Source organism: Acinonyx jubatus, chromosome A2 (genome assembly GCF_027475565.1).
Source record: "Acinonyx jubatus isolate Ajub_Pintada_27869175 chromosome A2, VMU_Ajub_asm_v1.0, whole genome shotgun sequence".
NCBI lineage: Eukaryota > Metazoa > Chordata > Mammalia > Carnivora > Felidae > Acinonyx > Acinonyx jubatus.
This window is the reverse complement of record NC_069383.1, coordinates 11,534,180-11,606,268: the sequence shown is the minus strand read 5'-3', so window position 1 is coordinate 11,606,268 and position 72,089 is coordinate 11,534,180. Positions and strand designations below refer to the sequence as shown.

The following is a 72,089-nucleotide window of genomic DNA, read 5'->3' as shown; positions in this document are numbered from 1 at the left end:
CCAGTTATTTTTCTCCTTGGGCTTGGGTGGGATTGAGTTTGTTCTACTGGCAGTGATGGCCTACGACCGCTATGTGGCTGTGTGCGACCCCCTGCGATACTCGGTCATCATGCATGGAGGGCTCTGTACCAGGTTGGCCATCACATCCTGGGTCAGTGGTTCTCTCAACTCTCTCATGCAGACCATCATCACCTTTCAGCTGCCCATGTGCACAAACAAGTATATTGATCACATATCCTGTGAACTCCTAGCTGTGGTCAGACTGGCCTGTGTGGACACCTCCTCCAATGAGATCGCGATCATGGTTTCTAGCATTGTCTTGCTGATGACACCCTTCTGCCTGGTCCTCTTGTCCTACATCCAGATCATCTCCACCATCCTGAAGATCCAGTCCAGAGAGGGAAGAAAGAAAGCCTTCCACACCTGTGCATCTCACCTCACAGTGGTGGTCTTGTGCTATGGCATGGCCATTTTCACTTACATCCAGCCCCACTCCAGCCCCTCTATTCTTCAGGAGAAGTTGACCTCTCTCTTCTATGCCATTTTGACACCCATGTTGAACCCTATGATTTATAGCGTAAGGAATAAGGAGGTGAAGGGTGCCTGGCAGAAACTACTAGGGCAGTTATCTGGATTAACGTCAAAACTGGCAACTTGATAAATCCTGAGCATTAGCTAGAGAAAAGAGCTTTGCCTGTGTTTTCTCCCACTTAATTCAGATATGGCAGGCATCACCTGCATTGCCCTGGCAACCAGGAAGGAGATGCTGACACATGTACTGGTGATGCTGGGTAGGAGGCTGGAGGTTGGGTTGGGGTGTGGGTTGTGGGTATATTTTTATGTCACAGCAGCATGTTCAGTGGAGCTAAGCACTGTTGTAATAGAACTTCCCACACTCTCTCAGTCTCCTTTCATATGGCCTGAGGGTAATAAGAAGAAAAACATTTATTGTTTTGATTTGTCATATTGTTTGTAATCATGGGCCTAATCATGGATCTTACTTTGGACCACTGGTTCTTATTTATCCAAATTTTGTACAAGGTAATTGTGTTTCTACTGGGAACTAAAACGTTTTCATATTTTAGACTCACTTAACAATAATGTGTGACATATAAAGCCACATCCAGTAACTGTGAGTCACTGTTCTGAGAAGAGAGATGCTCTCAAGGCTGTTAAGATGGCTTTGTGCTGGACCTGCTACATGTGCTCACAGCATCTCGTCTGCCTGATGAAGGTACCTCAGTGGAGGAGCATCAACTGAACGTCTTGTTTCGCTCCACAATCACTATGGAAACATTAGACAGGGGTGGGGGGTTGCCTGGGTGGCTCAGTTGATTAAGAACCCCACTGTTGATTTCAGCTCAGTCATGACCTCATGGTTCGTGGGTTCAAGCCCCGCGAAGAGCCAAGAGCCCTTTGTTCTCTTCCAGCAACTTAGCTTGTTTGGGACCACCTAAAGGGTTTTCCAGATCTTCATTTTTCAGGAAGAAGAAATGTTAAGAACTGGCTTCTCAGATATGTAGAAACAGATGAGTATAGTTTTATATTCCGTGTGTTAAGTTTTTTATCTTTTTCATTTTATAGACTTTTTCCCCCTCAAGATTGTCTTTTCTCAGAAATTTAAATTCTCATTAATTAATATAAGTGAATGCCTTGAGACAACAGACATTCCTCATTAGTAGCTGGCATTCTCAGTATAAGGGAGGAGAGTACTGTTGACTCAGGGGCAAAATAAAATGATGTTCTAAATAATAAGGCCATTAAATAAAACTTTTTTAAAAATTTGGATCCTAAAAAATATCTGAGAATTAAAGTCTTATTCATTATTTAATAACCATAAAAACATCACTGAGGTATTTTGTAAAAAACAAGCAAATCCCTAAATATGTATGCAAATTACAGTTCAAAAAGAATCCAAATAAGATCCGTACGTGGCCATTTTCTACTACGTCTCTGAAGACCCGATTAATCTATAGGTTCACCCTACATTTCCTTTTTTCCCCTTGGAACTATTTGTTGAATAAAACAATGTTGTTTTTCCCAGGTGGATTTCAATGCAGTTTGGATTTTTTTAAGTGTGGTTTTGCTTGTTCCATTGACCTTGTATCTCCTGTTAGATCTGAAGTCTTGATCAGATTTAAATGTATTTCGTTTTCTGGCTAGATTTCTCAGATGGTGGCATGTACTTCTGTCAAGAAGGACGCAGTGTTCAGTTTCTCTTTTCTAGGGTTTACTGCAATTATTACATTGCCTAGCTCAGGGTTTCTCAATAGCAGGGTTTCTTAATGTCTATTGACATTTTGGGCTAGATGGTTATTTCTTGTGGGGACGATTCTGTACATTGTAGGGTATTTTTCAAATTCCTGACCTCTACCCACTAAATGGCCATTGTGCCCCCTCCCCACCTACTTCCAGTTTTGACAACAGAAAAATCTCCAGATATTACCAAATGTCCCTTGGGATGGCTAAATCACCCCTAGTAGAAAACTACTCACCTAGCTTCATTAATTTATTAGGGGTTTCAAGGTGGTGGTATTCTATCATCCCTTTCTCTTTATTATTTGTAATACTTATAGATAGAGACTTCCTCCTCATTACTGTTTTATCTTCCTGAGATCTAGTTGGTAGAAGAAAGGAAGGCAGGATACATTTTTTATTTTTTTCCTTTCTTTACCACTTTTTAAAAATACAACAAGAGATGTTTAAAAAATCATGATGAACTCATCAATGTATACTTATTTGCTGTATTGTTATTTGTTGCAATTATTATCCCTATTGGTGTTCAAATATTCCCATATTTATTGAGTGGGAGTCCTTCCTTTTGGTAACAAATCACAAGTTTTGCAGCTTAAAACAACACAAAATTATTATCTTAGAGTCCTGGAGGTCAGAAGTCTGAAATGGGCTTCACTAGGCCAAAATCTAGATGTCCAGAGGCTGTATCGTTTCTGGAGGGCTAGAGAAGAATCTGACTTCTTGCTTGTCCCATCTTCCTAAGGGAGCTTCCAGTCCTTGGCTCATGCCCCCTTTTTCCACCCTGAAGGTCGGCACAGCACCTTCAAACCTCTCTCCGACTCTGATTGTACTTCTATCCTCACATGTCTTTCTCCTGACTCTGAGCCTTTCTCCTTGCTCCCATACAGATCCTTGTCTGGGATCACACAGATTATCCAGGATGATCTCCCCACTTGAAGATCCTTAATATAAATGCATCTACTGTTTCCTTTTAACATGTAGGGCAGGTTCTGTATATGAATGTGAATGAATAACATTCACAGGTTCAGAAGGACATGGGCATCTTTAGGGGTCATTATTCTGGCTACCAAAGAATCTATTCAAATTGGCTACCTAGTTTTTTCCCCACATGACACTAGTGTCTTCAACAGCTCCCTTATTTCTGGTGTGATACAATTTCACAGGCCCATCTTTTACCTTTCTTGCATTATAATTGGAATTATTTTTCCAAGAAGCACTGGCTCCTTTTGATGGGATATGGAATTTAGAGAGTACAGTCTGAGAATTGTGTTCTTCCAGAGGTTTATGGTTGGTTCTGCTATAGGCAAGATGGATGGTCCGTGATGATTGTAATTGAACTGGTCTTGGCTAAATAAAATCCAGTATGTTTAACCCATAGATAGTCATTGTTGTTGTCACCATGAGCACTGGTGTGCTTGGGAAATAAAGCTGACTGACTCCTGAGGTGTGCCTGTATTCTTGTCCACATGGAAACAGAGAACTTCCTTTGTCATGAGAAATCCTATGGAACACATATACGTTTATTCCTATTTCCTCCTTAAAGCTCTGTGTCCCGGTCCTCCAAATGTTGTCTTTTATTTTGAGGTAGAAGATTATGCATGGCCTTTAAATCAGTGCATATCCTGGCTTCTGATTACCTTCCTGCCATGCAAATTTATGGTGAAATGTACCGTATAAAATCCTCCCCATTAAGAAGAGCTCTTTTTTCCCTGGTCTTTCAGGACCACACCTTCTCAGTTAAATAGTTACAGGGATTATGTAGAAAGGCCATATTATGGGTTGACGGCTCAGTGGCAGGGTGACAGGAACAGGCACAATGGGAGTATAAGTCAGCTGTTTATAACAGTTGTTGGAGTCTTCAGGGTCTGCTCAGGCTAGTCTCACATATACTGCTTTAGGATTTGTTCCTCAAAGCCAGTGTTGATGGACAGCTCCAGATGCATGGTGACCTGGTTTCTCATAGCCAGGCATTCCTGTGGTCTGTTAGGTCCCAACAGCAAGTAAGAATTGTTTCTCAAAAGAACAGCTAACTTGAAGCACTCGACTGGCTCAGTCAGAAGAGCATGCAACTCTTGATCTTGGGATCATGAGTTTGAGCCCCATGTTGGGTGTGGAGATTTCTTAAAAATAAAATCTTTTTTTTTTTTTTTTTTACAAAATAGAACAGATAACTTGACAAAGAGACATTTCCTCCCCAAACCTTATAGGCCAGCACTTTGATTCTCCAATCAAGCCATCCCACAGTCTGTATTCAGCATTTCAATCTGCCATAGATATTTCAAGGATCAGTAGAAACATGGGGTCATAAGGACCAAGTAGAAGATTGTTTACACTGCAGACAAACCATCTGGAGAGTTTCTCTTGCACTGCTCTTGAAATTGGCATTTGTGACACCCTAATCTGATTGGCCTTCTAATGGTAAGCCCAAAATGGACAAATATGGAAAACACTGAGTCTTGAGGAACAACAGGTACAGATAAAGAGTAGATTGCACTGGTGTTCTCACAATAGAAGCTTCAAGACTGGATACCCAGACATTAGGCCTTGATGACATAGTTCATTGATTAGAGAAGTTCTTTCTTTATATGACATAATATTGTGGATATTGACTTGATATCCCACTACATGGGCTGCAGTGAAATGAGTGTTTATATGAAATATAATGTGTTCTCCACCTGTGTCTGAAAATATTCTTTGTACTATTTATTTCTTGGATAAGAAGCAAACTGGCTTTAGAAGCAGACTGGACCTCCAATCTGGGTCAGATTCTTTGGTCTGGTCTGTTGAGACTGAAGACCACATGGCTGGCTATGGGGTCCTTCACCTGAGAGACACTGAGAGGAGGAAACGATCAAGCTAAATGCTCCTCACTGTGTAGTCATTTGCATGATTTCAGACTTCTTACTATCAAGGGCTTCTATGGGGTTTGAATATTCTAAATATCCCTTTTAAAATATAGAGGTCTGAAATAAAACATGATCTCAAATGTAGTCTAATCAAGTCAGAATCCAGTGCATGTGGCAGAAACTCGCTATTTGCTCCTAAACTCATTTCCTCTATTTCACGGTGAGTTCTAACTTCTGAAATGTAGATGCAAAGAAAGAAAATATACCATTTCCAGGCCTGACCTGTTGAAATCTCCCAACCGCCAGCCTCCATTCTTCACTGTTTTGCTCTGAAGTCACCCCCATACAGGGGATCCGGCACAGGACTCTGGGGGCTCAGAGGGCAGAGGAGGCCTGGATCCTGAGTCATTGACCAGATGAGATCTAGCCATACCAGGGTCACCCACATAAGAATTTGTATAATAAGAAATAAATTTTATTGTGTTATGCCATGGTTATTGGGAACTGTTTGTTTCAGCATCTAGCCCACTTTGAATAGTATAATGAGGTTTTTATTTTAATATGATCACAAATCCCTGTGTACATCTAATTGGTACCCTGCTACTTAAAAGTAACAAATGATCTTTGCCTTCAACCAGCTCACAATCCAATCAAATTCTAGTAATTTGGACTTCTTCGTAATTATTCCTAATGTGTTTAAGATTGCTTTGGCTTTTTAACTTTTAAGTAGATACCAAGTATTGAAATATGATAATTGAAAACTTCACATCTTTATCATATAAACTGATGTTGAGCCAACACTCCAAATTCCTTACTATTTGATTTTTTTTGTGCCTAAGTGCTATGCTAGGATTAATAAATAACGAAGACTAATTCCTTATTTTGTTATTGAGGTATAATTTACCTACAGTAAAATGCATTCTTTTTTGTATAGAGTTCTGTGAGTTTTAAAAAATTTACACAATCATGTAAGCACCACCACAATCAAGACAGAAATTTTCATCATTCAAACATATTATTTGCCCCTTTTAGTCAGTCTATTTTCTGAACATCATTTCCGGCCAACCACCAATCAGATTTCTTTGTCTATTGCAAGATATCATGTAAATGGAATCAGGACACAGTCTTTGAGTCTGACTTCTTTTCCTTAGCATAAAGCATTTGAGATACATTCATATTTTTCATGTTATGGTGGTACATTCTTTTTATTTGTAGAGTAATAGTTTAATTGTATGGATATACCATAGTTTTTTGTTTACTTTTTATTTTATTTTTTCTATTTTTGTAATTTTTTAAAATTTTTTTTTGAGAGAGAGCGAGCGAGCATGAGCAGGGGACAGGCAGACAGAGAGGGAGAGAAAGAATCCCAAGCAGTCTCTGCAGGGTCAGCACAGAGCCCCATGTGGGGTTCAAACTCACAAAACCGTGAGATCATGACCTGAGCCGAAATCAAGAGTTGGACCCTTAACTGACTGAGCCACGCAGGTGCCCTGATTTACTTTTTAAAGTACATTTGGATTGTTTCCAATTGGGGGGAATTATGAACAAAAACTGTTGTAAAAATTCAAGTACAGATTTTTGGGGTGAACGTAAATGAATTCAATTGGGTGAAAAGAAACCCAACATAGGAGTTCTATGGCCAGGTTGTTATGATAAGAGTAAGTTTTATCTCATAAGAAGCTACCAAACTTTTTAAAAAAGATGGCATTTGCATTTGCACAAGCAATAATGAGAGTCACAGTTATACCACATGATTGCCAGTGTTGGCTAGTGTCAGCTGCTCTCATTTTAGCAATTCTAGTAGATGGGCAGCAATATTTCATTGTGGCTTTAAATTGCATTTCTTGAGGACTAATGATGTTGAATATCTTTCGTGCTTTTCAGCGATCTGCATGTTTTTGGTGGGATGTCTGCCTGTGTCTTTTGCCCGAGTTTCACTGGGTTGTTTCTTACTATTTAGTTTTGAGAATTTGTTAAATATTCTACAACAAGTCTCTTGTAAGATACGTGTTTTGCCAGCATCTTTTCCCGGTCTCTGGCTTGTCTTTTCAGTCTTATAATGGTATCTTTCAAGAAGCAGAAGTTTTAATTTTAAACAAGTCAAATTTATCCATTGGTTTCATTATAGGTCATGTTTCTGGTGTTCTAAGAAATCTATGCCTAATCTAAGGTCACAAAGATTTTGGTCAGTATTTGAGTCCCTGATCCATTTTTAGTTAATTTTTGTATATATAGTTGAAGACCTGGATCCAAGTTCCTTTTTTTTTTTTTTTTTGCATGTGGATATCTAGTTATCCATTATTATTTGTTGAAATTCTGGGTTTTTTATCCATTAAAATTTTTCCTTTTCCAAAAATAATTGGCCATGTATGCATGTATCCATTTCTAGACTCTTCGGTTCCTTTGTTCCTTTCATCTAACACTGTTACTTGAAATTGGTGGTCTAGGTTGTCCAATTTTGTTCTCTTTTTCAAAATTGTTTTATTCTAGATTCTGTGTTTTTCTACTAACTTTGAGAATCAGATTAAGTCTTACAAAAATTTCTGCTGGGATTTTGGTTGGTTTTGCATTGTATCTACAGATCAGTTTGGAAGAGAATTGATTATTTTTAAAATATTGTCTTTCACTCCATAAACATGGTAAATGTTTCTCCATTGAGGTGTTCTTAGATTTCTTTCATCAGTGCCTTATGATTTTCAGCATAGAGACCTATCATATATTTTGTTAGATTTGTACCTAATTCTTTAATGTTTTTATGTGCTATTATAAACCGCACTGCCTTTTAAATTTCATTTTCCATTTTTTATTGCTAACAAGTACAATTTATTTCTGTATATTGACATCATGCCTAGTGAACTTGTGGAAATCATTAGTTATAGTAGCTTTCCTGTAGATTAGTTGGGTTTTCTACATAGATAATTATGTCATGTATGTGTAGAGACAGAATTATTTCTTCCTTTACAATATGCATGCCTTTTATTTCTGTTGCCTGATAAAAGACACTGGCAAGGACTGTTAGTATTCAGTGTTAATAGAGTCATGCAAAAGGGCATTTTTGCTTTATTCCCAATCTTAGGGGAAAAGGATTTGATCTTTTACCATTCAGAATGAATTCAGTTAAAGGTTCTTTGATGCCATTTATGAGATTGAGGAAGTTCTCTGTTCCTAGTTTGCTGACAGCTTTTATCATGAATGTGTGTCAAATTTTGTTAAATACTCTTTCTACTTTTATTGAGAGGATCATGTCGTTTTACTTCTTCAGACTGATGATGTTGTGAAATACATTGATTAACTTTTGCATAATGAATTAGCCTTGCATTCCGAGACTAAATCAAACTTGGTCATGAGGTATTATCATTTCTAATATTCCTTGATTCAGTAACTAAGTTTCATTAAGAATTTTTTGTGTCTGTCTTAGTGAGGGATAGTGCTGTATGGTTTTTCCTTTCTTGTAATATTTTTTTCTGATTCTAGCACCAGAGTAATGCAGGTCTCATAAAATGGGTTCAAAGGTGTTGCCTCCTCTTCTGTGTATGGAAGCAATGGTGTAAAATTGACATTTCTACCTTAAATGTTTGATAGCATTTATCATTGACATCATTTGGACCTGAAACTTTTCTGTTGAAAACGTTTGAACAATGTTTTTAATTCTTTATATACATAAAATTGTTCAGATATCTATTTCTATTAAAGTAAGCTGTGTTACTTTGTATGTTTTAATGAATTTGTCCATTTTATCTAAGTTGTTACATTTATGAGCATTTTGGGGATTGGTATATCCTTTTAGTTATTCTTTCAATATCTGTAGGATTTATAGAGATGTCCCCTTTTTTTCTGTTATTGGTAATTTGTATCTTTTCCCTATTTCTGTTGAGGTCAGTCTGGCTAATGTATCAACTCAGTCTTTATGAAGAGCCAGATTTCTATTTCATTGATTTTTGTCTACTTTCCTTCTTTTCAATTTTATTTATTTGTCCCTTTATCTTTATTTTGTCCTTCTTTGTGCTTATCTGGGTTCAATTTGTTCTTCTTGTAGCTGGAAATTCAAATTACTGAATTGGGACTCTTCTTGTTTCTCATGTGAGCATATAATCCTCCAAGTCTAAGAACCACTTCAGTTGTGTCTCACAGATTTTTTCTCTTTTTCACTTTCATGCAATTAAAATATTTTTAAATTTCCCGGGGGACTTCCTTTGTGATGTATAGATTATGTGGAATTGGGTTGCTTAATTTTCTAATTTTGAAAATTTTTACATACATGCTTCTGTTATGGATTTCTCCTTTAGTTTCATTTTATCTAAGAACATACTTTGAATTATTTCATTTTTAAGAGTATTTTGAGAGTTATTTATGCCTCAGGGTTTTGTCCGTTTTGGTGAATTTTTTGAATGTACTTGAAAAGAATGTGTATTTTGCTGGTATTTGGTAGAATGTTCTATAAATGTCAATTCGATCAAGTCATTTGGTAGTGTTGGCCAAGTCTTCTATATCCTTACAATTTTCTGTATACTTGCTGTATTGACTACCGAGTTATTTGGAAACTTCAACTAAAATTGTGCCTTTATTTCCCTTATCATTTTTATCAGTTTTTGCTTCATCAGTTTTGAAACCCTCTGGTTAGTGTGTATACATTTAGGATTGTTATAATTTGATGAATTGACCCTTTTCCATCATGCAATGTCCCTCTTTATCCCTGTTAATATTTTTTGTTCTTACATTTATTTTATCTGATTTTAATATAGCTACTCCAGCTCTCTTTTGGTTAGTGTTCAATGGTATATACTTTTATTCTTTTACTCTTAACATGTCTATGTCTTTATAGTTAAAGTGCTTTTCCTTTAGATGGAATAAAATTAGGTCTGGTGTTTTATCTAACCTCATAATCTCAATCTTTTACTTAATCTACTGAGATAGACTACTTGTATTTATGTAATTATTGCTGTGTTTTGACTAAAATCTATCATCTCCCTAGTTTTTGCTTTTTCCGTACATTATTTCTTCATTTTTTCTCTTTCTCACATGATTTTTGGATCAATTCTATACTTTTATTGCATTTCATCATTACCATTAGCCTAGTTTTATACCAATTAAAATTTTTAATGGCTGCCCTAGAGTTTACATTATACATTTAAAAATATCAATCTTAAATAGTGTAATAGCTCTTCATATGAAGCATAAGAACCTCCAAACAGTATACTACCATTTTCTCCCTCCCATTTGTGTGCTATTATTGCCATGTATTTTATATCACATAAGGTATAAACACTGAATACATTGCTATTATGTTTTATATTCGTTATCTTACAGTGTGTTAGAAAGTTTTTTAAATGAGTATTTAGCTCTCAATTTTACCAAATAGTGCTGCTTCACTATTTGTGTATAAAAATACAACAAATTTCTGTAGGTTGATTTGTATCCTGTGACTTTACTGAATTCCTTTGTGCTCTAGTAGTTCTTTGCTGTGATGTTTTGATTTCATGTATGTTCTCATGTTTGATATTATCCCATGTTCTCTTCTCTTTGTATCATCATTATTTTTTTCCTCTTTGTGCTTCAGTTTTATTAATTTCTATCAACTTTATCCTCACTGATTTTTTTCTCAGTTCTGTTGAGTTTACCCTTAATCAATCTTCATCTTTGTTACTGTGTTCTTCAGCCTAGTATTTCCATGTGATTCTTCCATATACTTTTAAATTATCTGCTGAAATTCTTCATGCATTTATGACACTGTCCATCTTTTCTATTATATCCTTTAAAATTTTAGTAAGAGTTATTTTAAAGCTCTGTGTAATAGTTCCCACATGCAGATACTTAATTCTGGTTCTGTGAATTGCTTGGTCCAGTAAGAGCATATTTTTTCTTGATTTTTCTCTGATCTTTAATGTGTGTGTGTGTGTGTGTGTGTGTGTGTGTGTGTGTGTGTGTAGGATAACATGCTATGAGATAAATAGTATTATGCTTTGCAGGAGACACTTCTCTTCTGTTTACCCTAAGAGGTAGTGTGTATGAGGTGTGGGAATCAGTGCAGCCAGGATTACATTGAGTTTGAGTTTTATATTGCTGTGGTTATCCTCAGTGCACCAACAAATTCAGTTTTCTCTATTATGACTTATGCTTAGTGTGGGATGTTCAGTGGTTGTAGGGCTTTTCCCAGTCTCAACCATCCTGAGTTTTAGTCTCTTTCTATTAGGCTACATCTGGAGAGTGTGTCTTCACTGGCTGCCCCCGCTCCATCATAACAGCTTTGACTTGTTCCTTAATTCCTGCTGGCCTGGTAATGAGGGTGAGATTTTATTCCCTTTGTCCTGGTTCTTTCTCAGTCTCAGGAACATCTTTTGTCTCTGTGTTTCAGAATTTCTTAGTGATCCTGCCCCTTCTTCAGTCTTAGGAGATGGCTAATATACTGATCCAGAATGGTCTCCTGCTCAATGGAAACCCCAGAGTTAGAGTTTTTTTTTTCCTGTTCCCCCTTCCCTCAGTAATGAGTCTTTATTTATCTGTCTCTGAGGAAAACAAGGTTTGCTGTCCTTCCCCTGTGGCTTCAGGCTTTTGTTGCATAATGGAGATTATTTGGTGATTGGAGAGTTCCTTAGCTTACTATGGCAGATGTTGCTGCCTTCACCTAGACCCGCACTATGAAGGAGACTTTCTTTGGTTTTCTGCTTTCTTCAAACATCCTTATGAGGCTTGGTCTAAGTATGTGGAAAAAGTATTGAGAATATTTGTGAATGCTTCTTTTTTTCCTCTGGCTCCTAGCCATTGTATATTCATTTTACTCCCACATTCAGCCTTTAGCAATTTGATAAATCAGTTCTTACAGGCTTACATGGTGCCCCACATTCCTCACATACACTGGCCCAGGTAAGGTAGAGCCCATGTCCCAGGCCTTTCTGGATGCAACCACCATTCCTGAGATTTCATTTTATTTGGTTTTCTTGTAACCTCAGCTTTCTGATGATTTTTAAGAATAGTTATGATTTTATAGATTATCTGATCTTTTCTTGTTTAAGATGGAGGTGATGTTCATTCAAACTTCCTACAACCTAAAAGGAATCTAGAAGAGGCTAAATTACTCTTTAAAGTCTGTTTCAACAGACAAAGTAAAACAGGGAAATAGGTACTAATTTTCAACTAAGTACTAATATAACAATAGCAAAAAAAATCTCTTCAGGCCAAGCAATTTTAAGTCAACAAACCACTTATCTGGAAGTAGCATATTAAAATTATATGCAATGTTTGGGGTAGAGATTTATGTTCTTTTTGCAAACAAAACATACGTGTTGATAGTACATATTATTGTGTTTAGAAACTATTCCAGTTCCTAGGCCAACAATGATAAGATGGCCTTCCCAGTCAGAAGAGAGCATTTTCTGTTTGGGGAACAGTACGAATTGTAGGATGAGTGGGGGCTCACAGGGAAGGCAAGTGGTGAAAATTGAGATTGTGACTGACTGAATTTCTTCTCTCCCAGTTGAGATATGGCATTAGAGTCATTGGAGATTTTAGATAAAATGTTTGTGAAGTAAGTAATGGTAGAATAAAATGTTGTAATGAAAGATAAATGTGGCACTGGTTTACAGAATGAGTTGTTCCAGGTGTTCTCAAACGCATTCTATGAGAAAAACCAGAAAGGGTGATTAAAACACCCTCTGTGACATACCTGATTCAGTAAGTTTTCAATGCCTATCAAGCATTGAAAAGAAGTGAAATTACTTAGCACTTGGTTACAAAGGCTAAAATAATGGTAGTCAGCAGCATTAACAATGGAAAGGAAGGATCCATGCCACAAATGTTTGGAGTAAGAGTTGATGTAACTTGCTGAGTGATGGAGGTTGAATGACAAGGCCCTCCAGGTTAGGAGCAGGAGTGACTGAGAGTGCTGTCGGGTCCTTACCAATGCTTGGAATTTGGGAGTTTCCTTTGTTGTCTACAGATGAGTGGAGAAAAACAGCAGTGATGTGAATGTCTGGGTCCGGTGACTACAGCTCTCCCAACCATGGAATGTTTCCAGCTTTCCTCAAAGTATCCCACCAATTCTGTCAGTTCTGTGGGAGTGCAGAAACTCAGGTGAGGAAAGAGAAGCATCTCTACTTTCCGTTTCTATTGCTTGGATGATCACAGCAGCATTGTCAAAGTCACGGGTGCTGTGGTGTCAGGCGTTAGATAACATGGCAGAATGAGTGGACAAGCGGGATGACACCCACATGGATGAGAAGAGAGGATGCCTGGGAGATAACTCCTGGACGTTAGGGAAGTAGGTGAGGTGGCATGTAGATGCTGAGGGGATGCCTAAGTGGGTGGCTGAGCAGACAAGCAGATGGCTGAGTGAGCATCGGGGGGGCGGGGTGTGGACAGCGGGTAAGTGCATGGATGTGTACATGGTGGTGCTGAGAGGGACTCGGTGTTTGACTGGGAGAGGAAGGGACAAATGTTTCGCTTTATGATGCCTGAAGAATATATCAGAGATGTAATGGGACTGCATTCTGTGAATTTTACATTTAGTCTATTCATAAAAATTAAAGATTTGGAATGGTATAGAAAACTAACACTTCTGTACTTCTGTGTTGAGAATCTCCATTACCTTTTTCCTCTCCTTGTTTTCCCCCTCTAAAGCTTAATATTTTCTACATCCCCTTTCAGGGATCTTTTTTGGAGTCTTAAATCTTTGTATGTGGTGTTAGTATTTTTAAAACTAGAATAGTGCCGTGAGACAATAGTACTCATGAGTACATGAGAGTACCAAGGTGTGCATCCATCTGTGCAAAGCTCACAGCAGGACCAGTGGGCTCTTTGCACATTTCAGGGGAATGAAGATAATGCTCCTGTGTTCAGAAGGAGAGATGACAGTATCCTGGAGCCAAAGGGGGTAACTTTTTTTTCCTCACCAGGTTTGGTTGCAGACCCAGTCACTGCTCAGTAGAATAGGGGCATGAGTGCTAAACGTCAGGTTGGGGCTACAGGAGAATACCCTAAAGCCTCAGAAATCTAGGACCTCTGGCTTTTAAGAATGACCCTAGGCTTCAGCAGGTTGCTGTGATTGATGAGGATGGGGAAGAACAGGCTTCATGGGGAGAAGAAGGGCAGCATGGAGGTCCTATCCTCAAGGACTGGGAGTGCTATCAACCACGGACACATAAAGCTCCTGAGGGGAGTCTGTCAGCCTCATGTTGCTAGTCCAGACACTGCTGCATCACATTAGATTTACACTGGAGCCAATTGCAGGGCACCTGTGAACTTTCTAATAGCTGTTTCCCTCACAATCTAAACTAGTCCCAGGTGATACCTTAGCCAGGAGTCTGAGGAGTTTGGGACTCTTCATCTCTCTGGTCCATGTCTTTGCTGGAGGGGAACATTCTTTAGAAACCAACATAAACTTAGATTAAAGTGGACACATCTGTGTGTCTGGCACTAATCAATGCTTGAGAGCGCTAACGGAGGCACCAGCAGAGAGGGGGTGCCCACAGAGGTGTCTAGAGGGGCAGAAGTAGAACAGATCTGACTTGTTAGGGACTTTGGATCAGGGGTGTGATCCACGGATGTGATCTTCTCATTCTGAATAGTATAAGAAGTGTAGAAAAGTGGTTCTGCCTTCCTAATGCTGGGGGCTCAGGTACATTTCTCTTCTAAGGGTTCTTGATTCTGCAGGTATGTACTGACAGAGAGAAAGACAAAGAGAGTAATGGTAAGGAATGGAAGGAAGCAACTGATTAATAATTAAAAAGTGGAGTCCCTATGGACGAATTCTGCATCTTTTGGGCAGAAAACACTTAGGAAACAAGCCTAGATCTGTGAAGTGATTCATTAGGGTTTGATATGCTTGAACATGTAGTAGGAGTATATAACAGTTCCAGTTAAGATAAATTGTCAATTGTTTAAAAGTTTTCTCGAATGAAATCTTGCCATTTGCAACAACATGGATAGAACTAGAGTGTATTATGCTAGGCAAAACAAGTCAGAGAAAGACAAATAGCATATGATTTCACTCATATATGGAATTTAAGATATAATACGGATGAACATAAGGGAAGGGAAGCAAAAATAATATAAAAACAGAGAGGGAGACAAACCATAAGAGACTCCTAAATACAGAGAACAAAATGAGGGTTGCTGGTGGGGTATTGGGTTGGGGTAAGGGCTAAAGGGGTGAGAGGCATTAAGGAGGACACTGGTTGGGATGATCACTGGGTGTTATATGTAAGTGATGAATTGCTAAATTCTATTCCTAAAAAAATATTTTGATTTAAAAAAAGGCAAATAAACGAAGGAAGTTACTACACTCTGCAAATGCAAAAAAAAAAAATCTTAGTTATTTCTCTAACAGTATATATACAAAGTATTTGAATTTTCCTTTCAATGGTAGAAAGCTGATTAAATGGATTTCTCAAATTGATATAGACTCAAGAATATGAGCTGGGACTAGAAATAAGGTCTTCTGACTCAAGGTTGGTTCCTCTAGAATGGGCTGGAGGAATTATACTGTGGAGACATAGTATACTGAGTGATTTGTACTGTACTAGTCGTGTTTCCTACAAAGGATGAGACATATAAAGAAGCTTAGCATTTACAGAATGAAGTTATGATAAAATATATCACAAAAGGTGAATTTCAGGATTGCACATGTTGGAGAAACTGGGTCCTCAATAATTGTACTCGGTGTATGTGAAGAGTCAGGTAACAAAACCCAGGTATTAAGTAGATAACAAGAACCAAAAAGAAAAACTGATTGCTTTCTCAGGGTTAAAAATTATCTTTGAAACATCACCTTCCCAAGTGGCCCTGGGATCATGTTTCCAAAGAGTGGGATGATGCAAATATGCCTGCCTGTGTTGGATATGGTCAGTGATGCAACAACCAACTACTCAGCCACATTTTAGAGGACTCTCTTTAAATTAAAGTGCCATTTCTATTGATAACCCACTTGTTTAAAAGTATGCCCAGCATGAAAGAAAGAATATCTGTGGGTTGTGGGAGTTAGCTTCATATGCTCTGCTTCTGAATTCAAGACTTGTAATCTGTCTCTGCTAAGACTATAGAGGACTCCAATGAGAAGGCCAAATATGATTGTAACTCAAAGGGAGTGTTCCAAAAGATGATGTGCAAACTTTCAGGGGAGAAAAAGCATTTGGAATTTTATCTCTTAGCCACAGAGCATCATCTCTGTAATAAGTGGTGGAAAATATAAAGAAGGGGATCACCCACAAACCTTAACTGTATTTCAGGTTGGATTTCTGAGGCTGATCCAAGGTTTTGTCCATCCATGCATTCTTTGAATTGGCATGAATAGTGGAAAGGGGTTTTATTTTGAAATATAATCTTGGAAGTTGAGATACTGAAGAATCCTATAGTGTGCATTCCTTCGAATCTTTTCAAGTCAATAGTTCTCTCTTCCTAATGTGGGGGAAGGGGAAGAGATAATTTATGAAGCCATCAGTCAATAGAAATGGAAAACATTATTAGATAGATTTAAATGTATAACATACTCACTGGTGTAAGATGTTAAATGTGGCCTTGAATGTTGAATAGGCAAATATACCCATGTGTCAAGCCCTGGATACTTCCTTCCTTGCAAAGGTAAATTGAGTATTTTGGAGTGTTGGTCCATAAAGTAGCAATGGAAACTAAATGCAACTAAAGATTAATAAATGTGGACAGCAGCATCTGAAGACATCTCTAGGGAATCACAAGTGATGAGCCTGTCTGTGTGTACCAACATATGAAAAGTTCTGTCATCCTTGGCTTATTTGTCTATGGTATGGGTCAGGTTACTCATCTTTTTCTTGATAAGAAGGTCCTCATAATTCCTCAAGGCTATATCAATACAGTTAGAGCAGGAATATGAGGAGGATGTGCTGAAAGGCTAAAAGGGTACTTTATGTTGAGAATTGCTACTCAGGGCAATACCCTTTCTCTCAGGCATACTGCAGAACTATAGGGAGGTTGGAATGAAAAGGGCTCCCATCTGAGAGGTCCACTGGTCAGAATTTAAGTAAATTATAATAGTTGGGAGATGCTTCATTTTTAAGACTCAAAATACCCAGATGTTTACAACAAATATTACTAAAAATCACTGCCTGGGAATTTACCATTAAAAATATATTTAATTTAAGATCTTGACTTTGTCGATACTCTTTTTAAGATGGGGAGAAGCAGGGGCAGTTTAGAACATGGGCCATTTTACTGGAGGGCAGACGTTGATGTAGAGTTAGAGATGGGATGAAAGTATTTGTTCATAAATGAAATGTTAGAAGACAGACTCAGATAAAGGGAGGCAGGAATAAACCAAAGCTAAATTTTATCCACCCCATGGAGATAAAGACCAGTCCTGGTTTTAACATCAGCAGGAAGCATTGTCAGAATTTTTCCCTCTTCATCTTGTTCAAGTGACAGATATTTTCAGCTGAAGGTGTTATAAGGTTGTAGGAGATTAAAAATAGGAAAAATAATTGTGGTTCACTTTATGGAGATAGAATAGGTTGAAAAATAACATTTAACCTGTTCATTTCAATTTTTATGATACAGAAAATATAACAGTTTCCATAAGATCAATGAACAAATTTGCTTTACTTAAAGAAAGATTGTAATGATTGACTAAAATTTAACTTTTAAGTTAGGTGTATTGTGTCATGTAAAAGAAAGGAATTTTTTGAGAAATCTCAACACCTTTTTTTTTTTAAAATTTCTTTGTCATAGAGATAAGAACATTTCTATCCTGTTATCTGCAGTAACTGATAGTTACTGGGTATTATGAGAAGATACATGGAGGTACTTTTAGCTAGAGTCCAACAATGGTAATATTTTAAATGAAAAAAAATTGTCTCTGTAGTCCAGACCTAACTTTTCTCACAACTTCAGTGTCATTCACACCAAAACTTACAGTTTTGTACTCTTACATGACTCATTTTCAAGGATCAGTTTACAACAAGGTTAGGTACTTCATATAAAACTCCCATATCATATTATTTTATTTTAAAAAAATATTTCATTTTTAACCATTTCATTAAAAGGACAGTGATCAAAATAAAACAAATAGATTTCAGGCATTAGTGGCAGTGCTTTAAGAAGATAATTTTTCATGGACTATTTCAATGGTATCTATCATATCACATATTGTGTTTTATTAGTGCTCTTGTCCAAGGAGGAATCGCAGGGGTATATTGTTTAATACGATGCCCTGAGTAGGCAGCACGGATTCTTTGTTTTTGAGTAGACAAATAAAACTCAAAACATACATAGAGAGATGTGGCTTGGGGTTTGTTGAGCATGTGCACGAAATAACACAAAGAATGTAAACTAGGGTTTATTGTCTGTATGTCTGTTATTTTGTAGAATAAAAATTGTATTTAAGGTGTACAACATGAAGATTTTATATACATATACATAGTGAAATGACTACTATTCTTGAGGTAATTAACATATTCTCTCATGAAGTTACCTTTTATGTGTATGTGTGATAAGGACCTAAAATCAATTCTTTTAGCAAATTTCCATAATGACTATACTCATTATGATGTACATTAGATCTCAAGACCAATTCATCCTAAAAAAACTACAACTTTGTGCCCTATAACTGACATCTCCTCATTTCCTCTTCCCTTGGTAACTACCTTTCTACTCTCTCTATGTATTTGACATTTTAGATTCCACATATAGGTAAAATCATGCAGTTTTTCTCTTTCTGTATTTGGCTCATTTCATTCAGTGTAATGACCTCTGGGTTCTTTCATGGTTGTTGCAAATGGCAGGATCTTTTTTTTTTTTTAAGGCTGAAAAATATTCCATTGTATGCATATATATCACAATTTCTTTATCCATTCAACAGATACTTAACTGTTTTCATATCTTGGCTGTTGTGAATAATGCTGCAATGAACATGGGAGTGCAGATATCTCTTCAAGGTATTGAGTTCATTTCTTTCGGATAAATACCAGAAGTGGGATTGCCGAATCACATGGTAGTTCTATTGTCAATTTATTGAGGAAATACCGTACCACTTTCCATGTTGGCTGTAGCAATTCACATTCCCACAAACATGTACAAGGGTTCCCTTTTCTCCACATCTTGCCAACGTTTGTTATTTATTATTTGATAATAGCCATCCTAACATAGGTAAGGTGGTATCTCATTGTGGTTTTGATTTGTATTTCCCTGATTATTGGTGATGTTGAGATATCTTTTCATATGCCTGTTGGCCATCTGTATGTCTTCTTGAAAAAAACGTCTGCTCAGGACTTGGCTAATCTTAAAAATCTGGTCATTTGTTGCTTTTGCTATTGAGTTATATGCATTCTTTATATAGTTTGGATATTAACCCTTTATCAGATATATGGTTTGCAAATATTTTCTCCCAATCCCTAGCTTACCCTTTCATTTTGTTGATTGTTTCCTTTGCTGTTAAAAAGCTTTTAATTTGATGTAATCCTACTTGTTTATTTTTGCTTTTGTTGCTTGAGCTTTTGGTGTCAATTAAAAAAAATCATTGCCTAGACCAATATCAGGGGTGTTTTCCCTATAATTTCTTCTAGGAGTTTCTAAGCCTTAGAGTTTAGTCTTTAATTCATTTTGAGTTTATTTTTGTATATGTGTAAGATAAATGTCTCTTTATTTTCTGTGGACCTGGGGGACTCTTGAATGCTGAGTCCTGTTGGATCACATAGCTAAGGAGTCAGTCCCTCAAGTGGCAGCCATAAAAATTTAGGTGCTGGATATGTGGTCCAATTACTTTAATCCTCAGAGACAAGCTGGGAGTTGTGGGTTCTCTCCCAGTTGTAAGGAACTGTACTAGTAGTGGAGATTGTGCCACTGATGTGTCTCACTAATGTGTCTACCTGTTTTGATGTGGGTATTTTCTGTCATCCTATGAGTAGGAGTTGCCCCACTCCTTTTTGCATTTCTCTTGGAATGGATCTGTATGTAGGTGCTTATTTAGAGCATCCATGGGATGAGACAAAGTCCTATTCTGCCCCCTTGCTGACTGCCTTTCAGATTTTATTGTATATTAAAGGAGCATTAGGTACCTGGCAAAAAGGTAAGGTAGCCAAAGTTGTAACGAATAATGAGAAGAGAACACAAACAAATTTATACTGGAGAGAGAGCACAATAGGACTCTTAACTGTAATAATTGTTCAACACTGGTTTTGAGGCAAGTAAATATTTTCTCAGACTAATCATGATTAAAGAAAAGCAAAGTGAAGGGTGGTTGAGGAAGTATTATAAGCAGGAAAGAAGGAACTGTTGAAAGAATGGATCAAGTTTCGAGAAGGTAATTAAAGAAATTTATGAAAATGCACGTGTCTGAATCATGAATGAGTAGGGTGTTCCTGGGACTACTTGTTCTATTTTGTTGTTTAAGAGGTAAGAGCATTAAAGCATAGATAGTCTTCATCTTTCTGCTCAGTGACCCTAATCTGACATCTGCGTGGGTTTTGGGATGGGCGGGCAGCTATCTCTGCCCTCAATCTCTCTTGCTGACTTTAGTTACTATTTTCCCTTATGTTGTAGGCTGCAAGAAAAGGGAAGTTGTGAGCAGGCAGTGGTTCAAAATATTTTTTAAATCTTATGTATCCCTTTTTAATGTTCAAAAATGACATAATAATAACAAATTAGTTCTACTGAAAAAGCACTTCCTTCAGGGGGAAATAGGAGGAAACTCCATTCCAATGTACATCTATGCGAACTCATACTTTCTTTTCTGCCTTGGACAATGAAGAAGAATCCTTAAACATTTGTGTTTCTTTCCTCTCTGTATCAAGTCTTCTTTGCTTTCTTTTGAGCCCACCTACAAAGGTTAAATGATTAGTCGCGGTAAATTGAAAAGAGAAAAATAAAAAGAACAAGATACCATTACAATACTTTTCCCTTTCTGATCCCACTGAGGGCTGAGAGACCAAAGGCCAAGAGGATTAAGGGCAATAACAAAAAGCAAAAAGTCTTCAAAGCCCTCCTGTCCATTCCTGAACCTTCAGTTTTGTGGAAGATTGCCTCCAATTTTATTTATGTTTGAATTTATGGAGGGGATGTGTGGAGAAAATAATGTTTACTACCTTATCTACTCCAAGGCAGAGGTCATGTTACTACTAATACTTCCTCTACTTCCTCTACTACTAGTAATGGTTCTCAAAGTACTTTCCTCATAAGTTACCTACGTTTGAGCTTAAATGTACTTGTGAGTGGGATGATATGCCTCTGTTTCATGTATAAAAGCTTGTCACCTAGCCCAAATCGCATAGCTGTAAATAAATAATAAAATCAATTTTTAAAATCTAGGTTCTCTGATTCCAGATCTTTCCACAAGGATCTGACTTTTCCCAATATTTCCTTTTGTAATAAATGTACCATTTTTCATTATGATGGGATTAGTTGACATATGTAAAGTAGCTTTAAAAAACTTTCCAACCAAATTTTCTTCATTGTTTATCACTTTACCTACCATTGTCACCTACCAAACTCTACTTGCTCTGGAATCTGAGGTAAGTTTGTAAGATGTGAGCTCCTAGAATTGCACTACATTATCTCCAGGCTTTAACAGGGTCTCCCTGAGACCACTTCCTGTCCTTATGAAGGTTCTGGCCTGACTCTGATGCAGAGTGGATATGTTGGGATAAAACCTTCCATCTTGGCCTGCGAATAGTCTGAAACATCTGGTAAAGGCTAGCCAATTGCATACAGTATGTATTCACTAAAATGGTTCTTTGATTCAACAGATTCTCTTATCTCTGACCTTTTGCAGATTAATGATTCTCACATGTTTTTAATGGAAACAGATAACCAGACATGGGTGAGAGAATTTATTCTCCTCGGCCTGTCCAGTGACTTGTATGTGCAGGTCTTTCTCTTTGTTTTGTTCTTAGTCATGTACTTGGTGACAGTCCTGGGAAATTTCCTTATTGTTGCTCTGATCTGCCTGGACAGCAGACTCCACACTCCCATGTACTTCTTTCTCACCAACCTCTCCCTTGTTGATGTCTCTTATGCCACAAGCATCATTCCTCAGATGTTAGTGCATCTTCTTGCAGAACATAAAGCAATCCCATTTGTGAGCTGTGCATCCCAGTTATTTTTCTCTCTAGGCTGGGGTGGGATTGAGTTTGTTCTACTGGCAGTGATGGCCTACGACCGCTATGTGGCTGTATGCGACCCCCTGCGATACTCGGTCATCATGCATGGAGGGCTGTGTACTAGGTTGGCCATCACATCCTGGGTCAGTGGTTCTCTCAACTCTCTCATTCATACTGCCATCACCCTTCAGCTGCCCATGTGCACAAACAAGTATATTGATCACATATCATGTGAAATTTTAGCTGTGGTCAGACTGGCCTGTGTGGACACCTCCTCCAATGAGATCATAATCATGGTTTCTAGCATCGTTCTGCTGATGACACCCTTCTGCCTGGTCCTCTTGTCCTACATCCAGATCATCTCCACCATCCTGAAGATCCAGTCCACAGAGGGAAGAAAGAAAGCCTTCCACACCTGTGCGTCTCACCTCGCAGTGGTTGTCTTGTGCTATGGCATGGCCATTTTCACTTACATCCAGCCCCGCTCCAGCCCCTCTATTCTTCAGGAGAAGTTGATCTCTCTCTTCTATGCTGTTTTGACACCCATGTTGAACCCTATGATTTATAGTGTAAGGAATAAGGAGGTGAAGGGGGCCTGGCAGAAACTACTAGGGCAGTTATCTGGACTAACATCAAAACTGGCAACTTGATGAATCCTGAGCATTAGTTAGAGAAAGGAGCTTTGCCTGTGAGTTCTTTCACTTAACTCAGATATGGCAGGCATCACCTGCATTGTCCTAGCAACCAGGAAGGAGATGATGATACATGTCCTGGTGATGCTAGGTAGGAGGTTGAGTGGTTGGGTTGGGGTGTGGGCTGTGGGTATATTTTTATGTCACAGCAGCATGTTCAGTGGAGTAGAGGAGTGAACTTCTCACCCTTACTCAGTTTTCATTCATATGCAGTAATTGAGGCAATAGCATTTACCATTTACAATTACTGAGAGTAATTGAAGACAATGCAATTTACTGTTTTGATTAGTCACATTGTGATCAGTGACCTATTCATGAGTCTTACCTTGGAACACAGGTTTTTATTCATCCACATTTTGTAAAAGATTATCATATTTCCATTGGGAACAAAATCATTGTCAATTTGAAGACTCACTTAAAATGTAAGTATATGTAGCCATATTTAGTAATTGAGTCATTGTTCGAAGAAGAAAGTTGCTATCAAAGCTGATGAAGATTTTTTGTGCTAGACCTACTATTGGATATAAAGACTATCTGAGTAATGGAAATAATTGAGTGGAGATAATAATTGAGTGGAGAAATATCAACTAAAATTTTTGTTTTACCCTGATAAGGTTAAACCAAGTGTTGTTTGTAGACAATGACATTATTGGCTAAGAAAAATCTGAGATCTAGTTACTGCTAATTTATTGTGTATACATCAGCATTCATTCAAAGGTAAAAATTCTCTAATTCTGAAAATTCAGTGAACTTTTTCTCTGAAACTTTAGAAATAAAATAAGCAAATAAGCAATGAGATAAATGTATAAAACATCAAAGACATAGTTCATGTAAGAAAAACAGTTTCCTTAGGCAATCAGTGAAAGATAATGCAGCTTAGGGACACCTGGGTGGCTCAGTTGGTTGAACCTCCAACTCTTGATTTTGGCTCAGGTCATGATCTCATGGTCATGAGATTGAGCCCCAAGTTGGGCTCTGCACTGGGAACAGAGCCTGCTTAAGATTCTCTCCCTCCCTTTGGGGCTCCTGGCTGGCTCAGTCGGTTAAGTGTCCAGCTTCGGCTCAGGTCATAATCTCACGGTTCATGGATTCGAGCCCTGCATGGGGCTCTGTGCTGACAATTCAGAGCCTGGAGCCTGCTTTGGATTCTGTGTCTCCCTCTCTCTCTTCTCCTCCTCCACTCATGCTCTGTCTCTCTCTCAAAAATAAATGAAACATTAAAAAAAAAAAAAAGATTTTCTCCCTCCCTCTGCCCACTCTCCCCTACAAAAAAGTAAAAAATAAGAAAAATAATGCAGCTTTGATGTGGATTTGGGGTTATCAGGATAGGTCAGTCTGCTGTGCAGATGTTACTTTCAAGTCTCCATATTAAAAGCCTTCTTGTATATCCCCCAGCTCAAACACACAAACACAAGGCCCTACTCAACCTTTGTAAATTTAGTGAGTTAGCATCATCTGTGAGTATACCTCACCTCTGACAATAAACCTCAGTAAAATAAAAGGGGGAGAAATGATTAAATGGAATTTGTGGGAGATAGAGGAGAAATAATATGATAATTGTGAATCTTCTGACTTTCTTCAAGAACCTCAAAATGGTGCCCTCCTTTTGTCCCTTTGTCTCTCCGTTGAGTCTTTAATTCATATTTGGTTGATTTTTATTTGGGAGTTAATGATCAGGAGATGAAGGGTTTTCACTGACACCTGTTTTCTCTGTGAAACAAGAAGAGGTGCCCATTGCGGAGAATGTAGAAGAGGGAAGGCAGGACTAAGAGGTGTGGGAACGGTGAAGGTTAAAACCCATCTGGGTTCTAGGAGAACGTGCCCCATTAGCTGTGGATGCCATTCTCTGGAATTTCATGCAGTATAAATTACAGGGTCATAATGGTCAAGTTTTCCCTCTGATATGTGACCAACTTTATCTTTGTTCTTAGCCTTCTCTAAAATAAAGTCACACATGATCATTCCGTGAGTATCAACTTTGTTGAAGACACTGCAGTAGGCATTGAGGGTATAAAAGTAGTGTTTAGATATGGCCATTGCTCAGGAAGTAGTATTGTAGGACAGGGGTTGGGAAACTTTTTGTAATTGACCAGTTCGTAAATATTTTAGACTTTGGGGACCATGTAGTCTACATCACAGCTACTCAACTCTGCCATTGCAGCACTAAAACAGCCATAGACAACACATAAAAGAATGAGTGTGGCTAGTACCAATAAATCTTAGTTTATGAACACTGAAATTTGAATTTTATAAGTTATTAAAATATTCTTTTAAACCATTTAAAACATGTAAAACACATCTTCTTCTTGTGGGCTATACAAAAATAGGCAGTGGGTCAAATTTGGCCTCTGGGCTCTAGTTTTTTACACCATTATAGAAGAAATAGTATAAAAAGGTAAAATTATAACACAAGGTATGCACAGAAAGAGCTCTGAAAATGCAAGGAAAGAAGGGATATTTTTTTCTTCTGGATGTGGAATGGGGGTCGTATAGGTGAAGGCTTCTGAGAGAAGATGAAGTAGTTCTCATTTGAGTTTCCATTTCATAAAGCATCTAATTTCTCTAAGTCACTTAGGTTCAATTACCTAAGATCTAAGGACTCCTTACTAATGGATAAATGGAGGAGATGAATCATGTATTGAGCACCATCTTTGGCATCTGTAGAATACAAATTGGATGATTTGTATTACTTCTTAGACCTTGAAGAATTTAACTACAGTGACAGGTCTGTAAGAACACATTCTTTTATATTCAAGCTGAAGCTTTCATTCTACTGTCCCTTATCCTAATACATGGGGCCATCAGGTGTCTCCCCATTCATTTCATTAAAGTGCAGCATTTTAGATCTAAACCTGCCCCTGTTAAATATAGTTGCACACTACCAAGTCAGTGTCCATATGGTTTGGTTGTCCTTTCAGCTCCATCATTGGGTTAGGCTGCTCTTTTTTTTTTTTTTAATATAATTTATTGTCAAGTTAGCTAACCTACAGTGTTTATGGTATGCTCTTGGCTTCGGGAGTAGACTCCTGTGTTTCATCACTCACAACATCCAGTGCTCATCCCAACAAGTGTCCTTCTCAATGCCCATCACCCATTTTCCCCTACCCCCCATTCCCCGACTCCCTTCCACCCTCAGTTCTCCATGTTTAAAAGTCTCTTATGGTTTGCCTCCCTCTCTGTTTGTAACTATATATATATTCTTTTCCCTTTCCCCATGGTCTTCTGTGAAGTTTCTCAACTTCTGCATATAAGAAGTATGAGCCATTAGCCATCTACATTAGCCATTTGGTTGCCTTCTTTGGAAGAGTGTTCATGTCTTCCCATTTCTTCACTGGATTATTTGTTTTTTGGGTGTTGAGTTTGGTAAGTTCTTTATAGATTTTGGATACTAACCCTTTATCAGATATGTCATTTGCAAATATCTTCTCCAATTCTGTTGCCTGCCTTTTAGTTTTGTTCATTGTTTCCTTTGCAGTGCAGAAGCTTTTTATCTTGATGAGGTCCCAATAGTTCATTTTTGCTTTTATTTCTCTTGCCTTTGGAGACATGTCAAGTAAGAAGTTGCTGCACCTGAGGTCAAAGAGGTTGTTGTCTATTTTTTCCTCTAGGAATTTGATGGTTTCCTGTCTCACATTTAGGTCTTTCATCCATTTTGAGTTTATTTTTGTTTATGGTGTAAGACAGCGGTCCAGTTTCATTCTTCTGCATGTTGCTGTCCAGTTCTCCCAGCACCATTTGCAAAAGAGACTGTCTTTTTTCCATTGGATACTCTTTCCTGCTTTGTCAAAGATTAGTTGGCCATCCATTTGGGTCCAATTCTGCGTTCTCTATTCTATTCCATTGGTCTATATGTCTGTTTTTGTGCCAGTACTATACTGTCTTGATGATTATAGCTTTGTAGTACAGGGTAAAGTCTGGGATTGTGATGTGGGTTAGGCTGCTCTTGGTGAAGTCAGATCTTCAATATCAGTTATCTGATAGAACATTTCTTTTATCAATTATATACACATTACTCCCTGACTCCTTTGAGCCTTGTCTATCTTCCTCATCAAAGTGCAACAGGATATTAAACAAGTGCAATCCTGGAAAAAATTACAAAACTTAAGTAAGACTCAGCTTTATTTTCCATAACATGAAGAATAATAACCCCCTAGAGAAGTCTGAGTGGATGGAATGAAAAATTATATGTAAAGCACTTAGTAAAATGTCTGACACACAAAAATACTTGGTAACTGTCAGCTACTATCATTGTTTTTTTTTTCTGATAGAGCATATTTCCCATATTCCCCCACTTTATTTCCTCCTTAACTCTCTAAAAAATGTTTTAGAACTGTTACCTAGTCCACCCAGAGCGATGTAAGGAGTCTGACACAAAAGTAGTTGCCTGCAAAGTGTTTCAAGAACATACCTCTGATTTTTGGCAACAAAGAACAAATTTTGTCTCATGCCTTCTTAATGGGGGGAATATCATCCCCAAGAGGGCAAAAATTGGTCCTTTTGGCGGGGGTAAATATCTTAATTATTGCAATGGTTATGGTCCTTTAAAGGGCCATGGTACATAAACAGATTATACACTATATATCTGTGCGGTTAAAATTTCATGGGGTGTGGGTGGTTAATAAAAGATACCTGAAAAGTTTCCTGAGGTGAAAAATAGTGAATAAAAGATTAAGAAACACGGGTCTATCTATAGAGAACTATTTCTTGTTTGGGCACAATTATTCACAAGTGAATCATAAGCACAAAGACAGAAGACAAGTAGCCTAAGGTTAATTAACTATGGACTTGATGCCTGCCTCATCTGTTTTTGACTGTTTTGGTGTCCATTCATGGACATGTCTACTTTGACCTACTCTATCTAAGTAAATCCTTCTGCCCAATTGGTTCCCGCACCTGTTTTGGGCCTGTATAATCTCATGGGTGTAGACAATAGAATGTTGCTGAATGAGTTCATCTTGCCTTGGGACCTGAGTCACTGGAGAGTCTATTATGTTCCTGGCCATGTGCCTGATGGCAGTGCTGTGATACTTCATCAAGCCCTTCTGAGCAGCCCAAACACCTGGCCAGCTATATATGTATATATATATGTATCTGTATCTGTATATGTATGTGTATGTGTATGTGTATGTGTGTATGTGTGTGTGTGTGTATTTACTAAATGGCTATGTTTTGTGGGGTTCTATATGATAGCACTGTTCACACGTGCTTATTCACTTTTTGGGAACCCAAATATCTAGGAAGTTTTATAGGGGATATTCAAATTCCCATCAGTCTATAAAATAGGATTTAAGTCAAATTCACAAAAATCTGAAAGAACAGAGCAATCTTTGCTGGCACCTGTGCTAAACTTACAGCTTATAAATTTTAGAGGCCTCCTAAGTCTAGTAAGTTTGTGTTGACACCTCTCCTCAAAATATGGAAATGATTATTCACATAGTACAGAGGAAGAGTTTGAATTTCACATATATATATAACTTGTGTGAGTTCAGACAGCTAGCAATCTACACTTAGTGCCTGGATTTGGTGCAAATGTGGCTTGTCTGATTCCAAATTTAAACAAGGACACCCCTCTTGGGATATCAGCTGTGTGGATCAACATTTAGCTGGAAGACGTGAAAATCTCACAGAGCCATAATGTTACTATTATAGTTAGGATAGTTACAGTTTAAAGTAATAAAGTCAAAAAAAATTGATATAAGCAAAACTGACAAGTAAGTAAATGAAATACTGTAACTGTGGAATATAGTCCCGAGTTGGTATCTGAATAGCTGAATCTAGAATCCAGAGTGTTTTGAAGTATGTCTATCTTTTTGTTTTTTCCTTTCAGGCTTGCTTTTCTCTGTGGCCTTATTCTATTCTATGGCTCATAGATTTCCTCCATGAGGTACAAAAAGTAAACTTGGAGGCCCCAGATATGCATTATGACATGAGAGACAAAATCCTGACTTGTCTGCCAGCTCCAGCAGAAAAGTCTCAGAGATGGGCTTGAATTGGCTTAGGCTAGATCATGTGGCCCTCCCTCATCTAAGCTCTCTGTTAGAGTTATGAGGCACTTTGATCATTCATTAGCATATTTCATTGACTTGAATCATTGTGACTTATGGAAACTTGTTTTTATCTCTTCACATACTTCATTTGGATAAGTGTTCCATGCATACTTGAAAAAAATGTATTTTCTGTTATTGTTGATTGGAATATTCTATAAATGTCAATTAGGTCAAGGTTGATAATGTTCAAGTTTTCAGTTTCCTTACTGATTCCTTACTCTTCCCTTACTTATGCTTGTTCTATCAACTATTAAGAGACAGGTATTAAAATGTCTAACTGTGGATTTGTCTATTTCTTCTTGCATTACTGTCAGTTTTTGCTTTACGTGTTCTGAAGCTCTGTTGTTAAGCACCCAAATATTTATGCTTGTTCTGTATTCTCCATTAATTGAACCCTTTATAATTCAGAATAATGAAACGCCTTTCCTTATCCCTGGTAATGTAACATAGAAACTCCAGGTTTCTCTTAATTGTCCCTAAGATCCCTAGGGATTTAAAAGTCCCTAAGATCAAAAGAAACACCATATCTCAGGGATCCCTGTCCTTCATTGCCTGATATCCAGTGAAAATTGTTGTTTTGTATGTTTTGCCCTCATCTGTAGTTGTTCAGGTGCAAGGATAAATCCAATCCCTCTTTCTCTGTCTTGGCTAGAAACAGAAGTCTTTTCTTAGGTTTTTAAAACCTACTTCAGATTCTGCAATCACTTTCTTACTGTGACAAATATCATGAGGAAACATGTCTGAGAACTCAAAATAGTTACCAAGATCCTTTGACTTTTCTCCATTGGGATTCAGGTTAATCTGGTTCTAGAAACTGTACTCTGACCCATTGTCCCACACTGCTTCTACAATGTTTTATTTCTAGTGGTGAGAAGATAGGGCATCTCACAGGAGAACCTCTACCTTCCAGAACTTCCTAAACCAACCACTTCCCAGATATATATATGGGAAACACTTCCATAAAGCTATGTTACTCTGTGAGTTTCTGACTCCTATTTTCTGCAGAAGGTGTATATATCAGATAAAGTCTCACTAAAGAGTTTACCATTATTTTTTGCAAAAAAAATTCTATTTCGACTTTGATTTTCTTAAAAATCAGAAGCTATAACTGTACAACAAAGACATTTTAAAAACACAAAAACTTTGACTTGATTTTACTGTGATACAAGAGAGTTTTATGTAACAGTGGGTGGGGATATTGTGTTGTTACTTGGGAGATTTTTAATAAAGTTAGGCATATTAAATATAATGCTTGGGATGCCTGGGTGGCTCAGTCTGTTAAGCATCTCACTCTTGATTTCAGCTCAGGTCCTGATCTCACAGTTGTGAGATCAAGCCCCATATTGGGCTCTGTGTTCGGTGTGGAGCCTGCTTAAGATTCTTTCTCTCTTCCTCTGCCGCCCACCCCACCCCCCGCTTGCTCATGCATGCTCTCTCTTACCCTCAAAAAAACAAATAAAAATTAAAAAATTAAATATAATGTTTCTCTTGTTATTAACAATGATTTACACAAAATGAAAATATTGTTAAAAAAATAGGTGTTCTACAAAACCTATGATTCAAAAAAGCATGGTGATTCTGGGGGAGGCTAGATCTAAATCCCTAAATCCCTGGGTGATTTGGGGCAAGGTGTTCCATCTCTCTAACCTCTTGTACAGAAAACAACTTTTAAAAGAAAAATCAGGGCCTATAGGTATGGGTATCAGCATTACTTGTGTTATTGTAAATTTGGGCAATATTACTTTGTATTAGGGGAGTTTTCATTTTTGAAGTGTTTGTTAACTATTATCTCATTCTGTAGTTTCATTAATTCACTGTAAGAACGGCAGTTACAGAGTACCACCAACTGGGTGGCTTCAACAGCAGAAACATATTTTCTTGCAATTCCAGATTCTAGAAGTCTGAGATCAAGGTCTTGACAAGGTTACGTTCCTTGGAGGTTTCTGTCTTTTCTGTAGGTGGGTGTCTTTTCCCTGTGTCTTCATATAGTCTTCCCTCCCTGCATGTGTGTTTCTTAATTTTTTCTTAGAAGAACCCCGGTCACATTGGATTAGGGCCCACCTTACCTTAATCACCTCTTTAAAGACCCTGCCTCCAATATTGTCACAGTCTGAGGTTCTGAGAGTTAAGATTTCGACATATGAATTTGGAGGGGACAAGTTCAGCCCATAACATTCTTATATTCAACAAAGATTAGTGCCATGGCTGTTACAACCCCATTCCTTTATGCTTTACCCACTAAGGTAGAGAGAACTGGCATTGTTATTCCCACTCAAAATATGAGAAAACCAGTATCAGAAGAGAATTTGGAAAGGCTACAAAGAACTTAATTTGAGTGGTATTTTAGTTTCTGTAGAATTGCTAAGGCTTATTAAAAGATAAGAAAGGTCTCTTAAGGATAAGAAAGGTCTTATAGATAAGAAAAACTCTTTGAAATAAAATTTCATCACAAGCAGTTTTACAGAGATGCAATTTTGCTCAGGGCTATCGCAAGTACTAAGTGGTATCTAACTATTATTTAGGTATTTTATAAGTACTGTATAAGAACTCTCTATGTGTACTTACTAAACACTAAGTGTTAAGTACTATTGCTAGAGGTCAAGTGAAAGTCAACTTTGTGATAATTTGTGAGCACTTAGAGATCCATAAGGAGACACTTAAGAGGAAGGAGAGGATGTGACTGAACAAGTCCCTTGCACTTCTTGATTTTCCTTATTTTTTTTAAAGAAAAGGGCATGATTGAATGGCACATATATAGAAATTAGGAAGAAGAGCCGATTCATGCAAAGATGATAATTTGATTATCGTAAACTTATGTGTTGTACACATGAAATAAATGCAGATATCACGTGACCCAACTTTCTAGTCAGTAGAAGGTTAATAATTGGGCTTATAGCTTGGTAAGGCAACATGTTCCAACTAGTAAATTGCATCCCTTCGGAATAAGAAGTCCCATGCAGGGCACATCCATTGCTGAGCAAAACTTGGGTTTGATTACATTTTTTTACTCTCCCCTCTCTCTGTGTTATACAATTGAGTTCCAGAGTGAAGTAGGATTGAAATGATTCTGTTTCATGGAAGTTTGACAGATCACACCCAGATAGCTATCTTTAAGGAAATACTTCAAATGTAGATTTTATTTCTCTAAGGCTTTGGGATTTTTTTCAGGATATTTTATATTCCATCAGCTTTTGGTAAGTTATATTTTAACAGAAATTTGTCCTTTAAGTTTTTAAATTTATTGATGTAAATGTATTCATATTTTTGCTTTTTCTCCTCTGAATGTCTACCAAATTTGTACTTATATCCTTTTTTTATTCTACTATTATTTTATTCTGTATTATTCCCCTTTCTCAAAATTATGTTTATTGATAGATATTTTACACATAGCAAAACTCATTCTTTTAAAGTGTATAGTTATCTAATTTTTGACAAAAGTTTATAGGTCATAACAAGGTTATATAGGTCATAAACAAGATATAGAATAGTCCCAAACGTTTCCTTGTTCCTGTGTGTGGTCAATGCCCTCTTCACTCCAGCCCCAGGCAATTGCTGATCACATTTCTGTTCCTATAATTTTGGCTTTTCCAGTATGTTAAATAAATATAATCATAATGAAGGTAGCCTTTTGTGCCTTTCTTCTTTTACTTGCAATAATACCATCAAAATTCTTGCATACTGCTGTATATAGCTGTAGTTTATTTCTTTTCATTGCCAAGTAGTGCTCCATTGTGTGGATGTACCACAGTCTGCTTATTCATTCACCAGTTGATAGATATTTGGGTTATCTCCAGATTTGAGCAATTATGAACTAAAGTAATATATGTGTTAGGGTATAAGTCTTTTTGTGGACACATACTTTTAATTTTTCTTGGGTAAATTCTTACAGGTGGGGTTGCTGGAATATAAGGTAAGTATATACTTAACATTATAAAAAAATACCAAACTCTTAAGTGGCTATACAATTTTGCATTTCCACCAGAAGCACACAAGAGTTCCGTTTGTTCCACATCATTATCAGAATTTGGTATTGGCAGTTCTTTTATTTTTTCATTTTTATTTTTTAATTGCATTTTCTTGATACACTGATATCAGGTTCCACTTTATTTTTTTAATTATTATTTAAAATTTTTTATTTGAGAGAGAGAGAGAGCATGAGCAGGGGAGAGGGACAGAGGAACAGAGAGAGAATCTTAAGCATGATCAATGTTCAGCACTGAGGCCAGTGCGGGGCCTGACACAGGGCTTGTCACAGGGCTCGATCCCATGACCCTGGGATCATGACCTGAGCTGAAATCAAGAGTTGGACATCCAACTGACTGAGCCACCCAGGTTCCCCAGCAGTTCTGTCAATTTTAGGCATTCTAACAGATGTATAGTGACATCCGTTACGATTTTACTTGCAATTTCTAATGGCTAGTGATGTTGATCATCTTTCATTTGCATACTTGCCATATAGATTCTCCTTTTATTTCTTTTGCTTTCCTTATTGCATGACTAGAATCTACAGTACAATGTTGAATGGCAGTGCTGAGGGTAAACATCCTTGATTGTTTCTAATCTCAGAGTGGAAGCATTTAATCTTTCATCATTAAGAATGATGTAAATTATTAGAACTTTGTTTTTTTTTCAGATTGAGGGAATGCACCTCTATTTCTAGATTAGTTTTTATTATTAATGAGTGATAATAATTAATAATAATAAGCTTTTATTGTTAATGAATATTGAGTTTGATTTTGAACTAGTTTTTGGACTTACAGAAAATTTGCAAACACAGAACAGAAAGTTTCCCCAAATGTTAACATCTTGCAAAAACATAGTATATAACAAAATAAAAAAAGTAATAAAAAAGTAAATAGCATAACCACAAAGTCAACATTGGTGCAACTAATATTAACTAATTTCGTTTTTAGCTAAAGTATAATGCTTAAAATAATTTCATCAGTTTTCTCAATAATTATTTTTTGAAAAATTTCGGATGCTATGCAGGATTTCACATTGTATTTGCTTGTAATTTATCTTTAGTGTTTATCATTCTGCAAAAGTTCCAGTCTTTCCTTGTCTTTCTGTCTTGACACATTTTTTTTCTTTTTTTAATATGAAATTTGTTGTCAAATTGGTTTCCATATAACACCCAGTGCTCATCCCAACAGGTGCCCTCCTCAATACCCATCACCCACCCTCCCCTCCCTCCCACCCCCCATCAACAGTGTGGAAGTTCCTCAAAAAATTAAAAATAGATCTACCCTATGACCCAGCAATAGCACTGCTAGGAATTTACCCAAGGGATACAGGAGTGCTGATGCATAGGGGCACTTGTACCCCAATGTTTATAGCAGCATTTTCAACAATAGCCCAATTATGGAAAGAGCCAAAATGTCCATCAACTGTCTTGACACTTTTAAGGAGTACTGATCAGTTAAATGTTGTACTAACTTGCATTTCTTTGATAAACTCAACTTGGAAATAATATACTATGTTGTTATGTTTTTACTTAAATTCCAGTTAATTAATATACAGTGTAATATTAGATTCAGGGGTACAATATAGTGACTCAACACTTCCCTACATCACCTGGTGGTCATCACGATAAGTGCATTCCTAAATCCCCATCATCTATTTAACCCATCCCCCACCCACTTCCCTTTTGGTAACCCTCAGGTTGTTCTCTAGAGTTAAGAGGTTGTTTCTTCCTGAAACCAATACTACACTATATGTTAACTAACTTGAATTAAATAAATTAAAAAAGGAGTCTGTTTCTTAGTTTAACACTCTCTCTTTTTTTCCTTTTGCTCATTTGTTCTGTTTCTTAAATTCCACACATGAGCGAAATCATGTGGTATTTGGTCTTTCTGTGACTTCACTTAGCATAATACTCTCTAGTTCATCTGCATCATTGCAAATGGCAAACATTTCATTCTTTTTTATCACTGAATAATATTCCAGTGTGTGTGTGTGTGTGTGGTGTGTGTGTGTGTGTAGATGTCTTCTTTGTCCACTCATCAGTTGATGGACACTTAAGCTGTTTGTATAATTTGAATATTGTAGATAATGCTGTTATAAACATAGGGGTGCATGCAAGTAATATTACATATTTTTTTCTACAACTGCTTTAATAATTTTGTTTTTGTTGTTGCTTTTTGGAATCTTGATAATGTAGAATTTTGATAGTGTAGTACTTTGGGGTTTTTTTTCTTTACTTTTCTTTTTTTTTTTTTTACTTGGGGTTTGTTGACCCACTCAAATATGGAGGTTCATTCTCATCATCATGTTTAGAAATTTGGGGTTAATATTTTAAAAATATTGGTTATGTTTTTCCCTATACCCCATCTTTTCCCTTTTCCTTTTGGGACCCTGATTTCATGTTTGTTATTTCTCATAGCTTATTGAAACATTATTCAATTTTTTCAGTCTTATTTTTTTTTCCTCTTTCATTGTGGATGGGTTGTTTTGCTATGTCTGCAAGTCCTCTAACCTCTTTCTCTGCAGAGTCTAATCTGCTATTGATTGCATCTAGTCTATTTTTCATTTTAGATATTGTCAATTTCATCACTTTATAGTTTGAATTGAGTGTTTTTATATCCTTGGTTTCTTTCCTCATTGCTTAGGTTTTCCTCTGTCTTCTTGTGAAGACAGAAATATTTCACGTGAAGTATGCTTGTAATGACTATTGCAATGTGCTTGTATCCTAAGTATATCATTTGTGTCCTTTCTGTATGTATTTCCATTGACTTATTTTTCTCCTCATTATGGTGTATTTGGGTTTCCTCCCTTTGTGCTGTAGCCTAGAAACTCTCCTGCCTCTTTGAATGCCTGGAATTATTTTTATGAATTACAAACATTGTGACTTTTATATTTTGGGGTGTTGGGTCATTTTGCTTTCTTTTAAATATTTCTGTACTTTGTCCTGAGAGGCAGTTAAGTTGTTGGCATTTGTTTGGTCTTTTGAGGATTTCTTTTAAGGGTTGTTAGGTTAAATCCAGAAGCCTGAAGTGTGGGATGAACTTGTACCACTACTGAGATTATATTTTTCTGAAGGCCCTATTTGATGTCTTGGGTGTTAGACATCTTTCCATTTGGCTGGTGAGAACATGAAATGTTCTGAGCCTTGTGTTACCTCTAGAGATCATTCTGTTTACTTCTTTCTGGTGGTTCTTGCCTTGGTCTTGACAGATTCCTGAAATTCACACAAAGATTAGCAAATCAGCAAAAGATATAAAGATACCCATCTTCGGGTAACACAAATTCTGTCTCTTTGCAGCTCCCTCCTCTTTGGTACTCTGTCCCAAACTATGAACTATCTTTTCAATTTAGAAGATCATAGATTCTGTTTGGGTTCCCTCTCCTCATCCTGTGGCCTGGATATTCTTTCCAGGCAGTGAGAGGGGGCACTTGTGGCTCACCTCATTTGTTTCCCTTTTCTTGGTCATCCCTGTGCTGTGCTGCCTGTTGTCCAGTGAATGAAAACCATTGCCTGATATATTTTGTTCAGTTTTCTAGTTGTTTAAGGTAGGGGAATAAATACTATCCCTGTTATTCCATTATAGCTGGAAACTAAATTCACAATGACTTTTCATATTGATTAATTTAAAAAAATGCCTAATTATTGTATTGATTGTAATAATTTATCTATAGATTCTTTTGAATTCCCTACATAGAAAATTATATAATCTGCAAATAAAACAACAGAGCTGTTACTTCTTTCCAGTCCTCATATTGTTGTATTTTTTAGCCTGTCTTCTTGCATTGACTAGGACCACCAGTATAATGTTAAATAGAGATGAGTATAAGTAGCATTATTATTTTGTTTCTGAATTTACAGGGAATTCTTTCAAAATAATCACAATAAGTAGGATACTTACCCTATGTGCATTTATGAGATAAGTAAGTTCCCTATTTTTTTAAATCATGAGTTTATGTTTAAAATAATTTTCTATATCTATTAATATGATAGATATTAATATGATAATATAATTTTTTCTTCTCTTAATTATTAATGAGCTTAATAACATCAATAACATTACTAATGAGCTTAATTATTAATGAGCTTAATGAAACCAAACTTTCCTTCTTGTATAAAACTGACTTTGTCATATCAGTAATGAAGGCAATGTAATATTTCTCTAACAATAGATAAATAGACCAATGGGTCGGAAAAAAGAGTCTAGAAACCAACCTACACATTATTTATATGAGGAAAGAATGGTCTTTCAATAAAATTGGATATCCACATTGAAACACAATAAATTTGGTCTCCATCTCAAATAATACATAGGCATAAATTCCAGATATACTGTTGATTTAAATGTGAAAAGTAAAACATTAAAGTTCCCAAAGACTATGTTGAAGAATACCTTCATGATTTGGGTCGACAAAGATTTCTCACTCAAGAACAAAAAAGCAGTAACTATATGAAAAACAATTAATAAATAGAACTACATTAAAATTAAGACCATGTCTTCATCAGAGGCACCATTTGAGAATAAAAAAAGCACATGTGGGAGAAAACATTTGTGATCTATATAAACAACAGACTCATATAAAAAATATCCAAAGAACTAAAATCAATAAGAAAAAGAGAGATAATCCGATAGAAAAACAGGCAAGAAACTGAACACACACCTCAGAAAATGGAATCTTCAATGGCCAATAAATATTTAAAAATATGCACAGACTCATTAGTTATCAGAGAAATGTAAAATATAATCACAATGAGATACTACTCTATGCCCACCAGAATGGCAAAAATGAAGAAGACTCACATTCCAAGGATAAAGTTTAGACCAAAAGAAATCTTCATACATACATAGTTGGTGGGAATATAATTGGCACAACTGTTTTGACAATATTAGCTGAAGACAGACCTGCACATAATCCATGATGCAGCTATTGCACTTCTAGGTAGCAGAAATGGATATATATGACAAAATTGTCGTGTGTTTGTGTGTGTGTGTGTGTGTGTGTGTGTGTGTGTGTAAGAGACAGAAAGAGAGAGAGAGAGAGAAGGAGGGGAGGATGTTCCTAGCCATATTGTTTTCAATAGCCACAAACTAGAAACAACCTAAATGTCTATCAATAGAATGGATATATAATTTGAGATGCTTAAACTGGCTTGTAGATTTGTGTCATATTTGCAGAATATGAGAGCAGACATCTAGATACAAGAATAGTCAAATAATTTGATAGTTTCCAATTAAAAGCCTTTCAATAGTGAGACAAAAAGGGGAGAAGTCTCACCAAATAGTTGCATCAGTTGTGAAGAGAATATCTGTCCATAGCTCATGTACAACTTCAGAATCACGTTATAGGAGATGTTGCTTGAAGGGCCCCTCAGTGATCCCTAAATAATTGGGCACTTTGGGTCAAATGGTCTCAATCCTGGGTGCATGGACCAGAAAGTCATGGGCAAGTTGTAACTCTCTCAGAGGGAAACTGCAACAAAGACAGGAGAGTGTCTCCAGAGGAAACTGAGGCTTTGGATTGTCTTCTCGTGTTCCTGGGTCAGGACAAAGTAAATTCTTATTTGTAAATTCTTTTGAAAAATAAGTGAGAGTCTCAGGTGAGGAAGTCACCATTCAGAGAAGTAATAGAAGCCTCATCACCACAGCATAATTGGCCCATAGAGGTTGTCTCTCCGAGGAAAGAGAAAGTGACTTCTTCCAAATCCCACATCTTACCCATCTCTGCTCTTCCTGGGGGCAATGATGACCTTCCATCCTGGAGGTAAGGTAGTCATGCTCAGAGGTGTTCTACTGGGTTCTTAGGGCCAGCAGTCAGGGAACCCAGGGTTTCCTTCACACACAACACCTTCCTTGCCTCATGTGGCAATTGGATTGAATCTGGTTACCAGAGACAAAAATGTCTCATTTTGGCAATCGGTTTAGAGAAAACATATATATTTTTAATTTTATTAAAAAATTTATTATTATTAAGTTTAACATTTTAATTCCAATATAGTTAACACATAGTGTTATGTTATCTATAGATATAGATCTATATGTATCTATATCTATATGTATAGATAATATAAAGAATATATATTTTGGGTAGTCAAACTGAGGAGAAAGTTCTTTCAGATACCTCTGGGAAATGCAGCATCTAGCATAGGGTTTTGGCCGCATCCAAAGGGATCACTGGGCTTAGCCACCACAGGTCATATCCCCTGCACCATACTGCACCCCTTGGCACCTGCCCACTCCTGGAAATCTGCACCAGCAGACAGGTTTGTGCTAACCAGCGTTCCTAAATGATGATGGTCATAATGTGATTTCATCTAGATAGCTGGCTTCAAACTTTCTGTTGCGCCAGCAGAAACCATGCTAAGCATGGGTGTTTCTATTTGTAATCCACACCTTCCTGGGCCTTTAAGGAAGGCCCTGACCTTTAAAAATCAGGCATTACTACATTTAAAAATCAAGCCCTTAAGTAGTTATCAGTTTTTGAGAAGTGAAAGACTCAAACCTCTAAGAGATTTTTTTAATCAGATTTTTAAGCAAATTCTCCTTATTTGGTACCTGAGAATACGTTAATCGTCGGATACCTCCAGCACGGTTTTTTGTTTTTGTTATTGTTGTTGTTGTTGTTGTTGTTTCTTGTAGCCCTCTGCTGGTCAAGTTCCTCCATTCACCTTCCCAGGACTAGCTCATGAAATACTATCTGTAGATGGTCCAGTTCCATTGATGGTCCCAGATACAGAGTTTTCCCCTTTAAGGTCGCTTGTGTCTCTCCTTTGTACCCAAGTACTTTGGCCTTGATACCTTTGTATCCCAATTTTTCCTTTTTCATTAGGGCTAAAGAAATATGTTTCCTCCTTCTTTGATAGAAACATAACAAAGTAACTTGCTTACCTCTTGAAGCTCTGGAGTAAATTCTAAAGAATTAAAGAACACTTTGTACTTATATCGTTTCCCCTCGTTGTAACTTGCATAAATTATCTCTTAGTGTGAGTATGGTTTATCAGGCTTGGTTTATTCACAGGTAAAGATTTTCATTCATATGCAAATGCCCACAGACCCTTCTCTGCTGGCTAATCCCAGCATCTCAGGCACCCTATTTATCTGTGGTTAGCTGCATTTACTGTCACAAGTACCCTTCACAAAAAGTGTGATTTTCATCACAAATGGCGTTATCTGATCACAGACAGCAAGCAGATAATGTCTCCTTGGGACAGCTGTGCATGAGTTTGACTTTCTCTACCCAAAGGGCAGAGTAATTAGGAGGACAGAGGATGTGGGGACAGAGCAGTTCATGAGGTTTTTGGAAATGACTTGTGATTTGAGTAAGGTGCAAACAAGATTCATGAGTTCTAAAGAGAATTTCTGAATACTAGAGCCCTTGAACTTTCTGAAATACTGATACGTCAGCAGGATTACAGAGTTTGGAGATGTTATTGAGCAGACTAGAGTATCACCTTCTGGTCATGTAAGTTATGGTAGAGGGAGCATTAGCACAAGGGTGTGATAAGACAGTTTCCTAAGGAGGAAAAATAGTCAAATAGCTCAGATGAGGATAAAAGAAAAGATAATCAACAGTCTTTTCATTGAATTAATTCTGGTTAACTATGTTCCATCAGAGAACAGACTCCAAACCCAGGATCACTACCCAGGATACATACAGAGTCAGCAGAATGTGCAGCCAGTTTTTCATTATATCTTAGTTAATAGGCTAATATATGTGGCAAGTATTTGAATGCCTGTCATTTCTTAGGGAAGCTACTTAATGCATCTTTGACTTTGATTTGTTTCTTCCCAGTCATACCCGTGCTATGCTACTCTTCCAAAGGAGGAGGAAAAGAACATTGCAGATTCTTTCCGCTTACCCTCTCACAAAGATAAGACAGATGAAGATTTTCCAAAAGAGAGGCTGATCACCCAAGGCCTTCACTCTTTATTTCACTGACTGTGAAATGCAATGTTTTCATTTTTTTTTTTTTGCTGCTGAAAAATCTGTTTTATATTTGCTACCTTCTAACTTGCAACCTAAAACTTCTGATTTTAAAATGGTGAAAATTGAGTTTTTCATTTGCACAGATACTCTGGAAGTAAATGGTAAATTAAAAACAACAGTTAATGCCTGTTAGGCTCCATTCAGTATGGATTTTGAGGTAGTAAGGAGGGCATACTGGTATCCTATAAAGAAGTAAACAAACTCCTTGTTTAGGAACTGACCCTAAGAAAGAAAAGGATGTTTTCATTAATTTTTTTAACTCAAATGTCTAAGCATTTTAATAAAAACTTTCCCATTTAAGGAAGGAGAAGAATTTTCTCCTTCCTTGAATTGAGCCATATCAATGGGTTCTATTGTGGTCCCAAACCCTGAAGGAGACATATAATCTGGGAAAGCACACAATGCAATGTTAGATGGCTTTCGGTCTGAATGACCTCATCAGCCCCTCTGCCACCTTAATTATCTGGTATTGGTTGGTTTATAACTTGGATTTGGTCCTCAGAGGCTCATGGGCAGGGAAAACCAGACCTGGATGAGTGAGTTCATTCTGCTGGGGCTGTCCAGATGCTGGAACACTCAGGTCTCCCTCTTTGTCCTTTTCCTGGTCATGTATCTGGTGACTGTGCTGGGGAACTTCCTCATCATCCTCCTTATCAGACTGGACAGCAGGCTACACACACCTATGTACTTTTTCCTCAGTGTCCTGTCATTTGTGGACATCTGTTATACCAACAGCACCGTCCCACAGATGCTTGTTCACTTCCTGTCAGCCCGGAAGTCCATCCCGTTCCACAGCTGTGTGCTCCAGCTGTTTATCTCCCTGGCCATGGGCAGCTCCGAGTTTTTCCTGCTGGGAGCCATGGCCTATGACCGCTATGTGGCCGTGTGCCACCCGCTGCACTACACAGCCATCATGCATGGGGGGCTTTGCCTGGCGCTGGCTACTGGCTGCTTGGGGGCTGGCTTCATGAATTCACTGGTGCAGGCAGTGATCATCTTCCAGCTACCTTTGTGCCATAATGTCATTAATCACTTTGCCTGTGAGATGTTGGCTGTGCTGAGGCTGACCTGTGTGGACATCTCCTTCAACAAGGTCATGGTGGCCATCTCAGGATTTTTGGTGATCATGCTTCCCTGTTTTCTGGTTCTGTTCTCCTATGCTCGTATAGTTGCTGCTATTCTGCATATCCGCTCCGCCCAAGGACGCTGCAAAGCATTTGAGACCTGTGCTTCCCACCTCACTGTGGTTTCCATGTGCTTTGGAACAGCCATCTTCACATACTTGAGACCCTCTGCTGGCTCCTCAGCAGAGCAAGAGAAGATGGTCGCTCTATTCTACGCTGTGGTGACCCCGATGCTAAATCCCTTAATCTACAGCTTGAGGAACAAGGAGGTAATGAGCGCCCTAAGAAGACTGTTGGGAAAATTAAGTGAAAAAAGGTGAAGATTCAAAGAATTTCTCCTTCCTTCCAAAAGCCCAAAGAATGACATTTCAAACAAAGAGGAAATGATGGACATGCCCTTTTCTCCAGATTTGCTGATAAGGTAGATCAAGGTGAGCACAGTTTTGAAGACTGACTTTTCACATTAGTCCACATTTTGACTATGTATTACCACCTTCTTATGCATACAGTAAAAAAAAAAAAGCATCCAGTTATTAAGTTGGGTGGGGTCTGCTGGGTTAGCAGTCTTTCCAGAGTTTACATTCTCCCCTCCCCTTTCTTATTTCTCCCGCATATGCCCCTAGGAAATGCAGTGTGGACAATGAAAAGTCTCAGAATGAGGGCAGCCACGCTTCACATCTTGACCCACCCCTCACCAGCAATGTGACTTTAACAAATATGTTTAATATCTCTGACCTCCAGTTTCCTCAACCATCAAAAGAAGGAATGACATTCAATGTGTGATTATTTTGAAGATTATAGATAATCTATGTAAAATACTTGCTAGGGTGGTGGTATAGATATTCAAGTATTTAAAAAAAATTAATGTTTATTTTTGAGGGAGGGAGAGTGGGGGAGAGGCAGAGAGAGAGAGGGAAACACAGAATCTGAAGCAGGCTCCAGGCTCTGAGCTGTAAGCACAGAGCCCGGCACGGGGCTCAAACTCTCGAACCGTGAGATCTTGACCTGAGCCAAAGCTGGACGTTTCACTGACGGAGCCACTCAGGTGCTCCTCAACTATATTTTTTAATGTTTATTTATTTTGAGAGAGAGCTCACGCACAAGCGGGGGCAGAGACAGAGAAGACAGAGAATGCCAGTAGGCTCCTTACTATCAGTTGTTAACATGGAGCCCAGCGTGGCGCTTGATCTCATGAACTGTGAGATCATCACCCAAGCTGGAATCAAGAGTTGGACGCTTAACTGAGCCACCCAGGAGTCTTCATATTCAACTATTTTTATAAATAGTTTTTAGGACAAAATTGTAGGCTAAGCATTATGCAACCTTCTCTCCATATACAGTTGTTCAAAATGAACTTTCTTTCTATTGTATGGCTGTAGTAGACCCTGTGCTCTGTCTGCTCCAGGTGACCATCTTACCCATAACCATGGCATCTATCTATAGATCTCTCTCTCTCCCCCAATCTCTGATCTCTCAATATCTCAGCCATTCATTTGTTATATAATTTTTAGCTCTGAGGCAGGCAAAAGCTCAAGCTTTCTCATGAGCTTTAAGCACATGTATCCAGTTGCTTGCTTAACACCTTCATTTATATCATGTGAGTTACATTCTTAACATAGTTAAAATAGAATGTGCTTGGTATGTCTTTGAAGTCTCTTTAATCTATAAGTTATGTCCAACTCTTTCTTTATCCTGCAATTTATTTGAGTGGCCCAGGCCATTTGACCTGCAGAAGGCACTTTTTCTTAGAAAATAAATGTGGTCACATCTTTATCCTGTTTCGAATAAAGTCCCGCTTCACACATGTGGGGTCTGACGTGGTCCGGATGTTGCACCAGAGATAATTAATCATATTCCTCAATAGATGGATCATTATCACCTACATTTTATTAATTGTTAAAAATTAATTAATTCGTGGCAGCCACTATGGAAAACAATATGGAAGTTCCTAAAGAAATTAAAAATAGAACTACTATATGATCCAATAATTTACTACTGGGTATTTACCCAACAAATATGAAAACACTAATTAGAAAAGATATATGCACCCCTGTGTTTATTGCAACATTATTTACAATAGTCAAATTATGGAATCAGCCCAACTTGCCACTGATAGAAGAATGGATCAAGAAGATGTGGTGTGTGTGTGTGTGTGTGTGTATGTATATATATATATAATGGAATATTACTCATCCATAAAAAATAATGAAATCTTGCCATTTGCAGCAACATGGATGGATATAGAGGGCATAATGCTAAGTGAGATAAGTCAGAGAATGACAAATAACATATGATTTCACTCATATGTGGAATTTAAGAAGTAAAACAAAGAAAGAAAAGAGAGACAAACCAAAAAAACAGACCCTTAACTATAGAGAACAAATAGATGGTTACCAGGGGGGAGGTGGGTGGAAGATGGGTGAAATAGGTGAATGGGATTAAGGGTACACTCATCATGATGAGCACTAGCGATGACATATGGAACTGTTGAATCACTCTATTGTACACATGTAACTAATATAATGCTGTGTGATAACTTTGCTGAATTAAAAACTTAAAAATTAATTATCTTTTATCTCATTTTTATTTCTTCCTTGTGTGGACAACTCTTCTAATATGTTTAATGTATGTAATTATGTTTGAGAGCATATTTATGTAATTGTTAAGAATGCATTGCATTTGTAACTACTCGTGATGTAGTTGTTTTCACTCACCACTGTATTTTTAAGATCCATACATATGGCTAGTCTATTACTTCTAACGGTTCATAGTGATCCATAGTAAACCATATTCTAACTAACACTCTATTATGGCACCCAACTTCCCACCATCACATATGGCCCTCTGATAAACATCGTAATAACACACACTTAAAGAGCTGTGTGAAAATTTATTTGAGGAATATTCTCAAGAAACAACATGCTAGGTTATAGATAATGCTCACCAGAATGGCTTTGTAAGTCTCTACTACTTCAGTGCCTGAGGATCCCTCTCTATCCACACAGCCTGCATGTTTTGAATTTTTCTAGCCTGAAAGATCTAAAATTATTTTATTTTTCATTACTCTGATAAGTAATCCATATGACTATGTCTTCATATATGGACTCTTGATTTCCATCTACACCCCATTCTGTTCTATCCATGCCTTTCCTACCTGAGAGGTTCATGATAACTCCATCATTGCAGTGGTTAGACCACTCTCTTTTTCTCATATCTGATTCAAATCTGCAAGAATATCCTGTTGTCTCTACATTCAAAATGTATATAGAATACAATCACTTATCATCTCTACTCCTGTACCCTGGCGTGAGTCACCATCATCTCCCACTTGCATTACTACAATAGTCTACAGCATATTTCTCTGTTTCTATTCCTATATCCCAGCACTCAGAGCGATCCCTCTGAAACAAAAGTCAAATGATGCCATTTCTCTTTTCAACCTATAATTACTCAGAATTCCTAAAATCTTTACAATGGACACAGGCTTGTTTTCGACTATACTCTACCTGGAATGCTTTTTCCTCATGGCCACTTCCTCATCCCCTCTAATTCTTCATTCAACTATCATCACTGCCCCATTTAATATGCAAATTTTCTCCGTGCCCCCTACTCCTGCTCCCTCTTACCTACTTATTTTTTCCAACATATTTGCAATTAACTCATTTTTTTTAAAGTAGTAGGCTCCACACCCAATGTGGGGCTTGAACTTATGACCCTGAGATCAAGAGTCTGATGCTCTACCAACTGAGCCATTCAGATGCCCCTCAACTAACTCATTTTTAATGTCTACCTCCTACCCCTTCATGACTCCCAGAACATAAGCCCCTTGAGAGCAGCTCTTTGTTTTGTTCATTTATGTGTACCAAGTGTCTCAAATAGTGTCTGTCTCCTAGTGGGCACATGATAAATATTTTCTGAGTGAATAATATTATCCACCATTTGGGTTTCTATTGCTGTACACTGAGCATTCGTTTTCTTTTGGTCTTTTGCCATTTCCTTGTCAGTGTGTATATTATTTTTTTTTCAACGTTTTTTTTTTTTATTTATTTTTGGGACAGAGAGAGACAGAGCATGAACGGGGGAGGGGCAGAGAGAGAGGGAGACACAGAATCGGAAACAGGCTCCAGGCTCTGAGCCATCAGCCCAGAGCCCAACGCGGGGCTCGAACCCACGGACCGTGAGATCGTGACCTGGCTGAAGTCGGACGCTTAACCGACTGCGCCACCCAGGCGCCCCCAGCGTGTATATTATAAATACAATCCTTCCTGTTATAGTCATTGCAAATACATATCTCCAAGCTGTTATCTCTCTGTTAACTTCATTCATGCAGTCCTTTGTTGAACAGAAAACCTTTATTTTGATATAAGCTGATTCAGCCAGTTTTTGTTCTATGATTTATGCTTAGGAAGTTTTTCCAAAAAAAAAGTCCTGCAACAGGGTCATAAAATATTCTATTTTCCTATTTAATTAAATTGTCTACTTTTACCATTCACGGTTCTTTAGTTTATCTGATGTTTTCTTCTCCATACGTTGTCAAATATGGATCTGGTGGGTTTTCTTCCATGTTGTGGTCCATTTATCAGTCTATTATTTACTCATCTATCTGCAGTAACTTTAATGTACTATGCACAGATCTGTTTTTGAACTCTATTCTTTTCTCTTTGTTCATTTGTTTGCACTCTCACCATACAATTCTATTATTCTATTTTTAGAAGTCTTCTTGGTTTATAATAAGTCTTCATTGGTCATGTGTAGCTTATCAAATAAGATGGGCAAACACATCTTCTTTTTTCAAAGTTATTAAGTATATAATCAAAATAGCTGGCATATTTATATTCGTATTTATTTATAGCCCATCTACAAATAGCTATTTATAGAGCAATGTATTTCATATAAATTTTTGAGTAATTTTATTAAGTTCCCCAAAAAGCTCATTTAAAGTTTTGATCAGGTTTGCACTGAATATGTAGATTCATTTTGGAGCATTGACATCTTTATAATATTAAGTTGTCTCATCCAAAGAATGAAATGTCTTTGGAGTTATTCTGATAATCGTTAATGTCCTATTTAAAGTTTTAATATTTTCTCCACATTCACTTGACAGATATTTGTTACATGTGTATTACAGGGCAGACACTCTTCCAAGTATGGTGGGTACAACAGTGAAAACAAACAAAAGGGTCTGTCTTTGTGGAGATTACATTCTACTTAAGGAAAATAAATAATAAATATAAGAAACAATTAATATATAATATACTATAGGTGTTAATTGCTATAGAGAAAAATAAAATGGGAAAAGTAGATGACGAATATTATAAGGACTGAAAGTTTTGGCAAAGTGCTCCGTGCAAATCATGTATACTCTCTGATGAGAAATTCCTAAATACTTTATAACTTATGTTGCTATTATAAATGTTTTCTTTTTTCTCTCATTGGTTATTGCTAGAGTACAGAAATGTTAATGATTTCTGTAATGTGGTCTTGTAGGTAGATCTTCTTAAATTTCATTGTTGAAAAATTTTTTTTCTAGGTATATAATGTCATTTGTAAATAGTGAAAATTTTCTTTATAATCTTTGTACATCTTAATCTATTTCTTTACTCATATCATAGTCCAGGGCCTCTAATGTTGGGTTAAACAGAAGCTATGATAGCAGGTATCCTTCTGGTTCCTGACCCAAAGGAAAGTATATATAGATTCTCCATTAGGTCTAATGTGTGCTGTGGATTGAAGACATTTCATTTTTATTAAGTTTTTGAGAAAGAAGTGTCATAAAGTGAAGGAGTACCTGCCTTAGTATCCATCAAAGCAGGTTATAAAAGTACAATTAAAACCGTGGTATTGGTGTAGAAACAGGCATGAATCAAAATACAATCCCCAAAGAAACTTTTGCATATAGGAATTTAACATATCATAAATGTATAATGTGAAATTAATATAGGAAAATACGTATCACTAAATAAATGATGTTGGGACAAATGGCGCCACTGGCAGGGCAAAGAAATATCATATTTCCTATTATATGCCATGAAAAATTAACTCCAAATATCTAAAAGCGAGGAAGTTAAGTGCATTTTACAAATGAGTTTATATTTGCTTCCTCCTAAAAATGTACTAAATAATGGTAAAAGCCTAGGACACAAGATAATAAATCCACAAAGTAAAGAGGACAATAAATAAGAAAAAAAGTTTTTTAAGAGAAACGTCAGCAACATTTTGGAAGCTAGAGAGCAACTTTATCCCCCTCTGCTCTTATCTTTTTAAGATCCAGAGCTCACCTGCCCTTCCAGCTCCAGCACTCACAGAGCACCTGCAGGCAGGTTATTGTGCTTAGGAAGTGGGTCTGAGACCACTGGCTGGGCGAAGATGCTATTGTCAGAGCTCCCAGAGTAAGTTGGGGAGAATGAATCACGTGCCCGTTCCTAGAGCAATGCCAGGTAGCCGAGCAGAGGCTGACAGCAGCCTGGTCACTGTCACAGACACAAGGCCCATGAGCAGAGATCTCCCTCACTCTCGGAGAAGGGAATACTCAGGGCTTCTACAGGTTTCACTACACAAGAGCTTAACATCCTCACTGGAGTTTTTCCACACAGGATGGCTGGACTTTTACTGAGGATTCTGAACGCTGAAAATCTCCAAGTACAAACCAGGTAGCAAAGACTATCTTCTTTAAAGGAAAAGGCGTACGTTTTCAGAAGGTTACAGGATGTAGAATTCCAGACCTAGGGAGCAGCCCCGCCTTAGCATCTCCCTAGGACCTGGCATACAGAAGTCTCTCTGCCCATGCTTAGATCAGACAGTGAAGTACAAGGCATCCCATTGACCCCTGGGTTGCCTGGTTGGGAGCTATTGCTCAAAGGAATGTGGAGATGGGTGAACTGGAAGGAGGAATTTGAGATGTAATCACCTCTTCATGCTTATCAAGTAGAGTAAAAAATTTCCACCATGCAAGGGTGGTGTGAGTGAAAACCCAGATGCATCCCATCCCCTTGAGAAATTAAAGTTTGGAGAGCTCCTTTCTATGCACCGGGGACAAGGAAACAAAACTGATTGGCAAAGTTGAAATGCGGGTTAGGGTGTTTGGTGCAGAAGTGACCAGACAGAGGGGGAGGGAAAAGGCAGGAAATTTAATGAACAAAGCATAATTGGCCCCTTGAGATTTCATCACTAAAGTTAGAGAAAGTTATCTGTTCCAATTGCACTTGCTTCAAATGTCGCAACTTGCCCAGCCCTGCCATTTTTCCAAGGCACACGATGACCTCCTCCACTCTCCAAAGGTGAGTTTGCAAGTGTCTTTTTAACACTTATTTAGCAACATGAATTCTGGAAGCAAGTTCCTGTAATCTGTAGCCCCCTCCTGTGTTCTTCAAGCCTGACAGCATGGTGGCTTGACATAGTTGTCCTCTCCTGGAGATTTGTCCCAAGAAAATGTGTTCTGGCTGTTCAAATTAGGAAGCCAGGAGTTTCAAGCGATTTAAGGGTTCCCGACCTGTGGTGGCCTGAGCCTGCTAATAAACTGGCTTTGGTGTTCATCTCTGCTTTCTACCCGCTGACTCCTGGAAACAGGGCCCAGAGGCCCGGCTATGCCGATGGTCCTTTTCTTCACTGATGTCAGGAGAAAGAGGACTCCCTCACAGGTTAGCTGTTTCCTCTCCAAACAGAATTTCTATTTGGGGAAACAAGTCTTTAGGGTAACATCCTTGTCTGAAATGCTTCTCGCATCTCCCCATCTCGGGCTGGTCAGGAACCTAACAAAGCTTTGCTGGGACCCACTGTCCACACTCACGCGCTGAATAGGCTGCTTAGCTGATGCTTGTTGTTAAAACGGTCATTTTCAAGTGTGTTTCCATTTGCTTATTAATAAAGCATTTTCACTATTTTCATTATTGCTAGATAACTATGTGTATGTCCCCCCAGGAAGGGCGCAGTTTATGCCGTTCTCTTTATTTTACAGATACGAGAACTGCTGTGCTAGGATTTTAGGGGAACATATGCTTTTCCATAAAGCTTCATTCCAGTGGAAGAGGTCTTTCAAAATTCAAATCAAATGTTCAAGCTGCATGGAAATGCTCCAAAGAGGCAGAGCCATTGTTGGTAAATGATAAATACAGCTGTTCCACTTGAGTGGGCTACTCCCCATGCCTGCTTGCAGCTTCAAGCTCATTCTCTAAGTACGCTGGGTCAAGGAAGAGAAAACAATGTCACAGTGAAGCAGGGCTAGATAGGTCGGAGCTGAGCAGAGGAGAGGGGATGGGGGGGGGGGCGTGCAGGAGGCAGCCCAACCTAGGAGTCCTAACTTCTCCTGTTCAGATCTGTGCCACCCCCCTCGTCCTGGTCTGCTCTCTATGACTTTACATCACCTTCTTTTCTTTGTCCCATACCCCTCTCCTTTCGCAACTATTTTTAAAGCCCAGAGGAAAGGGATCTGGGTTTCTGAGCATCTCCAGTGTGCTGTGGCAATGCAGAGATGACTCTGGTAAAGTATTTGCTTCTCTTTACAAAACAGATTATGGTAAAGTGGCCAAAGAATAGAAACTAAGCCTGTGTGATTTGGCTTTCAGTAATGCCAAATACATGTTCCTTAGCTAAGCGTTTTTGAGTCTGCTATTTTTTGGTGGGAAATTTAGGGTTTTTCAGTAATGTAACTGGGGAAAAATTCGTCCTGAAGATTTGTGTGTGTGTGTGGTGGGAGGGTTGTCCTGAAAGATCTCACTGTTAATATTCTCTGGGAATTCATCAATTTCCCAGGTAAATCTATTTTGAGCAGGATTTCTACCATGATAGAGCCAAATTCTAGAAAATTTCACCGCAAAGAAGGGCTGCAATAATAAATAATAAAGGACTAAAAGTAACACTCTGGGATTGAATACCAAAATAAATAAAATATAAGAAGCTGTGGTATATAAAATATTGGATAGCTTTAGCAATGTGTACATTGATTAAATGTCGAGAAAATGGCATCTATAAATCTTTTCTCCCATTTTCATTGTTTCCATTTCTTCCTCATTTGGTTTCATTTCTATTTCCTTGGCTTCTTCATTGTACTCTTTTTTTTTCTTTGTCTTCCTTTCTGGTTTCATTTTTTCCTTTCTGACCATTAATTCTCTCTCTGACTTTTTGCTTTTTTCCATTGAGAGTTTATCGATGACTTTGCGCATTTATTTATTCTTACTTACATCTCAATATCTTCTTCTCTTCTTCTGTTTAACTTTGTGTAAGTTTCGCTGTTAAATACTTATCTATTTACTACTTGTTTATTTAAGTTTGGGCTGGTTTTGATTTTTTTTTTAAAGAAAGACATTTAATGAAGATTTTTAAATTAGGGTATAATTCATATCACATAAAATTAACCATTTTATAGTGCACAATTCAGTATCAGTACATCCCAGAGTTGTGGTTTTATGTTGTGAGTGTACAACTAAGTAGGTATGAAAGAACTTTGTGAACAGTTGGAGCATGAGTGAGTGTGTTTGTGTGTGGCACCCCCAGGGGGGCGCTCTGGAAAGTGTCCCTCAGACTGGAGAGAACTGGATCTCTTCTCCGCCCGTGTAATGATTTGGGTTTAACTACACCACTGGCCACTCAAGATTTTACCTCTGCCTTTGATGTGATTATCGCGTGGCGTGGAAATGTAGCCCACCTTTTATGTTAGTGTGATAGGAACTATTTACTCAAGCAGAGGGGGGATGTGTTGGCACTACTCAGAAGTACTCACCACTAAAGATAATCGAGTCCAAGTTCCCCGTGGGAGGCAGATCAGAAGGGACAAATCTCCCCACTGAGACCAGACTCATGCCCGCAGCCCAGGATCCTTTGTTGGGATTCATCTTTGCCTTGTTAGGGATAGTCTTTTGGTTGAACAAAACTGTACTTAGGTTTAATCTTCGTTTGCAAGCTGACTTTAAACAGTTAGCACATACCTTTATCCATTTCTGATATTAGATTGTTTTTGTTTCCATTAGTGTCCATAATCATAGCCCTTCATTTTTTCTTAAGGGAGAAAGAAATGACTCCCTGCCATGGACCCCTTCTTTCATTCATCACCACATCAGACACAAAGTAGAAGCTTGATCATCTTTCCGAGTTTGTGAAAGAGGCTGGCTAATCACGTACTACAAGAGAGTTTGTAAATGAGGGAGATGTGCTTTGTTCCTCCTTGTCCTGTTGTGGCTGTGACCTGGAGGACAGACTGCAACAACACGGGTAAGTGCCAGGCCCCTCCTCAGCTCCGCCATGACTCTGAGGTGGTGGGATTAAAGGCAGAGGAACTGGGTCCTCTTGATATGTCTCCTGATTTTTATGTTAGGTGAATCCACAGCCTTTCAACAGGATCTATCACTGCACTGCACATGGGGTCATGCTGTGCACAGGAGCACAAGGGATGTACCCTGAGTTATCAGGTAATCCGTTTACCTGCGGACCCCTCCTCTGGCTACTCACTTTGCCTCCTTTGCCACCTGCCAATAATGGGCCAAAGTTCAGAGTATTATTGTGATGATTATTATATATTGTATTGTATTATGTTGTATTGTGTTATATTACTTATTAGATATGTAGAGTATTTAGTCTAATTTGGTCTAGAGTAAGAAATAAATAAATAGTTCAGATCAACTTGATACAGACACAAGTGCAGTTATGGTTTTTAATTCTTCTCTTAACGGTCTTCCCAGCCGGTGAAGTTTTGCACTCTAGATGAGCAGGAGTGTTTCAAGAGCTTGTTTTTTCCCACCATCTGCCACCAAAAGAATAGATAAGATTGAGAAGATTTTGTAAAACTTAATGATTCACAGGGCAATTGACTTGGGTAAGTTATCTGAAATAATTTTACAATAAGATTTACTTTTACATATCACTTTTTATTTATTTTTAGTTTTTAATTAAAAAACATTTATTGTTGATAGAAAGAGGGAGAATGGGGGGGGCAAGGAGAGAGGGAAACAGAGGATCTGAAGTGGGCTCTGCGCTGAGAGCAGCTGAGGGCAGAGAGACCAACACGGGGATCAAACCCACCAACTGCGAGATCATGACCTGAGCCAAAGTTGGAGACTCAACAGACTGAGCCATTCAGGTGTCCTAACACATCACTTCTTAAATATATCAAATATATTTTACTAAAAAAAAAGCAAAATCATTTATACAAATTATGTATCACTCAGAAATGTGCTTGCCTGACGACATTACTGAGCAAGCATAACATGGCTTTAATGACAAATGACCTCGTTTTGGGTGTGTTTGGAGATAGGCAGGAAAACGCTACTAGTTTTGTAATTGATTAAAAAAAATTTTTTTTTAATGTTTATTTATTTTTGACAGAGAGAGAGACAGAACATGAGCAGGGGAGGGGCAGAGAGAGAGGGAGACACAGTATCTGAAGCAGGCTCCAGGCTCCAAGCTGTCAGCACTGAGCCTGACGTGGGGCTCAAACTCACAAACACGTGAGATCATGACCTGAGCTAAAGCCGGATGCTTAACCGACTGAGCCACCCAGGCGCCCCTGTAATTGTTTGATTAAAAAAAAAAAACACATTCAAGTCCTGGTTATAGGAGTGCAGACAACATACGTGAATCTAGCATTACCCGGCCCCTTCACGTTCACGCAGCCTGCATGCATGTGCACACCTCTGATGTACCTAGAAGAGTGGCTGTGTCAGGGTTACCTCTGAGCCCTGGGAAGACAGGACTGAAGAAAGGTGATCTGGAATCAGTCTTACATACAATGCGGTTCAAGTCACTGGTGTTGCTTTAAAGGACAGGTTACAATAGAAATACATCTTGGAAACAAGCCATCACACTTTGGTATGTTTCAGGTTTTATTGTGATTTATACAGTTGTTTGGTTTATTTCGTGAAATCCTAACACAAAGCAGCAAGCATGAAATAACTATTACTTTCTTCAACATTTACGTTTTCTGCAATTCTTGAAATGTATAAATATATATACAGATGTGTAGAAAGAGAGAGAGAGGTATAATTCTCTTCTAAAACTGCAGATTTTCAGATGTCAGAGAGTGAGCTGTGTGAAGTGTGTTCTCTTTAGCTATTGGTGAATCTCTAAAAAGCATTGGAGTGCTAAAAATACATTTACGTAAGGATAGGAAAGTATTGTAAACATACCAGTCCGTACTTTGATCAGGGCTTTCATGACTAGGACATTTTCTAACCAGTATAATGACAGTAGTTTTTAACTCAATGTAAAATATGGCAAAATGAAAAGCTAATGTACAAATAGGTGTGGTGCAACAGAAATTACAAACAAAGGAACACAAAAAAATTAAGCCTATGCTGTTGGTTTTTAGCCATGAGGCTGAACAACCTGTGAATTTTAAACATTCTGGAAAAATATCATTCTTGATTATGACCTACTTATTTGTCATGAAGATTTTTAATCCCTTATTTTGTTACACAGTGAGGAGCTTTACTTACATTGTGAATTTCTTTTTTTTTTTTTTTTTTTACTTTTTATTTATTTTTGAGACAGAGAGAGACAGAGCATGAACAAGGGAGGGTCAGAGAGAGAGGGAGACACAGAATTCGAAACAGGCTCCAGGCTCTGAGCTGTCAGCCCAGAGCCTGACACAGGGCTTGAACCCACGAACTGTGAGATCATGACCTGAGCTGAAGTCTGACGTTTAAGCAACTGAGCCACCCAGGCACCCCTACATTGTGAATTTCTTTGCCAGTCTTGTAGCTAAGTATCTTGTTCCAGTTAATTCTGGTGTGAGTGACTGGAAGCTCCCAGGGCAAAGCCTTGAATGGATTTATCACATTGTTTGATCATTTCCTCTGATTTCTTTGTAACACTCCATTTCTGAAAGCTCGGTTTTTAAGAAATCCCTTGGCATTTCTGGTCTTATTCAGAACAATACTAAATCCTGTATATATTATGACTAACGGTCTGAATGTTGCTATCTTCATGGCAATGAACCTTAATCTTAAGTCTCCCAGCCACCTGTGTTATAAGTATTATGATTTCTAATAATTATTCTAAGTTTTTAAGCTAAAAATGGAAGTTTTTGATAAATTCAGTTGGAGTCTGCTATCTATAGTTACAGCATGAATAGCAAAGGAGCCATTGGGGTAATAATATTTCACGTGGATCCTTCATGTACTGTCACAGGATGGTCTCTAAGACTTCAGACTTCCATCTGTATACTTTAGATATGGATCACTACTTTCTTTTTGTAAGCGAGCAAAAGAAAAGAAACAAAAGAAATTTTGGTTTTGGGTCAAAAAATTACTGCCTATGTCCTCATGTTCTATAATTAACACCTGATTTTCTATCCTTCAATCTTCATGGGTAAGGACTCATCAATGGTGTATTGAGAAATGAATGAGCTGTTCCTTCCTTGAGAAAACATCATTGTTGAGTAACAACCTCATATCAAATTAAACAAGTTATTAAATTCCACTTCAGGGGCATGGGAGATGAATTTTAGCAACTATATATACTTTCTCTTCATGAAACAACTGATTATTTATTTATTTTGAAATGAGAGGGGGCGGGGGAAGAGAGAACATCCAAGCAGACTCTATGTTGTTAGCACAGACTCCTACACGGGGCTTAAACCCATGAACCATGAGATCATGACCTGAGCTGAAATCAAGAGTTGGATGCTTAACCAACTTAGCCATCCAGGTGCCCCAACAACACCTGACTTTTTAATTTTTAACATTTATTTATTTTTGAAAGAGAGAGAGAGAGAGCACAGGCACGCACAAGCAGGGGAGGGGCAGAGAGGGAGATGGAGACACAGATTCCAAAGCAGGTTCCAGGCTCTGAGCTGTCAGCCCAGAGCCCATTGCAGGGATAAAACTCACAAACTGCGAGATCATGACCTGAGCCAAAGTCAGAATCTCAACCGACTGAGTCACCCAAGTGCCCCTAACAACACCTGATTTTTAAAGTTGTCCATCTTGGGTTGATCTCACCCATCGCAGTCACTGGCGTGAGGTAGGTGGAGAGGAGACCTTCCACGTGGCAATGTCAAAAGGGCAAGGTCAAGCAAATAAGTTCAAAATAATTTATTAATGAAAATATAAGAATATTATTTACAACATCCAGGGTTTCATGGATACGTTCCCCTGAGGAGGGGTAAGTAGGGTGTGTCTGAGATATCTAGAGAGGAAACCCAATAAACAAAAGGAAGTTAAGTGGGACTGGACATCAATCAGAATTCAGAAAAGTATCTTTCATATGAACCAAAAAATTTCTCACCAAAAAGACATGAATTCTCTATAATACCTACTAAATGGAATAGGATTTTAAGTCTAAACACTTCATTAATTTCCTTCCCCCATTTAAGAGCAGATGTTTGGGAGGAGAAATTACATTCCAATAAATTGAATTCCAAGAATGTAACTTCTTTTCTCCTTGATTTCCAGCTGCACAGCTGGATCCCATTGTGCTCCTAATATGGATGTGTTCAAGCAGAGTGTGGATGATGATTTGGCTGAGATGTTCTAGAAGAACTTAAGTTCAGATTGGTAAGCTTTCCATATGGTCTAAAAGCCACTTTTCAATCCTGAGTTTTCATAATTTGTTTTTTCAACATCTTTAGAGTTTGGTCCTCAGAAACTCATGGGCCAGGAAAATAAAACCCAGACATGGGTGAGGGAGTTCATTCTACTCGGGTTGTCCAGTGACTGGAAGATGCAAGTATTCCTCTTTGTCCTGTTCCTGACCATGTACTTGGTGACTCTGGTGGGAAATGTTCTCATTCTTCTTCTGATCAGACTGGACAGCAGGCTTCATAACCCCATGTACTTCTTCCTTAGTATTTTATCCTTTGTGGACCTTTGTTATTCAAACAGTTTTGCCCCACAAATGCTGGCCCACCTGCTCTCAGCCCGGAAGTCCATCCCATTCTACAGCTGTGTGCTCCAGCTCTATATCTCCCTGGCCCTGGGTGGGTCTGAGTTCTTCCTGCTGGGAGCCATGGCCTATGACCGCTATGTGGCTGTGTGCCACCCACTACACTACACAGTCATCATGCATGGACAGCTGTGTCTGGGGCTGGCTGCTGGCTGCTTGGTGGTTGGTTTCGCCAATTCACTGATGGAGACAATCATTACCTTCCGGCTTCCCCTGTGTCACAATGTTATTAATCACTTTGCCTGTGAGACCTTAGCAGTGCTACGGCTAGCCTGTGTGGACGTCTCCTTCAACAAGGTCATGGTGGCCATCTCAGGATTTCTCGTGATCATGCTTCCCTGTTTCCTGGTTCTGTTCTCCTATGTTCGTATAGTTGCTGCCATTCTGAATATTCGTTCTGCTCAGGGACGTAGCAAAGCCTTTGGGACGTGTGCCTCCCACCTCACTGTGGTTTGTATGTGCTTTGGGGCTACCATCTTCACCTACCTGGGGCCACGGTCAGCCTCCTCAGAGGAAAAGGAGAAGATGGTTGCTCTATTCTATGCTCTGGTGGCACCTATGCTGAACCCCATGATCTACAGCTTGAGGAATAAGAAAGTTATGGCTGCTCTCCAAAAGGTTCTAGAGAAATTCTGAGATAAAGAGTAAAGATTATAAGCATTTCTTGTTATCTATCATCAAAACCAAAAAGGAGATCAGCTGAGGGTAGACAGGACTCCCATACTTAAACTAAAGTTGACTAATATGCCCTTGCATTTGGAGAAAGCATCCTTCTGCCTGAGTAATGAATTTCCTTATATAGGCCAATGCCAGATAATTCACATGTCAGTGATCCACGAGAGGTCATCTCCTTAGATCGTCTTCTCTCAGGTATCCAGTGGTATTTAGACTTCATCTGCCCATTTTTTATTTTATTAGTACATTAATGTATAAAGAAATGATCTGCAGCTCCATCCAGCAGACCTGGCATGGAATGAATAAAGAGACGAATGCCACCTATGAGGTCCGTTTTACCTGTGGAACAAAACGGAGGATGTCTGTTCTTTCTACATGACAAGACTCCATTTATTTGTAGAACAGCCTTATTTGCCCCAGGATAATTACAAATGGTTTCTTTAACCCTTTCTCAAATGATGTCAGTTTTAGAACTTTCAACACTTAATTTGTGCCTTAATATAGAGTGTGATATGATATTCTGAAATAAATAATATACGACACAATATTTGTTCACACCAGTATATTGGCTCTCATCTGCTTTTCAAGAATGAAATCTGCTTGTAATATGCCAAATATCTGTGGCTTCACTACAGTTTTGGTTTCTAATTGTAGCAAAATATATATAAAACATAAAATTTACCAATGTAACCATTTTAAGGGTACAATTCAGTGACATTACTTTCTCAAACATCACTATTATTTCCAAAATTATTCATAGCTGTAGTTTTTTATTTAACTAATTCCTAAGACCTGTTTCCTATAAACTGTTTACAAAATCTCCATACCCATGGAACTCTTATTTTTTAAAAACTAAACTGAAGACATGTATATTTAGCTCTGCTAATTGTTATTATTGATTTTCACATGTCACACCAACTCACCAAGAATATTTTGAATCTTGATTCTCAAAGGTATTCTAGGAGTTTACTTTCTCTTTCTGTTTCATAGACATTATAAACAGAAACAGTTATAAAAAGAATTACCAAGTGGTACATTTTAACTAGATATCACTGTGAACCTATTTCCACATTGAAAACCTTTATTGAGCACATTTTGTGTATGCTTTTAAATCTACTTTAAAATAAATTATTCAAGCATATTTTAATCATTTTATCTAGAAGGATATAATAAGGCTTTGTCAAATACCTTTTTAACTGTTATATTCTGGTCCTTGCCTGCTGTTGCATATAAGTGTGCTAAATTTACATAATAACAATTATTTTTAAAAAACGTTTATTTTTGAGAGAGAGAGAGAGAGAAAGAGAGAGTGAGCAAGGGAGGGGCAGAGAGACGGAGAGAGAGAATCCCAAGCAGGCTCTGCTGACAGCAGAGAGCCCAATGTGGGGCTTGAACTCACAAACTGAGATCATGACCTGAGCTGAAGTTGGATGCTTAACTGACTGAGCCACCCAGGGGCCCCTACATAATAATAATTCTTGATGCTCTGAGCTCCATCTGATATTATCTAAAAGTGGGGTCTATTCTTGTACTTCGTATGCCCATATCTTGAGCATCCCCAGACATGTTAATATGTAACCTGAAGGTCTTTAGATTGTGCTAAATCCTAGGTCCTCCAGAACCCCTGCAAGGATGGGTGTCAGGTGAAGTAAAAACCTACCTCCCATATCACAACCAATGCCTATGCCTCTAGACTCATCTTTTAGTAACAAAATGTCTTCAGTTTCTCAAGAGCATGTTCTTCAAAGCACAGCTGTGAGATCCCCAGTGAATCTAGTTCCGTCTTTTATGCTAGAGCTCTATACATTTCTTGAGGATGAAATAAGGGAGAGGGGAAAGGAGGGAAGGAAAAGACTGGCAAGTGGTCAACCATCGCCTGGAATGATTGAACATGGCATTAGTACAGAGTAAGTCAACTATAGTGAAATTGTTTTCCAAGGGAAAATCAAAGACTAAGTCTGGGTATCTGTTTCTGTGACACTGAACATCCCATGGCAGCAAAGACATTCCTCCGACATTCTTTGATGCTCACAGAGTGGTCTATCCAGCCTTCCTTGAAGACATCTAGTAAGCAACAGATGCTATATTAGTTTGCTAGGGCTCCCATAACAAAACATCACAGACAGAGTGGCTTAAGCAACAGAAATTTATTTTCCTGGAGTTTTAGAGGCTGGAGGTCCAAGATCAAGGCATTGACAGCTTTGTTCCTATGGTGGCCTCTCTCCTTGGCTTGCAGATGCCTGTCTCCTTATTGTGCCCTCACATGGTCTTTCCTCTGCATATGCACGTCTGTGTCCTAATCTTGTCTCTTTTTTTAATGTTTATTTATTTTTGAAGGAGAGAGAGAGAGAGCATGAGCGAGGGAGGGGCAGAGAGAGAGGGAGACACAGAATCTGAAGCAGGCTCCAGGATCCAAGCTGTCAGCACAGAGCCTGACATGGGGCTTGAACCCACAAACTGTGAGACCATGACCTGGGCCCAAGCTGGACGCCTAACTGACTGAGCCACCCAGACACCCCCTAATCTTCTTTTCTTTTTTTAATTTATTAAAAAAAATTTTTAATATATATTTTTGAGAGACAGAGATAGAGCATAAGCAGGAGAGGGGCAGAGAGAGAGAGGGAGACACAGAATCCGAAGCAGGTTCCAGACTCTGAGCTGTCAGCACAGAGCCTGATGCAGGGCTTGAACTCACAAACCACAAGATCATGACCCGAGCTGAACCGACTGAGCTACCTAGGCACCCCTAATCTTCTCCTCTTATAAGGACACCAGTAACATTGTATTAAAGCCTGTATATATGACCTCATTGACCTTAGTTACATTTTTAAAGGTCTTATCTCCAAATACAGTCACATTCTGAGGTACTATGGGCTAGGACTGTAACATATGAATTTTGGTGGGACAGTTAAGGCCATAAAAAAATGCTAACCCCACATTCTGATTTATCAGCCTATCAGCTCTGGTCTAACCAAAACTACCTATATATTGCATTGTAAAAAAACAAAGCAAAACAAAAACAACAACACCACCTTTTTATTTCAACCCACCAAATTATCAATATTGAAAGCAAAGTTAGCAAGGCCATGAAGGTGGCCTCTCATGACATTATTTGTTCTTAATGAACTTCAGTTTGTTCCTAATGAGTGCTAACGACAGGCTAGTAAAAGCTCACAAACAATGCTTGATAGTTAATCCTAGAATTTTTCCATGTTAATATGCCTGTGTTTTAAAATCCATCCTCCTGATAATTTGGAAATTTTTAAATAGAAATACTCTACATTTGTTTGTCCTTAACTTCCTGGTATGGGTCCTATTCTCACAGATTATGAAAAGGGGCTATGAAACAGCATATACTAGTTTTCTAGAACCTTAGCATAAAATTCAGGATCTGGATGAATGCAATTAATTTAAAATAGCTAGTTCATTCTTTTGTGCATCATAGGAAGGAATCATTTTCTCGTGCTGCTTTTTCTTTCCTTTATTACATGAAGGACATTTCATTTGATGAAAAGATTAGCCTAACATTTTGTCTCACCCCTTTTATCTGTGCATTAATATCAGGTCATTTTCTCTAAAGGTAGGCCTGTTTTTTTCTTGGGTCTTTTACTTGAAATACCACTACTCAAATTATTTGCTTTGTTTTTAGCATTTTAAGTGATACTTTATTTAGTTTTCCCATCATTAATTGTAATCCATGAACACGTCACTTAAATAAAGGAGACACCAATTCTCTGGATTAAAGGGTCTCACCATATACCTACCTATAAATTAAAGAAAGGTGAAAAAAAAACCCTATAGATGTATGTATTGGTGAAATAACTGAATTTCAAGTATAATGAAAGTTTATAAAGATCTAGAATGTAAACAAAACAAAAGGGCCACTTAGAAAATGTTAAGCTAGTGTATTTTCTATTACTGTGTAACAAATTACTACAAATTTAGCAGCTGAAAACCACACAATTTATCATCTCAAAGTTTCTGTTGGTTGGAAAGTCCAGGCACAGCATAAATGCATTGTCTGTTCAGGATCTGACTCAGGTCACAGCGTCGGCTGGAGCTATGATCTCATCTGAGATTCAGGGTCCTTTTCCAACCTCACTTGTTGTTGGAAGAATTTATTTTCTTGCAGCTGTCTGACTGAGGGACCCATTATCTTGATTGTCATTAGCTGGTGACCGTTTATAATAAGCTCTGGGAGGTCACCATCATGGCCTTCCTACACATGTTGGTCCTGTCACAGCATGGCAGTTTGCTTCGTAAAAGAGCTACAGAAGAATCTCTCCTGTTTTGAAGCTCTGACTCCCAGGAAAGCCTGGACACCTTTAAAAGGTGCACCTGATTAGGTCAGGCTCACCCAGAAAAATCTTTCTTTTGAGTAGATAGAATTAAACTGAGTAGGGGCATCTTCAAAATCCCCTTTTCTATGTAGTGAACCATTATCATATGAGTGAAATTGCATCATATTAATAATCAAGGGAAGAGGACTCTACAGGGCACCAAGAGGTGGGAATCCTGGGCGCCAGATTAGAAGTCTGGTTGGCTAGAATTAGTCTTTGCAATATTAGATGACAGAAGTTGATGGAAAAATATCTATTTATAGAATCCTGAGAGTAAATGTTAGTAAAGAAAAATTCTCTACTAAATGGAGGCATTATTCACTATTTTAAAATAGGATTTATTGTTTAGAGCAGTTTTAGGTTCATGGTAATATAGAGCAGAAGACACAGAGATTACCCCATATCTTCCCTGTTCCCTCACGGACATAATTTCATTATCAACACAACCCGCCAGAATGGGGCATTTGTTATGAACCTATATTGACACATCATTGTCCCGAATCCGTAGTTTCCGTTAGGGTCCACTTTGGCGTAGTACATTATATGGATTTGGACAAATTTATGATGACTTGTCTGCTCTTAAAGTATTATACAGAGTAGTTTCACTGATTTAGAAATCCTCCATACTCCATCTTTTCATCCGTCTCCCCCCCCCACCATCCCTGACAACCATTGATTTTCTGCCATCTCCATAGTTTTGTCTTTTCTAAAATGTCATATACAGTAAAACCTTGGTTTGTGAGCAACTTACTCTGCGAGGGTTCCACAAGACGAGCAAACATTTCTAATAAATATTAACTTGATAAACAGAGTGTTGTCTTGCAATGGGAGCAGTCTGTGACACTGAATGTTAACCACTGAGCCAATAGTTCTTAAAATTCACTTTGGTATGGAAGCTTTTTGGATTTCAAGCCTATTTCCGGAACAAATTATGCTTGCAAACCAAGTTTTTACTGTACTTGGAATCATACAGTATGTAGCCTTTCCAGACTGACTTCTTTCGCTTAGTAACAACACATTTATGTTTTTTCCATATCTTTTCATTTCTTTTTGGAACTGAATAATATTCCAAATATTCTGGTTTTTTTTATGTTTTATTTATTTTTGAGACAGAGAGAGACAGAGCATGAGCAGGGGAGGGGCAGAGAGAGAGGGAGACACAGAATCTGAAACAGGACCAGGCTCTGAGCTGTCAGCACAGAGCCCAATGCGGGGCTTGAACTCACGGACCGTGAGATCATGACCTGAGCTGAAGTCGGACACTCAACCGACTGAGCCACCCAGGCGCCCCTATTCCAAATATTCTGAATAATAATTTGGAACTGCATAATTGCATGTACCAGTTTATTTATCCATTTGCCTACTAAAGAACATCTTGCTTGCTTTCATATTTTGGCAACTAGGAATAAAGCTGCTATAAACATTTGTGTGCAGGTTTTTGTGTGGACATAAGTTTCTGCCTCCTTTGGTAAATACCAAGAAGCATGATTACTAGATTGTATGATAAGAATATTTACCTTTGTAAGAAGTCTCCCAACTGTTTCCAAAGTGGCTGCACCATTTTGCATTCGCACCAGCAGTGAATGAGGATTTCTGTTGTTCCATATCCTCACCAGCATTTGGTATTGTCCGTATTCTGGATCTTGGCCATCTTAATAGGTCTGTAGTGGCATCTCATTGTTGTTTCAATTTGCATTTCCCTGATGACATGTGTTGCAAAGTATCTTTTCAAAGCTTATTTTCCATCTGTGTCTTTTCTTTGATGAGGTGTCTGTGAGGGTCTTTGGCCCATTTTTTAATTGAGTTGTTGGTTTTCTAACTGTTGAGTTTTAAGCGCTCCTTGTACATTTTGGGTAACAGTTCTTCATCAGATGTGTCTTTTGCAGCAAGTTTCTCTCAGCTTGTGGCTTGGTCTCTAATTCTCTTGACATCATTCACTTTTAAATAGTGACAAATACATATTTATGAATGCAAGAACTCAAAATTATTACCCATTCCTCCTGCATTAAGACTATAACGTGGGGCGCCTGGGTGGCTCAGTCGGTTCAGTGTCTGACTCTTGATTTGGTTCAGATCATGATCTCACGGTTTGTGAGATCAGGCCCCACGTTGCACTCTGAGCTGGCAGAGAGAGTGTGTTTGCGATTCTCTCTCTCCCCCTCTCTTTCTGCTTCTCCCAGACTCGCACGTGCACGCTCTCTCTCAAAAATAAATAAATAAACAAACAAACAAACAAAAAACCAAACATTTTTAAAAAAGACTATAACAGTTAAAATGAAAAAACATGAAAGCAACTTCAGGTAACAAAAAATGGCTTAAAAATAAAACCAGGGACATGGAGGTGAAGTTGTGATAGAACAGGCAACAAGCCAGAATCTTCTAAGTGTAAAATTAAGTTTCCAAACTGTAATTCCATGTGTTGAGAGTGAAGAACTAAAGACCAGGGTGGTAAGTATAGAATGAAGCTGCTACCCCCTTGGAGAATGAAGACTGGGTAGAGCTCTGTGTCTAGAAAGAGGCTTTAATTAACTCTGATTAACCACTTTCCCTGAAGAGACAGTCCCAAGCACATCCTTCATGCCTCACCTCCCTGTTCATCTGAGGCTGTGTAGGAAGTCCATGCTTCACAGGACATCCATCACCTGGGTGCTTATCCCAACTTGGCCTACATGTCTGATCAGAATACTGACCTCTTCTGATGCCACAATCTTCCTCAATTGTCCCCTGAAACTCATGCTCCATTATCAGCAAAATACTCTATAGTCTGAGTATCTTTTTTGAATGTGTTTTTCTTTTTCTTGCTTGAACTCCAACCTGACTCTTCCCTGAGAACTCTGATACCCCTCAGCTCTCTCAAATACATACTCATTTTCTCCCATTTTTTCTCTAGTATTGGGTAGAAGGGTGGAGAGTATCTCTCTTGATCTGCCACTTCCACACCAGTGTTCTTTACTTTTGCCTACATGACTCAAGCTCCTCTGAAGCATGTGTTACCAGACTATAACACCATCACCCCATCTTTTTTGTCTTCACTTACCCTCCAATCTCCTCATTTTACCCTGGTTTACCACGAATTCCATCATGCACGTGAACATTTCAACGTCTATGTGGATCATTCAGCGTCCTAGCCTCTCAGTTGACTGCCTATCTCCTCCCAGTGTTTTGGTTCCCTAACTGATGTCCAGCCACCCTCTTCTGTGCTTGAATCCTAGTCTTTTCCCTTTACCAATAATTACACTCCCTCTAACACCTCCACATGACCACCCCACTGTCTGACCACTCACTCACCCCTATTTCTTTTTTCCTGTTCACACAATCTGGTATAACTCCAATAAATTTTTGACCCCACTCTGATCCCTGTTACATTAACTCTATCACATTTTCCTCATCCATTACCAACCCCCTCCCCCACTCTGTCTTAATTCCCCTCTTTCTTGGCGTAGATTCCAATCCCACTTGTAGGATCATTCCTTACATATACCCTGAGGTCATCACAAGGACATTGAATTGGTGGTTGACTATCCTCTCTTACATCCAGAAGTAGATTTACCATAAAGCTAAAGAAGTTTACACTTCAGAACCGCTTACTTGCATGGGCTGTGTGTACAGGGCTATGTGGGGTTTTTTTTGTAAAATATGCCTAATGAAATTTTTCAAAATTAAGAATTTTAACTGCAATTGGTTGAGCCGATGTCACTTTCCATTCTGATTTTCCATCTGTCACACTACCCTACTGGCTGGTGCTCAAGTGGGTGTAAGAATTTTGGGGATCCAGCTAAGGGAAAATTGAGTTGAGGTGCTATAGTCATTTCCTAAGTCTTCTGTAACAAAGTACCAAAACCTTGGTGGCTTCAAACAACAGAAATTTGTTCTCTTACCGTTCTGGAGTCTAGAAGTTCAAAATTAAGATGTCAGTAGAACCGTGTTCCCTCTGCAGATTCTAGGCAATAATCCTCCCTTCTTCCAGGTTCTGGTAGCCCCAAGTGTTGCCTGGCTGTGTCAGTATAACTCATCCCTGCTTACCTCTGTCATCAAAAGGGCATCTTCTCCATGTGGCTCTTTATGTCTTCTTTTCTTATAAAAATACTAGTCATTGGATTTGGGGCTCACTCTAAACTCAGGATGATATCTTTTAAGATTAAAAAAATTTTTAATGTTTATATATTTTTTAAAGAGAGAGGGAAAGACAGAGTGCTAGCGGGGGTGGGGCAGAGAGAGAGGGAGACACAGAATCCGAAACAGGCTTCAGGCTCTGAGCTGCCAGCACAGAGCCCAATGTAGGGCTTGAACTCACAAACCATAGATCATTAACTAAGCTGAAGTTGGATGCTTAACTGACTGAGTCATGCAGGTGCCCCTCATCTCAAGATTTTTAACAATTACATCTGCAAAGATCCTATTTCCAAATAAGGTCACATTCCAAGGCTCCACACATATATTTGGTGGGGGTAGGGGAGGGCAGACAGTAATCAAACCAGTATAGGTATATTTAGTTTGAATTCAGTGCGATACATTTTAATGTCATACATAGTGACTCCAATTTATAGTGTAGTTAATGCTGTTCAAACTGGTTGACTTTCAGGAGTGGCTTTCAAGAATAACCCCTACTCTCCACTGTGCTGACTTGTCCAGGGTATTTGTGGAGGCAGGAGTTAGTCTGTGGAAACTTCTTCAAAAATTATTGCTCACTTCTGTAATCATCAAGACAATATGGTATTGGCACAAAAACAGACACATAGACCAATGGGATAGAAAAGAGAACCCAAAATGGAACCTACAAATGTATGGCCAACTAATCTTTGACAAAGCAGGAAAGAGTATCCAATGGAAAAAAGACAGTCTCTTTAGCAAATGGTGCTGGGAGAACTAGGCAGCAACATGCAGAGGAATGAAACTAGACCACTTTATTACACCATACACAAAAATAAACTCAAAATGGATGAAAGACCTAAATGTGAGATAGGAAACCATCAAAACCCTAGAAGAGAAAACAGGCAGCAACCTCTTTGACCTCAGCCACAACAGTTTCTTGCTTGACATGTCTCCAAAGGCAAGGGAATTAAAAGCAAAAATGAACTACTGGGACCTCATCAAGATAAAAAGTTTCTGCACTGCCAAGGAAACAATCAACAAAACTAAAAGGCAACCGACCGAGTGGGAAAAGATATTTGTAAATGACGTATATGATAAAGGGTTAGTATCCAAAATCTGTAAAGAACTTACCAAACTCCACACCCAAAAAACAAATAATCCAGTGAAGAAATGGGCAGAAGACATGAATAGACAATTTTCCAAAGAAGACATCCTCCTGTACTGTTGGTGGGAATGCAAACTGGTACAGCCACTCTGGAAAACAGTGTGGAGGTTCCTCAAAAAATTAAAAATAGAACTACCCTATGGCCCAGCAATAGCATTACTAAGAATTTATCCAGTGGATACAGGAGTGCTGATTCATAGGGGTACATGTACCCCAATGTTTGTAACAGAACTTTCAACAATAGCCAAATTATGGAAAGAGTCTGAATGTCCATCAACTGATGAATGGATAAAGAAGACGTGGTTTATATATACAATGGACTACCACTTGGCAATGAGAAAGAATGAAATCCTGCCATTTGCAGCAACATGGATGGAACTGGAGGGTATTATGCTAAGTGAAATAAGAGAAAGATATCATATGTTTTCAGTCATATGTGGAACTTGAGAAACTTAATAGAAGACTGTGGGGGAAGGGAAGGGGGGAAATAGTTACAAACAGAGAGGGAGGGAGGCAAACCATAAGAGACTTTTAAATACAGAGAACAAACTGAAGGTTGAAGGGGGCGCAGGGGAGAGGGGAAAATGGGTGATGGACATTGAGGAAGGCACTTTGTAGGATGAGCACTGGATGTTGTATGTAAGCAATGAGTCACAGGAAACTACCCCCCCCCCCAAACCAAGAGCACACTGTATACACTGTATGTTAGCCAAAAAGAAATTATTGCTCACTTGAAAGAGGTTTAACTAATAAGCCAATAAGTGTAAAAACAATTAATATAATTAATATGGAAAGGTAGAGAGGCAGAAAGGCAGAAATGGAAAACAAAGAAAAATGAGACAAAAATAGCAAGTAGAAAATGGATAGATTTAAATGCATGTTACTTATAATATTAAATTAAAATGGCCTAAACACAGGAATTAAAAGACAGAGGACATCATGTAGGATAAATAGACCCAAGTATATGTCTTCTAAAATCAATCTATTTTTAATATAAAGACATAAATGGATTCAAGGTAAAAAGATGAAATGTATATACCATGCAATACTAAAATCAGAAAGCTGGAGTGATCATATTAATATCAAATGAACTAATCAACAGAATAAGGAGTATTACCAGGGAAAAAGTAGGACATTATACAATGATAAGAATATTGATTAATCAAGAGCACATTAATATTCTAATAATCTAATAACAGCTATAGATACATAAGAAATAAAAAGACAAATCCACCACTATTACTGGAGATGTTAACATCATTCTCCTCATATTTGTTAGATCAAGTAGACAAAAACCAGTAAATATATAGCAGGCTTGAACAAACCTGACCTACATGTTTAGGACATCCCTGGTAACAGAAGACTATGAATGTCAGTACATGTAAAACAATTGAAATCATGCAGAGTATTTTCTTTAAACATAATGGAATTAAATCAGAAGTAATAAACCTCTAGAAAAACCCCAAATATGTGAAAATGAAACCCCATTCTTTTAAATAGGCTGTAAGTCAAAGAAATCACAAAAGAAGTTAGAAAAATATTTTGAATTGAATAAAAAGAAAATATAGTATATAAGAACTTTTATCTGTCGGCTAAAAAAGAGCTTAGAGGAAAATTTTAATCATTAAATGTTTATGTTAGAAATGTCTCAGGTCAATGACTCAAGCCATCACTTTGAGAAACTAGACAGAAGAGATCAAATTAAGTGCATAGAGTGCAGAAGGAAGAAAATAAAACAAAAAACAATTTTAAGAATTCCCCAGAAAACACAACTGAAAAATTCAATGAAACTAAAAGTAGTTTCTTTGAAAAGTTTAATCACATTGAAAAGACTCAAGCCAGACTGATCAAGAAACAAAGAGGAAAAACACAAATAACCATACCAAGAATTAAAGGGGGCGTATTCCTATAGACCCATCAGACACTGACAAAATACTGAGGCAATATTTTTAACTGATTTATATCAATCACTTCAAGAAGAATTATTTCTTAGATGAAACAGATAAATTTCTTGAAAATAAAAACTATTAAAGTCCTTGTAAGAAGAAATAGGTAACCTGGGGCACCTGGGTGGCTCAGTTGGTTAAGTGTCCAACTTCTGCTCAGGCCATGATCTCACAGTGTGTCTGACAGCTCAGATCAGAGCCTAGAGCCTGATTCAGATTCTGTGTCTCCCTTTCTCTCTGCCCCTCCCCTGCTCACACTCTGTCTCTTTCAAAAATAAATAAACATTAAAAATATTTTTTTAATTAAAAAAAGAAGAAATAGGTAACATGCAAACTTACCATCTATGAAAGAAATTGAATACACAGTTAAAAATCTTCCCACATGGAAAACTTCAGGTCCACTAATACATTTTATGAAACATATAAAGAGCACATATAGTGTTAGTTCTACACAAACTGTTCCTGAACGTAGAAAAGAAGAAAAGCCCACATATTTTTATGAAGGTGGGGTTACCTTCACACCAAGACCAAACCAAGGCATTAAAAGAAAAGAAAGCTGTAGGCTGTTAAACTTCATGAACAGACATACAAAAATTCTAATAAAGTATTATCAAAATGCAGTAATTTACAAAAATATAATAGATCATGACCTTGGGGAGTTTATGCAAGGAACATACGTTGGTTCAACATCCAAAAATAAACCAGTGCCTTTCATTATATTAACAGACAAAAGGAGAAAACCAGTTAATCTTAATAGACACACAAAAAGCTAGTTAATATAATTCAAAATTAATCATTATAAAGGTCACTAAAAACTAGGTATATATGGGAACTTCTTCACCTAATAAAAGGTATGTACAGGGGCAGCTGGGTGGCTCAGTGAGTTGAGCATCCAGCTCTTGGTTTCAGCTCAGTCATAATCTCATGGTTTCATAAGTTCGAGCCTGCATTGGACTCTGCGGAGTCTGCATTGGACTGACTGTGTGGAGCCTGCTTGGGATTCTTCCTCTCTTCTTCTCTCTCGCCCCTCCCTTACTCATGCTCTGTCACTCTCCAAATAAATAAATAAATAAATAAATAAATAAATAAATAAATAAATAAGTAAGTAAGTAAGTAAACTTAAAGGTATATACAAATAACTTACAGCTAACATCTGCTTAACGGTGAAAGACTGGGTGATATCCCCTCAAAGATTAAGAACTAGATGCCCATGCTCGTTATTTTCCTTCAAATGGATAAACTAGTCCAAGTGGCAAGGCCAGCAAAAGAAATAAAAGGGTACAAATTAGAAATAAAGAAATAGAATCATTTTTATTCTCAGGCAGAGTTATCATCGATACGGAAATTCCCAAAGAATCTACAAAAAGGCCCTAGAATTAATAAGGGAGTTTGGCAAGGGTGAAAGTTGAAAAGTAGTATTTGAAGTATGTATATATCACTATTCTTGATATAAATATTTACTTAAAAGTAATGGTGCTTCAGTAAACATCACTGAAAATGGGGGAGCAGGGAATCCCAAGACTCCATTTCTCTATAAACATAGCTAATAACCTTTCAAAAACTTTCAGAATTACCTTTTGCAGAACTCTGGGATCTAGTAAAAAAAAATGGCAATGACAGGGGAAAGATTAGTGAAGAATGATGCTGTTACATGGCGGTAACATGGGGCTGGGGCATTCAAGTTGCCCACCCGTCATCTCCCACCTCTCCGACTGGTGGTAGCCATGAAGATAACAACCTACACCATTGATGCAGGTTGGTAGCCATAACCAGCATTATGGACCTTATTGTCAAAGAATTTTTGTTGAGTGTGTTGCCCTAACTGGCAAGCTATCTGAAGGACTGACAGGCCTTACCTTTGCTTCCCTGTCTTGAAGTATTCTCAGGGCTGGGATGGCTTCCCAGGTGGCATTTGCCAATAGTAGTTAAAGGCAAAAGAATTGGCCACAGCAGCCTGAGGCTAGGATAACCGTGGAGATGAGCAGTAGACAGGCTGGCATATTGGGAAGGAAGAGGTTGGAAAAGGACGTACATGGGAGAACAAGGGCTTTTAAAACCTCAAGTCTATACTGAGGAATCGAGAAGACTCCATGCATGCCCAGGGCTGAACATATGCATAGAAAAAGCCTGGGAAGACCCTAAGATTTCACCCCTGGGTGACCATCAGGCTCTATACACTAAGGAATGAAGGTCAAGGCAGAGTTGTATATGGCCTGAGTAGGGGTTGAAAGAGTGCCCCAAACAGAACAGTCCATCAAGAGATGAATAGATAACACACTGTGGAAATATCCATATATGGGGATATTCCTCAACAAAACCAAAAACGAACAGCCCCTTACTGTTAAAAAGTCTGGATCTAACACAACAGATGCAAGAAGACTGACAAAAAGAAGGCAGATAGCCAAGGGATCTGGAGACCTGAAGAACAACATGACAGTAAGCTCCTTGGGTTTCCTTATTGCTTCCAGCATGTCCTAAACCGGGATCTGCATAATTCTCCAACCTGCACCTGCCAACAGGTACAAATGGGGGAAAACAACAACAACAACCCTGCAAGCAAAGCCTGGAGAGCTGAATTCTAGGATAAGACAGTGCCAGCGTGTTGTAGAATATAGTGTTTGTATCAGCTGAACATCTCCAAACTCTTCAGGGGATTATTTGTATGAAGTTCAGATCCCAAACCTCTTCTTTAAGGGATAGTGGCCCCAACAGTTCATAAAACCCTCTCACAGTAGATTCACATTCCCTGTTTTTGAGGGAAAAGTATGCCTCCCGCCCTGTTCAGTCTCCTTAGCGCACAGCTACAACAGGTGAACAGAACAGTTAGTGCAACTGTTATTTGGTGGGTACTCTGTCATTTCTATTTCTATTAGTCGCCACCACATCGTGGTATATTTAAAATCCATGTTGGAGAATTTATGCATTTTAGGGGATGTCAGAGTTCTCCCAGAACTTTGAGATAAATTGAGGCCAGTGATTTGAAAGGCGGACCTTATTTTTATTTGCTACAATAATTTTGTTTTATACTTGAGTCT

General features: G+C 38.1%; 3 protein-coding genes and 1 pseudogene across 3 annotated transcripts in view; all 4 read left to right on the top strand.

Annotated features, from left to right (window-relative positions):
* The window catches only part of LOC106980751 (olfactory receptor-like protein OLF3), a 4,948-nt gene extending 2,339 nt beyond the window's left edge, over positions 1-2,609 (top strand). Inside the window, exon 1 of the mRNA XM_053217756.1 lies at positions 1-2,609. This exon is cut by the window's left edge and continues 2,339 nt beyond it. Within this exon, the coding sequence (XP_053073731.1) occupies positions 1-658 (658 nt within the window). The 3' untranslated portion in view covers positions 659-2,609.
* Positions 2,610-21,814: 19,205 nt separating this feature from the next.
* Positions 21,815-22,847, top strand: LOC106980758 (olfactory receptor-like protein OLF3; annotated as a pseudogene).
* Positions 22,848-40,983: 18,136 nt separating this feature from the next.
* On the top strand, positions 40,984-42,579 carry LOC106980737 (olfactory receptor-like protein OLF3). The gene has a single exon (XM_015078809.2). It carries the CDS (start codon positions 41,350-41,352, stop codon positions 42,283-42,285), a length of 936 nt encoding a protein of 311 aa, XP_014934295.1. The 5' UTR covers positions 40,984-41,349; the 3' UTR covers positions 42,286-42,579.
* Positions 42,580-56,542: 13,963 nt separating this feature from the next.
* LOC106980759 (olfactory receptor-like protein OLF3) lies at positions 56,543-57,472 on the top strand. Its single transcript, XM_015078829.3, has one exon. It carries the CDS (start codon positions 56,543-56,545, stop codon positions 57,470-57,472), a length of 930 nt encoding a protein of 309 aa, XP_014934315.3.
* The last annotated feature ends 14,617 nt before the right edge of the window (positions 57,473-72,089 follow it).

Excerpts from the sequence above, each read along its gene's own strand:
- LOC106980759 (XM_015078829.3), top strand. The coding sequence starts at position 56,543 with ATGGGCCAGGAAAATAAAACCCAGACATGGGTGAGGGAGTTCATTCTA.
- LOC106980737 (XM_015078809.2), top strand. The coding sequence starts at position 41,350 with ATGGGCAGGGAAAACCAGACCTGGATGAGTGAGTTCATTCTGCTGGGG.